This window comes from Pogona vitticeps, chromosome 4 (genome assembly GCF_051106095.1).
Source record: "Pogona vitticeps strain Pit_001003342236 chromosome 4, PviZW2.1, whole genome shotgun sequence".
In the NCBI taxonomy this organism is placed as follows: domain Eukaryota; kingdom Metazoa; phylum Chordata; class Lepidosauria; order Squamata; family Agamidae; genus Pogona; species Pogona vitticeps.
Window position 1 is genome coordinate 160,424,869 of NC_135786.1, and position 68,687 is coordinate 160,493,555.

The window sequence follows — 68,687 nt, forward strand, 5'->3', positions numbered from 1 at the left end:
GCTTGAGGATTTGGATGGTGGTGTTGAAACAAATTCAAGGGGAGCTAGGTGAGTAATATGTATGTATGTATGTATGTATGTATGTATGTATGTATGTATGTATGTATGTATGTATGTATGTATGTATGTATTTATTTATTTATTTATTTATTTATTTATTTATTTATTTATTTATTTATTTATTTATTTATTTAGGGAATCTATAGCCATGATGGTAAGTATCTACTAACTAGTGGTGATAACGGACTATACTGGTGAGTTGAGAGGTAAGTGGTTGTTTGAAAGGGAAGATGTTTGTGTGGATCTAGGGTCTGAGAAATCAAAGGTCATGCTTTTGCTGGAACCAAAATGTTGTTTTGCACGTGATTGTTGAGGTATCTGTCTTGACTGAAATGCTGAAGTTGATGGGTTTGAGTATTTATTTTTATCATAGTATGTTCTAGGTTGTTGATAATTGTATGGTCAGTGCCACTGTGGTCATTGTGTTTTGTAATAGGATTGTTGATAGTTAAATGACCAAGCTGTTTTCTTTAATTTTTGTAGGTTCTCCAATATCTCATCAGTCATCTGATAGAAAAGACTGGAACCATCAAAGAGCAAGTCCTCTATTCTTACTTTGATATTGTCTGATATATGTGTTGATCTTAACCATGCATATTTGCGCAATGGCACTGCAGAAACCAGCTGATGATGCATTTATGATATGCCTAGCTGTAATTCTTTCTAGACGTGCGAGGCCCATGGCCTCCTGGTGAAATGCAAGGCCGAGTGCTTTGTACTCTCCTGCAGCAAATTGGAGAGACGGGAGTGTTTTATTCCACAAATAGCGGTGGTATGCTCCCATTGCTGTGATATAGTTAGCAGCTCGAAGAACGAGTGAGGCTAAGGAATAGACTCTGTGGCCTGCTATGTTAAGTTTTCTGCCTTCTTTGTTGTTAGGGGTTGCGGTGGAGCAATTGCGTGTCCTATTTTGTGACACGTTGACAATCAGTGAGTTTGAAGGCTGATGTTTAAACAAGAATGTGGTATTTTCACCATGTGTTTTTTAAAGGTTTTCAATTTTTTTATATATTTGTGGTGCTGAAGATGGGTTTTGACCACGTTTGTTTGGAGAGTTCTAATAAGGACAGAATGAAGCTCATGCTAGGTGGTAGAGCTTGTTTGTCATTAATATCCTCGAAGACCTTATCAGATTGTCTTTGTGATGGCTGTTGTATATCAAGCTCTATGGCCTTGGCTATTCTGATAATTAATTGTGAATATGAGAAAAATTCATCGGAAGAAGAAAGTGGATTATTGGTGAGGGTATCAGAATCCGGTGTAGGCAGATTGGGTATTGATTCTTGGTCGATGACCAAGTGAGAAGAGTCAGAAGAATGAGATGACTGGGTGGGAGAGGTAGGGTAATGTTGAGTAGGAGCTGTTTCCGAATGAGTACGCTGGAGTTTAGATGGAGTCATTTGTTTCAGTATCACAGAGGCATGATCTCTGCTATACCCTTTATGTGGGGGCTTGGTACCGGTAGCCACCGTCTGATCAGTATACTGCAAGGGACATTCATCAGCTTGTTGTTGTTGGCCTGGTACCGAGGTCTGTTTTGGTACCGTGCATTTATGCTGAGGCCGATCTGTTTTTTTTTTAGTTGGTTTGTGTCTCTGTACCGGAGCAGATGAGATGGAGTTGTCATCTGGTGTTGATCGGGATCAGTAACCCTCACAGCACCATGGTCTGTATTTGGGCGATACAAATGATTCACAATAGTCTGAATCATAGTAACGTCGATGACGGTGTTGCTTTCCTGGATGGAGTTCAAGCTCGGCAGAAGGGTTCCGATATGCTTGGTAATGAGAGCTTTCATAGGCTGGGTCATTGTATTCAGGAGGCTCATATAGCCTGACCCTCTGAGATCACCTATGTCTTCTGTACCACCCTCGGGGCATGAAGGACCCAGATGGAATAACGGGTCTCACGGTATCGGCACCATGGTATTGAAGATGAGAAGTTTGATGTTCTTTCCTCAACCTCTTGTGAGGAGGAGAAACGTTGGGTGCCTGATCATGATGGTCGGATTCATAAGCTGATACTGATTGCACTGTTGATATAGGGCTGGAGCGCGGTGAAGTTGAGATCACTATAACATCCGCGGTATTAACCAGAGTTGTCGGAGAGACAGTAAGGATAGGTGACTCAAGTTGACCCGATGGTGGCATCAGACTGCCCTCTGGAGACTCAATTGTCACTGTGGGTGTAGGTGGTTTTTGCAAAAGGGTATCAGCTGCTTTCTTTCATTTTTAGTTTTTTTAGAGGTTTCTGATATGGAAGGGGACTTTGGTATCAGTGTCAAAGTGTTTGAATTTGGTGGTTTCGATTTTGATTTTTGGGTAGTTTTAACAGACGATTTGGCGGATGAAGAGATTGTTGATAGAACCAGTAACTGTCTGGGGGGTTGCGCTGTATGAGGCAAATCTATTGTCTGAAGTTTAAGAGATTTTTTCCCCAAGAAAAACTTGAGTCTTTGTTATCTTAATTTTAGTGCTTGTTTTGTAAGATTTTTACAAAATTGGCAAGATGATGTTTGGTGGGCTTCCCCCAAACAGAACAGGCAGATATTGTGGCCGTCTGTAAGGGGAATTTTATTACAGCACGATGTGCACTTTTTGAAGGGGGTGAGGGGTGCCATCAATGGCAGGATAAAAGAGAAACAGTCCAAATAATGTACATATCTAACGATGTTATGGTAAATGTTGATTAGAAGAGTTCAAAGGTTGAGAAAAAATGGTCCTATTATTCCATTTTTGTAGAAATATCTAATGAACTCAACAGCTCGACGGAGAAAAGACCTCATGTGGCGGCGGTAAAAAGTAACTGAGGACCTCGTGGGCTAGGGGGCGGTCCTTCACGAACGTAGCATAAAGCTTTGGAATGTTCTGGAGACCTCTGCACAGGCGCAAATGAAACCCATTAGTGTGCATTCACAGTGATCATGAAGAAGAAGTAATCCTATCCTTCCTTAATAATAATAATAATAATAATAATAATAATAATAATAATAATAATAATAATAATAATAATAATAATAATAATAATAATAATAATAATAATAATAATAATAATAATAATAATAATGATGATGATGATGATGATGATGATGATGATGATGATGATGATGATGATGATGATGATGATGATGATGATGATGATGATGTGCCATCAAGTCAATTCTGACATATGGCAACCTTTTACAGGGTTTTCCATGTGGGGAATACTCAGAAGTGGATTACCATTCCCTTCTTTTGGGGGCACCATGGGACAGTGCAGCTTGCTCAAGGCCACATAGGCTGGCTCTATTCAGAGGAGGCACAGTGGGAATTCAACTCCCAACCTCTAGTTCTGCAGCTAGATGCCTAAACCACTGAGCTATCCAGCTAGTGTATTATTCTTCCCTCAGGATGGACTAATTAATCTGTTTTGCTTTCTTTCCATATGAATTTTGCAAGAAAAATTCTGATCCTTGGTAAAGTCTTCTTTCCTAGAAAACCAAAATCATCTATTCCTAGAAGGCAGAATCACTGACAGAGTGGTCCTTGTGAGGAAAATAGTGCTCCTGCAACTGTTTTTATTCTCATGTAGAGGAATTACATGGAGAGTGTCAGGAATGCTACCTGGTAGAGAAGCCAGCATGCAATTCAAGTTTCAAGGTCAGTGCTCTGTTTGCCTGGGAAAGAATTGATAAAGACAGATTGAGATTCCTTGGATTTTTGAGACTGCCCTTTACCTGTTCAGATCTTCTTTCAACCCAAACTTGTATTCTTAGGGTTGCTCGTGTCATGTGTTTCTTCCCACACTCTCTCATAACTTCACTAGATAAGTGATATCTTGTTTTTGTCTCCAAGAGGCAAAAATAGCTGTGGGTCCCTGGAACACCATCGTAGTTAAAATTAGGATTCCTATTGTTGTCTTCCTCTAATAAATACTAGCTTTCTTATTTTCCTCAAATAAAGCTGTGATTAGTAAATCACAAGGGTGAAGTTTGCTCTATGTCTTTGTCTGCTTGTGGAAAGATAGTAAAGATGAGTCCAGTCTGACTTCTCAGAGGAGTGAGTTCCAGAGTCTGGGAGCAGTGACAGAAAGGCCATCTCCTGTGGCCCACCAAATGCACTTTATTTTAAATGGCTGGCTGGCTAAATAAATAAATATTTAGTATAATTTTAGGTCACCTTTCTCCCAATGAAGGGACCTGAGATGGCTCACTGGGACAAACTAGATTTCACTGTGTGCTTCCAAAGTAATGGCTTTCATGAATTGTAGGTGAGCCTAGGAAGCCAAATAAAAAAAATGGTCTTGAAATTTGACATGGAGGCTACAGCCATATGCCTTGATTCCCAAGATTAATATCCATTAAATTCAATGGCTCCTACTTTTCAATAGACATGTTTAGATTTACACTGTGATGTACTTACCTTAGTTTGGAGTTAGAGAAGGGGAAGTGCAATGGAACATTATCCTTTTTTTGCTCTCTAGAAGCAAGATGTAAATGCTCTTTTCTTTGATGATAAAGAAAAAAGCCAGACACAACAGAAATAACTCCCTCCCATATATTTTTCTTTTTAATTAATATTTCATGATCAGTTAACCAGCAGTCTGTTATCGTCCTAATAAAGCAAAGGTATTACAGCCAATAAAAAAATATTTATGGCCACATTTTTATGTTTTAATCAAGGGCAAACCTCTCGACATATTCTTTTTTAGCTGCTTGACATTGCACATGATTAAGTAAAAAAAATAGCTTTTTATGCTAAAAAGGAAATGCTCAGTGAGGCTACTTAATTAACACATCGTCCTTTAGAAATGTAATAAATCTAATGTGATGAAAGAAAAGAGCTGGAAATAACAGCTAGATAATCTTGCCTGCAAAGTTTGCCTGGGACACAAATTCTGCTCGGTCCTGTGCAGCTTTTTTGACAGGTGTCCTGTCATCAAGGCATAAGTTTTCACAGCCTGAAGATTACTTCCGCAATGTAAAGGTAGTATTTTTAATGAAAGTTGGGGTCCTTGTCCTGTACATAAGGTGAAGTCCTTGTTCTATGAAAGATTGTTGTTATTGTTTAGTCATTAAGTCATGTCAGACTTCGTGACTCCATGGACCAGAGCACGCCAGGCCCGCCTGTCTTCCACTGCCTCCCGGAGTTGGGTCAAAATCATGTTGGCTGCTTTGATGGTACTGTCCAACCATCTCATCCTCTGTCGTCCCCTTCTCCTCCTGCCTTCACGGTTTCCCAATATCAGGGTCTTTTCCAGGGAGTCTTCTCTTCTCATAAGATGGCCAAAGTACTGGAGCCTCAGCTTCAGGATCTGCCCTTCCAGTGAGCACTCAGGGTTGATTTCCTTCAGAATGGATAGGTTTGATCTCCTTGCAGTCCAGGGGACTCTCAAGAGCCTCCTCCAGCACCACAATTCAAAAGCATCAGTTCTTCGGTGGTCAGCCTTCTTTATGATCCAGCTCTCACTTCCATACATTGCTACTGGAAAAACCATAGCTTTGAGTATGTGTACTTTTCTCAGCAAGGTGATGTCTCTGCTTTTTAAGATGCTGTCTAGGTTTTTCATTGCTTTCCTCCCAAGAAGCATGTGTCTTTTAATTCCGTGGCTGCTGTTACCATCTGCAGTGATCATGGAGCCCAAGAAGGTAAAATCTGTTACTGCCTCGATATCTTCCCATTCGATTTGCCAGAAGGTGATGGGAACAGTGGCCATGATCTTAGTTTTTTTGATGTTGAGCTTCAGAACATTTTTGGCGCTCTCCTTTTTCATCCTCATTAAGAGGTTCTTTAACTCCTCCTCACTTTCTGCCATTGGAGTGGTATCATCTGCATATTGGAGGTTGTTGATATTTCTTCCGGCAATCTTAATTCCATTTTGGGATTCCTCCAATCTGGTCTTTCACATTATGTATTCTGCATATAAGTCGAATAAGCAGGGGGACAATATACAGCCTTGTCATACTCCTTTCCCAATTCTGAACCAATCAGTTGTTCCATATTCAGTTCTAACTGTTGCTTCCTATCCCGCATATAGATTTCTCAGTAGAGAGATAAGGTGGTCAGGCACTCCCATTTCTTTAAGAACTTGCCATAGTTTGCTGTGGTCCACCCAGTCAAAGGCTTTTGCATAGTCAATGAAGCAGAAGTAGATGTTTTTCTGGAACTCTCTAGCTTTCTCCATAATCCAGAGCATGTTAGCAGTTTGGCCTCTAGTTCCTCTGCCCCTTCGAAATCCAGCTTGTACTTCTGGGAGTTCTCGGTCCACATACTGCTGAAGCCTACTGTGGAGGATTTTGAGCATTACAGTGGTCTAACCTTGAGATTATGAGCACATGGACCAGAGTGGTGAGCGACCCCCATCTAGATAGGGACGCAGCTGGACAATCCACCACAGATGGAAATTTGATACCACTGTACTGTCATGGCTCCATCCTATGGAATCCTGGGATTTGTAGTTTGGTGAACTACCTACAGTTCACTTGAGAGATTGAGTGCACCTCTGCCCTGAACTGTCACATTAGAATGCTTGATCAGGAACTTCTACATACCCCAGCAAACTACAAATTCCAGGATTTCATTGGATGGAGCGAAGACAATTAAAAATATATCAGACTGTGGCATCTGTTTAGTGCATTGTTGGAACCCAAGAAGACCAGAGTTCTAATTCACAGTGAAAGCCTCTATAAAGAGTGACGGTTATTTTCTGCAGTAGGTAATCTTATTAATATGTGAGGGAGAAGAGGAATAGGCCTGGTTATGTGACAGAACTGGAAGAGCTAGTATACTCATCCCCACGTTATGCAAGGTGCATCATGCCTGAAGACAATTATTGTCATGTCTCTTTCTTCATTTTCTGGAGCATAAATCCATAGGAAGGCCTCTTCATACATGATACAGAACAATGATTGTTTAAGTCAGGTGAAACTATGTTGAATGGATTGAGGATTGTATTTTTCCCCAATTTGGCTTTGTATCATGTGTCCCTTGTTTGGATCTTGTCCCACTGGAAACTAATGAGGGGTTGTAATCTTCTTGTACTAATGCTCATCCCCCTCAAGATAGTTTCCAGAGCACAATAAAGACTCATCCATCCTTCTGTTTCCTTTCTGTTGGTGGGGCTTTGTTGCGGTGCTGCCAGTAGCTCCAGAGAAGAGCTCTGGAAAAACTGGAACCGTCCGATCTGGGATCCCCCTTTTGAAATGGGGATCGAAGGAGAGTCTAGGAGAAGTCTCTCTGAAGCAGATGGTGAGCTGCAGGGGGAGAAGAATGGGAGGCAAACCCAGACTTCTTCCCTCTGAAGAAATCACCCAGCACAGATCGGAGCGGGAGCCATATTTGGCACGGAGTCGTGAGTAACCCTTTACCGGGGGAGAGGACAGCAATCAATATAAGCTTAAAATATACAACAACTAAGTAAGCTGAAGCCTTTGATTTATGAAACAGCCTCATTAAGCTGAAAATAAGAATGAAAATATTTGGCTGAAAGAAGAAAAGCAGCGGCGAACCTATCTTATCAGTCTCCCTTAAAAGCGAAACTAACTCTTAATACAGCAAACTGATTTCAAAGCCGAGCGAGTGAGACGAAAAAATAAATCTTGTGTTTCTGGAAAAGAATCCCAGACGGTAATACCATCCGAAAGGATTTAAGAGACGTGAGTTTTGTGAATGCAGTTAGTCTGGGACATGTTTCTCTTTGCCTTTTCCTGGACTCTGTGAACTGTTAATAACAGAATCTGGTTGTTTTCGGGAGAAGAAAGAAGGAGCTGATGTGGTCGACTGGATGGAGGATCATCAAGGGGTTAATGGAAAGATCATAAGACGGGCTTCAAGGACAACGACTGGACAGTTTGAGACTGTGATTGTTGTTTTGTTTGTCGGACTGTATGCGAGACTGATAACAGAAGCCTGCTAAACTCGGGAGAAGAAGAAATAATTGTGCCACTGTTCTATTTGATTTTGAATTTGCTGGGTTAAAAGTTGATTTTTATATTATAATGTTTGGATAAAGATTGGAGGGAGATCTAAGGGGACGTTGATGACTAGGGGTTTGGATTGTTGATAAAATTGTGGAAATTGTTGAAGGATATATAAGGGGCGATCATTGTGGTTAAGGGCATAGTATTATCTATACAAACCCCATTCATTGAAAAGCCTGAGATGGCCTCCAAAAATGTAAGACAACAAATGGAGACTTGGTCTGTTCAATCTCAAAGTTTTGGAACAGTGGTACAAGAAATAGAAAAGGAATGGCAGATTACTATGCAAAGGACAATAATAACAGGGTTTCAGCAAGTGAGTGAAGGTCTCAGCAAAATAGAAGATCTGATGAAAGTGACGAAAGAGGGGACATTAGATGCCAAACAAAACTTACATGAAGCTGCACACACGTCTTTATTGGGCACGACACCAGGTAACATAGATGGGATAGAGAGTTATCCAGTGACCTATGCAGCTTCCAAAATTAAAAAGCATTATGTGAAAAATCTCAAGAAAGCAGAGATACTGAAACAAGAGAATCTTATTGTGAAAATATGGGAAGTGACAAAAATGGATATTCTGTCAGATGGGCTGAAAGATTGTTCAATTCAAAAGGAAACTGAATGATGGGATTTATTGTATAAATGGCTGCAGTTACCAGATAGTGTTGGAGTAATATAGAATCAAACTAAAATTAAATGATAAGATGAAAGCAGGAGGGTAATCAAACTGTGAAAAAGCAAAAAGTTGATTTGTTATTGTAATATGAATTGATTGGATGATGGTATACTCTATGTTCTCCTATCCCCCTAACCCTTTCCCCCCCTGCCCTATTTCCCCTTACTTTTTGTATTCCCTACCCTGTCCTTAAATAAATACATTTTAAAAAAAGATAGTTTCCAGAGCACAATAAAGACTCATCCATCCTTCTGTTTCCTTTCTGTTTTATTAATATTGTTTAAATTCCATTACAATACTTGATGAATATAGCTGGATGAATGTAGACAACATGCTATGCAATCCCATGCATGTTTACTCAGAAGTAACTTCTACTGTATTCAGTGTGGCTTTTAAAATGTGCATTTAGTCTTTGAAAACAAAGCCAAAAACTCCTGTATTTCTTGCTTAGCCTGACTTAGGAACATGATGATCACTTTCAAAGACCACTGGTTTGAGAAATGGTCCATATAATAAGTGCTGACTGAACAATTACTAGACAAGCAAGCGAGTGGTGTTGATGTTTGCTTTGCTAATTGTACTTAATTTACTGTGACTTTCCCCTAGAGGTTCCTGTTGATTCGAGAGTGTTGAAATGTTGCGCCAAGATATTCTAGAGGGAGAATATATCAATTAAAACACCCAAGAGAATCATTACCAGAGTTATCTTTAAAATGAATACAGACCACACTGGTGTTGTTGTGGGAACTCAGAGCCTTCTGGAGGGACTTGGGAAATCCATCATTTTTCAGAAAGCACAAAGGCTTAGAGACACTAGTTTTCCTGAAAGTATTTCCCGTGCAATCAGTTTTACTTAACTAGGAGCACTGGCCTGATTCCCAGTCCTAGGCAAAACAAACACACAGTTGTGCGCAGCCACTTAATCGGTACATAGAGGCTCCTGTACTGCATTTTGACTATAACGTAACACTTATGTCATAGGTTGGTGTTGCCAGCATTCTAACAACCTGTTACCGCAAATATATCCACTTCCTCCTCCAGTCATGTCTGTTTATTCTGATTTTCTATTGGAAATTGGGAATATCTCAATGGACCTGAACCCACAGGATCACTTTGCATGAATGAACTCCCTTCACCTTGCTTTTATGTATTTTATACTTGGAAAAGAATGAGAAGACAAAATGGAGAAGGGGGATGATTTGATGCAAACAAGGCACTGTTCAACTGCCCTGACCCATTGCTGGTTGTTCTCTGCTGCCTTCTCAGTCTTTTCTGCCCAAAGCATACCTGCCTTGCATCTTTGCGTTGGCACTCATGTATAAAGGAGTGAATAATGAGGCGGTTAGCAAAAATGGGTCAACAGCTTAGTTAATGGTTACTAACCCCCAAATCTAATGCAGAGCACCATTACACTATGAAAATGAATTGGGAAATTGATCAGGGTTTTTAAAATGCGTCAAAGTTATGGAACAGTCATGTTTTTGTTCTCTTGGAAAAACATTTAATCCATTTTAAACTGGGGCTACATGGGTTTTTAGGATCATTGCATTTGAGGCTTTTTCCTGTACCCACCCATTCTCATCACTGCTACTGCGGTGTTATTTTATTTTTAAATTTTTTTTAAATTTCTTTCAAAATGGGATAGCGCTAGATCAATATTACAAATAGAAAAAATAAAACAGATCAGACTCCAAGTTTCTCTCTAGAAAAAAACCCATGGTCCTGGCATCCATTACATGACAAAGCCCGCAGACACAATTTACACCGACAGAAGTATTCACATATGCCAAAACAATTCAAAATAAATTGATTTCACAAACAATTTAAAATAAACATGGCTCTGTAAAATACCTCACTTTCTAATAACAAAAAGCATATGCTTCCTGGGCAAATTTTTCCCCACATTTCCATTTGTGTTATGTAATTTGAACTTTTAAAACTGATTCCAAACATATTAAACCTGATTCAAAAACAGTTTTCCGCCTATGTGTGACCATACTTTCAGTTAAGTTTTAACTGGAGGAGACAACTTTTTAAGAGCTGATGGTAAGTTGATATTTACATTATATGACTACAGTGAAGTCTTACCAGAAAAAGAAAGTTGGAAAATCCTTTTAAAAGTGTCTGGATTGCTTGCTTATCTCCTCATCCCTGTTTTGAGCTTTTGGAGAAGAGGAAATAGATTAACATGCATTTTTCAAAAATATATGTCTTAGTCATCCCAACAAACCTCTCTGCTTACTTTCCCGCTGCTTCTTATAATTTTGTCCCTTCACTTTCCCCATTTATAACTTTCTGATTCACAAGTGGATCCCACTAATAGTTCCAGGGAGTAAATATTCACTATTCTGAGAGGAATGAGGACTATCCCCCAGCCAGCCTACATGGTGTCTATTGTGGAATACAAGAAGACCACCATCTTGATGCCAAAGAGAATACCAGCTTTTTCCGAGCTATCATTAGTCATTGGTTAAAAAATAAGGTAAATTAAATAATTAAGACTACAAGGTTAGGTCTTATTCATTTAAAGTTCTGTGCTCTACTCATGCAACCAAGGTACCACTTTTAATTATCAATAAGGCCCAATCCTAGGAAAAATATTGATAGCATTGTAGTTACTTAACAGTTTAGATTGATGTGGATCTAGTTAGAAGTAAATGCTACTGTGTTCTTACTCCTATGGATGGGTCTATTTATTTACTTGTTACATATATAGTCAATATTTCCTCCAAATATTTTATTTTTTCTGTAAACATATGTTTCAGTAAAACACATATTTCTGTAGATGTTTTGTGTGGAGGGGGAGGTCGTGATTACAACATCCTTAAATTGGAATCGTCTACCCATGTACCTCAGAATAAGTCCAATTAACTTGTTTCTGAGTTTTAAAATTAAACAGTCACCTTATTATAAAATAGCATTGGAACCAATGTGGAAATTGTGCATGAGGTGCAACCCACAGAGATTACGCTATAGCAATGCACCATGGACTCCGTTATATATTTACAGTATATAGAATGAATTCTTACGTTAACCTCATCTCACATTTTAAAAAGGTATTGGGTGAAATCCAATACATGCCATAATATCTATGATCTCCCAAGAACATTGTGGAGGGAGTTTCTCTTTCACACTTGAAGGCAAATGTCAAAAGGAACTGCTCTTTAAAGCCAAAGCTGCTCTCTCCTTCACACTAGTCTTGGTTTTGTCTCTGTGTCCCCCTACCCCTGAGACAGAGATTAGTGCAAGGAAGAGTGGGAGAGAAGATTAATTTTTAGGTGTTCTTGTGTAAGGCATTTTGGTGAGGAACCAGGTGTCCTTAATGCCTGCCACAAGATTTATTACATTTATGCAATTCAAGCTGAGCATTCCTCAGTAATTATGATTCAGCATATTAGTTGATGGGCATTGACCTCTCTGCAGTATTGGAGCATCTGTGTCACATGCATCTGCTTACTCAGCTATATACTTTTACAGTTACCTCACAGTATATTTTTGTGACATGTTCCCACAGCATAAAAGCTGTGTTATTCTCCTGTCAGCTTGGAGCTACGGTAAGAAACTTAGTATTTGAAGTCTAAGATAAATAATATGGTCTTAATGAGATCATGTGGACCACAGTAAGGAAAAGTAAAAAGTTCATTCCATATGGAGACAGAATATAGATGATGAGACCAAGTTTTCAAGAGATTCTGTTCTTGTTAACCCTTACTACAGAATCTCGGGTTGTGATATCATGTGGATGATTGAATATCTGTGTAACTATTCTAGCTCTAGCAGGGTGGAAGATCTTACAGCATCCATGATAGCTCTGATTTAAATCTAGGGTACAGTCCCCCAGTAGGAATCGGGAAAAAGCTGAATAACAGGAAATGTGATAGAGGTGTGTAAAATTATTCAGGGTGCAGAGAAAGACAGTGGGGACCCTTCCTCTCTGACAGTACTGGAACTCAGGGCCAGCCATTGAAGCTTTATGATGCATGATCCAGAACAGATAGAGTGAGATACTTCTTGATACTGGGGGTGGTTAAACTGTGGAGTTCACTCCTGCAGAATGTAGCAATGGCTCTCAATATGGACAGCTTTAGTAGATGACTGGATAAATTTATGGAGGATAAAGTTATCAATGACTACTAGTCAGAATGATCATACTTCACCTCCAATATCTCATACAGGCAAGAATCCTGTTATTTATTTATGTATGCTGGCATAAGTAAAAGTGGCATAAATCTCAGGGGTGAGCCACTGCTAGTTAAGAGGCTGACATTTGTATTTCTCATCTCACACCCCTCTTGTGACTTGGCATGTAATGAGAAATACAAGCATCAGTGTCTTACCAAGCAGCAATTCACTGCTGAGATTTATGCCATTTTAAATTATGCTGGTGTTAAGTAAGTACTAGGATTCTGGGTGCAGTGTGCCTCTGTCTATCAGCTGCTGTAGAATGTAACACAGAGAGTGCAGTTATATTCCTGTCTTGACAGTGGGTGCTTGGCCACTGTGTGAACAGAATGTTGATCAAGATAAGCTTTTGGTCTGATTTTACGTAGGCAAGATGGAGAGGATCTTCTCCATGCAGGCATATCTGAACTGATCAGGAGAAAAACAACCTGGCCCAAATCTCCTTTTTACCCCATCCCCTTCAGTAAAGTGTAATTTTTCTTTTCTTTTACATTTGGGCTGTAGATTTTATTTAGAGACCAAGGGGGAAAAAGGCTTGAATTATGAAACTCCACGTTCTTCGAACATGAAACCTAGCTCCTCCACTCAAGCTACATGTAAAATCACATGTAATGGATAGAATGTCACTGGAAAGTAAAATCACTTTAGCATTCAAGAGACTTGATCCGAGCACTCATATCTCGCAAACAAAGCACATGTTTATCTCCTAATGAAAAAAATCACTATGCAATGAAACTAGGATGCAAACCATAGAGAGTATGAAAAGCTCCTGCTATGTTTTAGATGTTTTGAAGCACTTAAGAAATCCCATCTTTTAAAGACGTATTAGGTGACTCTGTATCAGGCAGACTGGAAACCTTCTATACAGTACATTTACTTACTCAGAAATCTCATTTAACTGGACAACATCGAGTTTAGAAATTAATGGACAGACTTGAAACCACACACACACACACACACACACACACACACACACACACACACACACACACACACACACACACACACACACACACACACACACGCACGCACACACGCACACACGCACACACACAAAAGACCTAAGATAAGGGAAAGAGTTGCATCAACTGTCCACCTGCTACCTGTTTAATCTATTTCCTGTAGCATTAACACTGGATCTGTTACTGACGTGAGGGATAAAAAGCTGCTCCTTTTTAAATAAGGGGCTTTGGGATTTCATGGTTATTAGTTTATTTGGAAGTAACAGTCTGTGATTCATGGCCACACATGTTATAGTCATGTTATAGTCATATATATTCTAAGACCTCTGGCTCATAGCCGTTTATATAAAAGCATGTGTGTTGATCTTATTCAGCCCACAAGTATCAAATGAGTAACTTAGCATAAGCAGCAGGACCAGAGGCAATTTTCATTTTTTATTAACGCAATTGGAATGTGTGAAACCTGACTGCTTGAGAACTGTGAAAATCACCCTTTCTGATTCTTCTGGATAGACGTTGATACTGTCAACTCAAAAGGATTAAAGAAACATGGTCCATATCTCCTCAAATCATTGTATGTATTGCTTTAGAAATATCACATTAGAAATACATTCAGTAGCTTCAGTGCCTCTTTTACTTCCAGAATATGCTTTCACACCACCAGAATTTGCATTTGAGGCTTGGAGCAGGCAAAAGTTGATGGCAAAACATTGCAAAATTGAAAAGGCATTGGGTCTGTGTTGAATTTTTCAAAGACAAAAGGGAGACAGCTGAAGAGACAAGCTGCAGTTAACACAGAGGTTTCAGTAGTTCTCACTAAGAATAGGACTACATATCATGAGAAAAATGTGAGGTTTCTCAAATCAGCCGCATAGTGTGAAGGGACAGGTTGGGACAGAGATGGGAAATGCTAAATTTTGGGGCTACTGCTGCTTTTGGACAAACTGCCTGCATGATTCTGGGAATTATACTTCACAACACAACAGTTACTCATCTCTTTGTGTTATAACATTAATAATGATGATGGTGATGACAACAACCGTTTTCATTCAGTTTTTCGTTCCCATATCTGCTTGAATCTTACATGGAGATGAAATTACTTTAATTCCCCACCTGTTGAATGTTCCCCATAAATAAGTAACCAGCAGCTGATAGACTGTCTTTGTGTGTGTGTGTGTGCGTGCGCGTCTCAGTGCAAAATATGGGGAGTGTCCCTATGCTCTATCATAAGCTGCCCATTTTTGAAGCCCTACCCCCATAGATGGGACTTTGAAAATAACAGTGAATTGTCGAAATAGGTGGAAGGCATTTTCTTGGATTGTTTGGAAACATTAAGCATCCACTACTTATCTCCTTCAACTGCTGATTTTATTTCAGTGATACAGATCCCAAGCCTGGCTTCAACCATTACATTTCTTCAGCAAATATAGGTTTGGGAATACGTTTGTGCTACAATTATGTGTAGTTCCACTTTTGTTAGAAATGCAAAAAGAAAATCAGCATTTAGATGTGCTTCCGGGTAGAGGGCTCCTAAGAATGCTGAGCAACTAACACAACACAGCATACGATACAATGTGGAGGAGAAACACAGAGTGAAAGGCAATAGTTCATCGATCCCCTGTACGATTCATGAACATGAGAAGGTGACTGCACAATAAATACTATTTAATCTCACGTTACAACACCATGGTCAAATACTGTGGGATTTGCTCAAGGTGTAAAATAGATGAATTTCCTCTTTTTTTTAACTGATCACATGACACAATGGCCAATTCGGATCAGTCTGGCCCTTTTTGTTTCCACAACAGAGATTTTTTTCCCCCTCTGCTGCTGGGGCCCTTGTACTATTTTCAAGCTGGAATTTTATTTCCATTGATTGATTGATTGATTGACTGAAATATTTTTACCCCACCTTTCTCCTTGAAAGGACCCAAGGAATGATTTGAACAGACTTTTCCCAATGGGATCAGTTGTTTCATTCTTCAAAAGGATGGGGAGAGTGGCTGTGGGTGGTATTCTAGTGACATATTAAGCTGGTCATGATGTTTTGGACAGCGGGAACACCCCTCCTTGCAATCGTTCTCCCTAGTTGCCTCAAAGTACTTCTTTATCTTTTATTTTATTATTAGCACTGGATGGACAAAAAGAGAGACAAAGATCAATATGAAATAAAAACAACTCCGATGAATGACAGCAAACTGGTATATTTCTGTGGTATGTATGTGTTTGGATATTATGGAGAACTTTGGCAGAGATCAAATCGCATCAGACGCTGGCACCGAAACAATCTGCAGTTCCCGTATGATCACCTAATCCAAACAGAAGCATAAAATAGGCTGCAAATTAAACCACAGCAAAGCTGAATCACTCCACCTTGGCTTGCCAGTGTACTTGCAACCTCATGGTCATCTTTGGTCTTACAGCGATAAGAGGAAGAGATAAGAGCAAAACTGGGTGCTATTGGTGGACAGCATCAAGGTGGTGAGTGGGCCTGGACCTACCATTAGGAAGCAGGAGGGGAATTTTCGCCTCCAGCAGCAAATTTTAGGTATCACTACAAGGTTACGATTCATTAAGTGTTCTTCAACCAAGAGAGGGGGAAAATGGCTGGTGGGATTTCCTGCTTCAGGTGCCCAAGTAACAAGGCCTTACTTATGTAGTGTGTGTGTGTGTGCATGTACAAAAACTGGACAGTTTCATTCACTGTTCCACCTGAGTCCCTGAAGTGATTTTTGGACAACCCCAGTGATAAGTTAATTATATCAGTACCTTGAAAGGGAAATTCTGAACAGGATAAAGGACATTCAAACAGTCCAACAGACAAGCACTAAAACACATTTTGGCAAGAGTTTCAGTTCTATTCCCTATAATTTGAACAATGCAATTTTTTTTTAAAAAATCACACTACATGTGTTAATTAGCTCATCAATGCAAGGATTTTGGTATTATCACCCAGTAACAGTTTTGTGAATTGCAGCAGTTAAGGTAATTATCGCTGTCTGTAGTTTTTGCATTTGACTTTCTTCTGACTTCAGTGTTTACATTCTCCCTCCCAGTATGTGTATACAAATCTGCCCACTAAAGCATTACTCTGTGCATCTGATCAAATGTGGTCTCTTGTGGAACACAAATGCTTATGCCATAATAATAGACTTACTAGACCATAAGGTGTCATAAGACTCTTAGTTGTTTTTGCTGCAGTGAACTAACATGGCAACTCCTTTTGGGGCGGGGGAGGAAGAGTAATTTCCAGGATACAATATTGTTTTGGTTGGTTTTGCTAAAAGACAAACAAACCAGTCTTTTTTAAAATAGGGAATGTTATGATTCAGAAGAGACAGGGCTCCTAAGCAGTAATTTTAGTCCATTAAGCAAAACATTGTGATAAAACACAGAACTATTTGTAGGATACAGCAAAGGCACAGAGGCACAAAATTTGCTGTTGGTTTCTACCCATTCGTGTTCCTGTCATTTGGAAAACAGATTCGCTAATTGCTCTCTTGCTATCTTTTGTATGAATGTCAAAGACGTTTAACGTTGAAGGGTAAAGGAGGTGCTTGAACACTTCATTGAGCTCAAGATTCCACATGGACAGATACAGATGTGCTAATTTACCTGCTACAACTCATTAACATTGAGTTCAAGGCAGGTGTCTGATGCCTCTGCTCAAACAGTTGAAAGGAATGGTGTGTCAATGAATTCTAGCTCCTGTTGTTTTGAAATAAATTTAACTGAATTTGTTTCCTTTGAATTAAAAGCCATTTTGAAGGAAGAATCGGCAGCAAGCTACACATATTTCTCCTGCATGTACCAATTTCCACAGGCGTAACCATGTTAGCCTATTACGTTGAAAGGAAGAGTTATGTGAATCTTAAAGACTAACAAGCTTTATATGGAATACACTTTTGTATCCCTCTTCACAAATGGACACAAAACTGACACGAAAAGGAATAATACTCAGAAACGAGTGGAAGAACACTTTAATCACACACACAAAAGAACTTCAAGGACAATTTCCAAGGGAAGCAGCTGAAGAGGAATACATCAAGAGATGCAACTCTATCCCCTTGGTTTGAACAGGGATAAGGGCCTATCTTTTGTATATCTTACTACATCCATACATGTTTGTCTGTTTTGTTACCATTATTGTGTGTCATGACTATTTTCATAAAATTTCCACTCTTCAGACAATATTCTCTACCAGTAATTTTTGCATTCCCATTTCTACCACCTCTTTAAATATCTTCCAGCACCAGCTGTGTGTGGTGCTGGAATGCTTCTGCATATTTATATATTTGGATTAGTGGAATACTTTTCTCCATGATTTATTTATTTATTTCATTTATATCTAGACTGAAGTCTACTCTGGGCGGCTAACAACGTTCATAAAACAATAGTATAATATAACAACAACATAATATGATTCAAGATGGCGAAAATGAATTAAATAATGACCTAACTAAAGAGCCAGGTCTTGAGCTTACTCTTAAAAACGCCCAGCAAGGGAGCCAGGCAAATTTTTTGGGGTAGACTGTTCTAGAGACAAGGGGCCACTGCTGAGAAGGCCCAGTTTCTTGTTCTTTCTCTCCGGGCCTCCCCCCAGAGTGGGGGAAATATGGTGATGTTTTCTCACCTGGTGAGAAGTCTGGCTGCCGCGTTCTGCACCATTTGAAGTTTCTGCATCAATCTCAAAGGTAGCCCCACGTAGAGCGCATTACAGTAGTCTAATCTCGAGACTACAAGTGCATGGACCAGAGTGGTGAGTACCCCACCATCAAGATAGGGACGCAGCTGGGTAATCCACCAAAGATAGAAGTAGGTGGTGCAGAACACTGATGCTACCTGGGTTTCCATGGTAAGCGCCGGATACAGATGGATCCCCAAGCTGCAAACCTCAGTCTTCATGGTGAGAGTCACCCCCCCCCCCAAAAAGGGAGTTTCCCAAACCACTGATGGTGGGCCACCCATCTTCAACCTCCACCTTGTCCGGGTTCGGCCTCAGTCCATTCATCTGCATCCATTGCAGTACACCCTCCAGGCAGCACTGAGGGGACAAACTGGCATCCACTGTTGCAGGGAAAAAAGGATGATGTAGAGCAGAAAGCCCCACATCCCCTGATGACCTGACCCAGCGGCCTCATGTAGATATTAAACAGCATTGGGGAGATAATCGAGCCCTGCAGAACTACACCTTTGAGAGTCCTACAGGTCTGATACATTCTCCCCAAGCTGTAATCTCTGAGGATGGTCCTCCAAGTAGGATCAGAGTCAGGCAAGCACCAGACCACCAATTCCCAACTTGGAAAGACTCCCCAGGAGGATACTGTGGTCGATGGTATCCAAGGCAGCTGAGATATTGAGGAGAATCAACAGAGACATTTTGCCCCTGTCGGCCTCCCTCAACAGGTTATCAAACAGGGCGACTAATACCATTTCTGTGCCATGGCATGGCCTGAAGTCCTACTGGAATGAATCCAGGGCATTGGTTTCATCCAAAAGGGCCAGGAGCTGGTCAGCCACCACCCTCTCTACCACTTAGCTGAGGGAGGTGTGGTGGACAGCCCACACATCACTCCTGTCAGTCATTTTAGAGCTCTAGTGCAGGAGCCTATGACAGGACAGGAGCGGCGGAGTCAACAGAACTGGGTGTGACAGAGAGTCAGTTAGGGAGAAGACGGGGAAGTGTTTAGACAAGATATTGGACTGTTGGTGTGGTAGGGCATATTAAAGAGTTAAAAGGAATTAGAAGTACATAGACACGCAGAATATACTGAGATCTTGATTAAAGTAAATGAATACAAGCAGTCTTACATGTAATCAGATCGACGTTTATTGAATGAAAGATAATAGAACATCCATGATTTTCCTTCTGTGATTTACTTACAACTTCATAAATAAACCTTGTTATGTTTGACAGTGAGATTCATAATTGATATAGTGAGGATAATATCTCTTGGTGGCAGCGACTAAAAGTGAAAAGAACAAGTCATGTTCGAAGGTGAACTTGTGTGAGAAACAAAACATACAAGGGTCACTGGGGGTGCACGACAGAAGGAAACATTGGCGATGAGCCTATAAATGCCAATGTTGTCTTCTGCCATACTTAGTTTCTTCCTAATGGGCCTAATGAGTGTCTCCTTGAGTGAGCCATTAATTATTGCAGTGGCCCATTCGGTTGTTACAGGCCTGGCTGCTTTGATTAGCCAGGCCGGGCAAGGGTCAAGAGAAGAGATGGTGGCATGACAGTGATCAAGCATTTTGTCCACATATCTAGCATCATAGGCTGAAAGAGACTAAGTCTCATCAGGCAAGGTGGAGTGCTGGACTTCTCTGCTCGATCTACTGTATTCAGAGAAGGAGAAAGATCCCGGTGGATGGCCTCCACTTTAGATTTTAAAAATGCTGCAGATTGGTCAGGTGAAATACTAGTGGGAGGCCTATCACTGCGACCAATTCCGGATAGATTGCATACTGTACGGAAAAGTTCCGCCTGCAGATTTGAAGCTTCACATATCCGGTCAGCAAAGTAAGCTTGACTAGCAGCCCTCACCCTGGTAAGGTAATGGTTCATCGCGATCCTGACAGCTTTCCAATTATATTCCGTTGGGTTGCGTGTCCAGTTGCACTCTAGCCTTCTCCTATTCTGCTTCATAGCTTGCAGCTGCTGATTAAACCAGGATGCTGGCTGAGCTCTGCAGTGGAGAGGGTGTTTAGGAGTGATCATGTCAACAGTCCTGGTAGCAGAGGCAAGCCAGCCATCAACCAGGGTGTCAACAGGAGCACCAGTCAGATCAGCCGGAATCCCTCTCATGGAGTCCTGGAATCCTATAGGATCCAGTAGCCTTCAAGGGTGAATGATCAAAATAGGTCCTTGCTCCCTGCGGAGAAGTGGGAGCCACTGAGAATCTGTTTATTTGTGCTTAGATGCACTTGTCACCTACCAATTGTTTTTCAACTACTTTCAGCCATTCAGATTTGTGCCTATCACCCCATAAGGACTGATCTCACTAAGTACTGATAAGACCATCACCATGAGAAAGCTTTCCACTACAGTTCACATTTCCTGCCTCGTCCCATTTGTATAAATATCTCTCCTACTTAAGCAACTCTCCATGCATATGGAGAAGTGGGGCTACACAAGGGTTAAAATCTTATACCAAATAATATTTGTTAGTTTTTAAGGTGACACAAGACTTTGTTTTTCCTCTGTTCATAGCTGATAAGTATATCAGAGAAGAGAGTGCTGTTGCCCTCATACCCTACCTGTGGGCTTTCCCATTGGTATCTGGCTGGACAGTGGGGTGAATAGGTTGCTAGATGTTTGTTTCAGTTGAAACAAACATCTAGCACAAAGGACCAAGGACCAGTTTACAGTTGCATGTGCATAATTTGATGTTTGGTGTCTAAAATGGCTCAATAGCATCCCTACTACAATTATCCAATCACTTTGATATTATATTTTCTAACAATGGAACTCCACAGACATTTCTTTTACTGAAGACAAAATGGTTTTCAAATGAATCTGTTCACACATTCAGCTGCAAATCACCAAGCTCTGAAGAATCAAATGGTGAGAATTCATATGGTATATGATGGTTTTGCCTAGATTTCCAAATTAGTATTTTCAGTCTTGTGGGCCCATATACCCAGCTACCTGTTATTAAATTAAGGCAACAAAATAGAAGTCTTTTCATCTTCTTGTTTATATGTCCAAGGGATAAATGAAGCTTATGAACATGTGGTCATGTTTATTAGTAAAGGCTGTACATAAGAACCGTATGGGTTAGATGTCTGTTCTGTGTCATTGAGTCAGATCTGACATATAGTGATCCTAATAGGACTTTCAAGGTAAGTGAGATATTTAAGGAGTGGTTTTACCAGGTTCACTCCCCATTGCCAAGTGGGGATTCGAACCCTGTTCTCCAGAGTCCAAGTCCATCACTCTATCCATTACACACAGGGTCCCCAACCCATGGCCCACGGCCCACTGGCAGGACTGGGCCAAGGAGACAGATCTCCTGCCCCCCACATGTACTCCCCCCATGCATGCACAAAAAATATACATGCCCCCTATGCATGCACAGGTGTCCCACCCACCGACCTACGTGCATATGGGTGCCCCACCCACCCACGTATGTGCGCACGGGTGCCCCACCCACCCCCAGCATGTGTATGGGTGCCCAGCCCACCCCGGCATGTGTATGGGTGCCCTGTCCAACCGCACACATGTATACAGGTGCCCCACCCACCTGCGCATGCGCACATGGGTGCCCTGCCCCTGCAAATGGATGTTGCCCCCCAACCAGTCTGCAGTTTGGAAAAGGTTGGAGACCACTGCATTACTCCACACTGAGAATCTTCCGGGTTAGGTAAAAGACTGGAAAGATCACTTGGCAATTAAGAAAGCTGAGCAACACGTTGTGCTCCACTTTGTGTGTGTGGGGGAGCAGGATTTTATAAGATGATTAAAATACACTTGCAGACTGCAAATCCTATAGTTAACAAAATCATGCATTTGTTAACATTTTCCTGGAATTATCAATTTAACACATTTGCATCTCCCTAGCCCTAAAGAAACATCTGCAGACTTAAATCTGCCAATTTCTATAAGCCTTATTTCCATTCTATTTTTTAATATTTAGGTTTCTTGATAATTTTAATAATATATTTACATTTGTTTTGCTGCTCAAGCAAAATATATACAATGATTTCAGTCATGATGATGCATGTGTTTTAACTAGTGTTCAACAAATGTTGCCAGCTTTCATAATGCAGTTTGCATTTTCACCATTTTGTCGGAACACATGTCCACATATGTGAGAAAGTAAAGTATCTTTCTCAAAAGTGATGTGCATTGCTTCCTGCCCTCATCCCCGCTGTTTTGCTGCTTCTGTCTGGGAATGCTGTTTGCACAATAAGCTCAATCTATCCACCACAGGTCCAACCACATATAACATAATTAAGGGCAAGATATATAACCAAACTGCAATAAATATAACCTTGTGGTTCACCACAGCATTCAGAGACCATGTTATTCTGCACCAGTGAAAGATACAATAGCATTACTGTGCACTGTTTAGTGCCACTGATATTTGTGGATGAATGAGTATTAAATTATTTTGAGATAGCTACCAAAATAGCAACCACCAGCATTACCAAAAGGAGGGAAGATTCTTAATAAACCTAAACAGATGAAGCAAATAAAATTTGATTCACCCCTACATCCTACTGTGAAGTGTTACGATTTACTTTATCTGAAGGAGAATAACCAACTGTTTAATAATCTAGACATTTTCCCAAGATGATGGAATCTCCCTGACACTAACTTGGAAACTAAAAATTTCCTAGCTTCTGGTATTATGTCCTTGCACTAAAATGTATCCTAAACATAATGAATTTACAGATTAGCCGAATATTACTCCTCCAGCAGTGATGCACACTGCTGTTGTGTAGACTTTATTAAAGTTTAAACCAAGTGTTGACTTTTTCCATATCTCTTGTTGAAGAAGAGAGGAACAAACCTCTCTCTGCTTTGACCTTTTGGAGCCATTTTATAGCCTCAAGCTCTGTTATTAATACAGCAGCAAGCTGTAATGTTTATGATATAATGCAAAAAAGCTTGCATAGAAAACACAATTCTTACCTTATCTCTCTTTCCCTCCCCACAATGCCTAAAGATTCTTCCACAGAGGATTAAATGTGGTGTATTAAGGGTTGTTGTGGGTTTTTCGGGCTCTTTGGCTGTGTTCTGAAGGTTGTTCTTCCTAACATTTCGCCAGTCTCTGTGGCCCGCATCTTCAGAGGACAACACTCTGTGCTCTGGTGCAGTTTGTTTGGGAGTTGAGTATTTATGACTGTGAGATCAGCTTTTGTCCTTTTCAGGAGATGGGTGATTATGGTGATCAGTGTGTTTTTGTTGTGGGTGTATTGTTGTGATAAGGAGGAGAGATTATCTGTCACTGTGATTGATAGGTGTCATTAGCTGGTCTTTTGTGTGTAGTGATCACCGGTCCTTGTGGCTTGGTAGAGTTCATTGACTTTTGCATGCTCTATTTTTCAGTGCTGGGAGCCAAGTTTTGTTGAGTTTCAAACTTTGTTCCTTTTTGTTGAAGTTCTGCTGATGTTTGTGGATTTCAATGGCTTCCCTGTGCAGTCTAACGTAATGATTGCTGGTGTTGTCCAGTATTTCAGTATTTTGAAATAGAATTTCATGTCCAGCTTGTCTTAGGGCATGTTCAGCTACTGCCAATTTTTCTGCTGATTTTTTTTAGTCTGCAGTGTCTCTCATGTTCTTTGATTCTGGTGTGGATGCTTCGTTTTGTGGTTCCAATGTATACCTGGCCACAACTGCAAAGTATCTGGTATACTCCTGCAGTGGTGAGGGGGTCCCTTCTGTCCTTTGCTGACCGTAACATTTGTTATGTTTTTGTGGTGGGCTTGAATACTGTTTGCAGGTTGCATTTTTTCAAAAGTTTCCCCATGTGGTCTGTGACCCCTTTGATGTATGGCAGAAATACTTTATTTGCGGGTGGCTGTTTTTCTTCTTCAATTTGGTGTTGTTTTCTTGGTTTGATGGCTCTTCTGATTTCATTTTTGGAATAGCCATTTGCCTGTAGGGCCCAATTCAGATGGTTGCGTTCAGTGCTGAGAAACTGAGCTTCACAGTTTCGATTTGCACAGTCTACCAGTGTTTTGATTATGTCTCTTTTTTTGCTGTGGGTGGTGATTGGGGTTTTTGTGTAGGTACTGGTCTGTGTGGGTGGGTTTTCTGTAGACCTTGTGTCCCAATCGGAGGTCAGTTTTGCATACGACTATGACATACAGTATAAGAACGGGAGTTGGCCCTCTATTTCTTTTTCCATGTTGAATTGTATATTTGGGTGGATGCTGTTGAGATGGTTTAAAAATTCTTCCAATTTTTCTTCACTGTGGTTCCAAATTGTGAAGGTGTCATCCACAGCCTCATATTTTGGTCTCTATGTGTATTAGTGTTCTGAGAGCCTGTCATTTCTTATCAGAATGAGAAAGGCTAAAGAGATAATATTTCAATAACATACTGGCCTGATCATAAAATAACTCAATGGAAATGTGTAATTGTACACATAATTGTGGTGTATTAATTTGCTATGAACCCTTCATGATGCTTTCTTTTACTGGCACTTCAGGAAGTGAACACGTCTTGTTGGAGTTCATAGTGTAGTATGATTTCATGGCTCTGTTATTGCTTTTCTGATATCTTTTCATCATTTTCCAAATTTTTACTGTGTTTTCTTACCAACCTTTCATTGTGCACAGGAATTTGCAATGGAGAGGGAGGTGGAAAAAGAAATACTTTTTTCTATGAAACATTTGTCTTCTTTCCTAAGATTGCCTCTTCTGTTCTTATTTTGTATGGGTATAAATTCAAGGCCTGAAAGCACTGACCCTGTTTCTTAGCAACAAAGATGCTTAGGCCTCATCCTGGGTGGATGAGATGAAAAAAAGGTCAATTAATGTGGCAGGCCTGTCTTTATCAATATGCTATCATGGCACCAACTTTTATTTTTTTACAGTAATATTTCATAATATGTTTTGTAGCTCTTAATATTTGTGGTTCTCCTCTTTGAATAAAAGCATAACTAAGACTTGAGGGTATGTCTGATATAACAGAAAATGTAACTATTAAAAAAAAGGCAGAACAGAAATCATCTGACTGCTGACTATCCTGCTGAGTTGCCTGCGGCAGTTACACATTTCCATTGAGTTATTTTATGATCAGGCCAGTATGTTATTGAAATATTATCTCTTTAGCCTTTCTCATTCTGATAAGAAATGACAGGCTCTCAGAACACTAATACACATAGAGACCAAAATATGGGGCTGTGGGGAAAATTTGGCTGGTGTAAAGAACATGAGCAATAACGGCCTTCTGTTCGCACCTTCTCAATCACATAGTAGCCATGTTTAAATAAGGAACAACCTGTTCCCATTCTCGGGGTAAAATAATTAAACAAGATGGTGTCATCTGCATGCTTGCCTCAAATGTGCCTCACCAGGAGATGCTATTGCTTTGAGGAGAAGAATGGGCAAAATATTGGAAGAAATTAATAAGAGCCCTGACACCTGACTGTTCTATTCCTCTGTGAATTTCTCTCTCTCTCTCTCTCTCTTATTGTGGCATGTCCTTGTTTATGTGAATAGCACATGGTGTAAGGCATAATTCAAAATGTTTCACTAAACAGATGTTCTGGGTTGCATTTATGTGTGTGGGTGCGTGCCATCAAGTCAATTCCGACCTATGATGACCCTTTTCAAGGTTTTCCAGGTAGAGGGTACTCAGAAGTCATTTACCGTTCCCTTCTTCTAGGGGTGCTCCGGGACTGTGCAGTTTGTCCAAGACCACACAGGCTAGCTCTTTCTCCCTGGAGGCACAGTGGGGAATTTAACTACCAACCTGTGGTTCTACCGCCAGATACCTAACTCATTGAGCTATCCAGTTAGCTTCTTTCTGGTTTACCAAGAAGGTAGGCAGTCTGAGAGCTAAACTTGTTGCAGAACAACATGTTACCTATACCGAAGATTGGAATGTAACACCTTGGGCAGCTTAATAGTACCAGGACAACCATATTGTCTCATTGTTTCTGTAGATTCACTAGCAGTGCAGTGTTAGTGCTTGGACCAAACAGACAGCTTCACTTTCTCCCATGTTTCATTTGTAAAACCAACCAACCCAACCCAACCCAACCCAACCCAACTCAACTCAACTCAACTCAACTCAACTCAACTCAACTCAACCCAACCCATCCCATCCATCCATCCATCCATCCATCCATCCATCCATCCATCCATCCATCCATCCATCCATCCATCCATCCATCCATCCATCCATCCATCCATCCATCCATCCATCCATCCATCCATCCATCCATCCATCCCCACTGGTCAGTACAGATAGTTATTGCCATCATTTAGAGGTCCAGGTCTCCCTAACGTGATATGTGGTTGTTAAGGACAATTCTAGAGATGACAATCCCAACTCAGCATCACAAACATTGTTAGATACACAAAGATTCAGAGCCAGACATTGAAGAGATAAGGGCTCAGAACCTGAATCATATGCTGTCCTTTCTCCTCTATTTGAATATTTTGAAATCTTTCTGTTGAATTTTTTGAAGAAATCTATAATTTTTTAAAATTCTTATTGAAAAAGAAACATGTGCAACTCTTATCTGTCCTAGTGGCACCGAAGTATAGTAGTAAGGGGGCATTAGTTCCCTTCTTTGGAGGATTTACATGATGAGTTGAGAAATTTGGGATCTGTTGCGAGCATGCTCTGTTTGAGATCCATGTAGTATTATTATAAGTTTGCTTTATGATTAGAATGGGTGATGGTGTGGTAGACTGGTTTCTCAATATACTGTTTTTTTAATTCAGTATTCTATTTTTCTTGGGGGAAGCAAAAAGCCATGCTTTCACCGCTGTCTGCTATCACTCATATTTTCACACTTTTAATTTGTGTCAGTGCTGCTGTTCTTGATTTTATATTACAGTCCAAAAAAAGAAAGAAGAGTGAGCCTTGATTTCTAACTGGGGTCCAGAACAAGAATATTTCATGTTCTTGTTCCTGTTAATATCCCAAATGGATCCAGTGATGTAACCTGACCAACTAATATGTGGGTATCTCACCACCTGTTTGTTCAGGCTCTGATCTGCTAAAATTATGATACTCGTGTGCTTTGTTTCTTTTATTTTCCTTTAAAAGAAAAAGAAAGAAAGAAAGAAAAAGAACATTAATGGAGAAGCAGATGCTGTCACCCTCTCTGCAAATGGTATACAGTGAATCATCTTAGCCTCTCCGTAAAATTTTAACTTAATGGAGTCCTGGCATTTGTGATGAGCTGAGGAACTTAATTTTATAGAACAACCTATTGAACAAGCTGTTCTTGGACATTCCCATCTCAACTAAATGTTAAAAGTATTAAAATTCACATTAGCACAAGAGGAAATTTTGCATGGGTAATCCTTTAATACAGTGTTTTATGGCTCTATTAGCTGCACAGCAGCTGGTGACATGATGAATTTAATCCATTAAAAAATTCAGTAAGAGGTTTAAAAGTCAGCTTTTTAAAACATAATCTTGCTGCAAGGAAAGAGAACTTCTCCTCAGAGCCTGAGGCACAATGGGTTCACAGTGTGGCAGGTATAGCTGAAAGACACCTGCATGACTGGCTTCCATATGTTTGTGGGTCACACCTATCAGAGGGAGGATGTGGTGATGAGTAAGAACATATCAGAGCAAGCACACTGTAGAAAAATGTTTATTAGAACAAAGTTATCTGCTGAACACTAAGACCACTTTCACTATTCACAGAGGGCATTCTGATGAATGGCATAGAAATGGAAAATTAATATATATATATATAATTTATTGACAGCATCTTTACATATTAATATAGCAGCTGAAATCTTGTTGGGCAGTTACACAAATGGTGTAACTTTTAGAAGAAAACTGCTGTAAGTTTAGGAATCTGTAGACATTGTTTCATTTAGACTCATAATTTGGTGTACAACAGGTCATGCCTATGGAGATTTTGTATTTTGCAGCAATTTGCATGTAAAAGTTACATTTTTGGTGTAATTATATGTAACAGTATTTCAGCCAGTGCTGCAGTTTTAACAGTGGCTTTCTTAGACCTAATGGGTAAGATTGGTGTGTTCGATTTCTTTTTTTTTTTGTCTTATTGCAACCTGTGTCATAGTCAACTGATTTATACGTGTTTGAGATACTGATTTCAAAATTTCAATATAGAATGATTGTATATAGATTCTGCCACAAGGATGTCCTGGTAACTTTAATGGAACATTAAATGTTTGTAGGCTTAATGTGTAAGAAGACATTTTCCAGGAAGGATGAAAACTGTGAAGAAAGATTTTAAATGCAGAGGACGATTTTGTCTTGAGATAGCAAAATGTTTCACATATATGGCCACTGTTCCCTCTTCAGACCATACTAAAGTGAACAGTGCTCCAAAGGAAATATTAAAACAGCCAGTTCTTTGTGTCCTTTAAAGCTTTAATATCAGCTAACTTCAGGGCTAGAGACTTTTACCCTATGAATGAAGATTTGCTTTCAAATAAACATGCATAGCATTGCACTTCTAGGAAGTTATTGTTGTTGTACTAAGAATGTTTAAAAAATTAATGGCAATTAGAAAAGAGAAGTACTCCATGCTGTTAATTATTGATATGCATGTCTTTTTATGTTTACTGTATAGTATCAAACATTTGCCTATAAGCATTATCTGACTGTGCATTATCTTTAGTATTATTATTATAATAATAAACTGTCACTGCATTTTATGTAATGCCTGAAATTAGATTTACATACAGTACATAGATCCACTTTTTACAGAAATGTCATTTAAAATAACTTTCTTTTAAAAGTTTGCAGTTCATAGTCCAAATCTGAGTTGACATGGGTGTTCTGCTTGGAATAATCAAGGGTCAGTTTGATTTTGCTGCTAAAAGAAGACAGTTTGGGGGATAAAATTGATGGGGGGCAGGAGGTTAACTCAGCCACTGCAAAGCAGCCATATATGGCTAGTGTGCTGTCCTTAACACAATAGGCTTCAGACTGCACAGACCTGGTTGGGCAATCTGCCGTCTGATCATCAGAATGTTGGTGTCACTGCATAGGTATCAAATTGAATTGAGTACTAAGAACAGCTCACCCCTCTGCATTCAGATATTGGCTGAAATCCTGATGCTTACCATAGTAAGTTACACTACAGTGGGCTCATTGAATCAGTGGGGATCAACTCTTCCATAAATTCCACTGATTCAAATGCAGTATTTGATTCGTTCTAGTGACTCACTTTAATGTAGTAAGTCACATCTGAAGGAGGTCCACTTGAATCAATAAAATTTATAAATGAATTGACTCACCAAATCACCACTGATTCAATAGGCCTGCTCTAGTATGACTTGCTACACTAAGCAACAAGATTTTAGCCACTTCCCAAGGAGAGGATTTTTGTTTTGTTTTGGCTACTTTAACAAGTTTTTATTCAACATGACATTTAATTGACAAGGTCATTTCTTATTGTCTTGAGAACTGGTGCTATCACAGTTGGGATTGCTGGGTGTATGCCTTTCATGACTCAGGAGACTATAGGGTCATATCATGATATAAATTCAGAAAGGACGGCCATATTACAAGTTTGTACCTGGGGCTCCAAAAATAATGCTCAGGTTGTGAATATGATGGGGCTCTCTTAAATATATTTAATTCAGTGTCGAAATGCAATAGAACAGATCTTCAGCTATCTCTGTTTTCCAAGTGCTGTTTTGAAGCATTAAGGAATAACAATACTGTACAATGATTCCAGTGTAGTCTTCATGGAACATGTGGTGGTATTTTCACAGCTTTGACCTTTTAAAGTAAGGATGGGATATTTATCTTCCCTAACCTAAATTGCCGTCAGCAAGGTGTCCCTCAGCTCTGAAACTTTTTGCAATCTGACAAAGGCTCTTTCTTGACATGTCAATTCTTGTTATCTACTTCATCTTCTTGACATGTGACACATTTGTCAGTTCATATTCTTTTCAGGCTTCCTTTTGCTGGCCCTGTAACAGGTGGAAGATTGTAGCAGCATGTTGGGTATATAATTTATATTTTCTAATATTCTAGCTACTTTGTTGGAGGGGAAATCTCCTCTTCATGGTATGCTTGCGCTACAGTTCCAAACTTGGCTATTCTGATGCATGGAAGAGTATTAGAACAAATGAGTTAGTTTTAAAGAACTTGTCAATCTTCATTTTTATTTGCATCCAGTAAATGTCACACACATCCAACTTTCACATGGAGCTTTCTGTGTGATCCCCATAAGATAAAAGTCATAATATTTAAAAAAGTGAACAACAATGCAAATGTTTGATTTCCTGGACACAAGAGACATTCATCAAGCAATACTGGCAAATGGATGTGTTTTATCCTGCGTGCTTGTGCTCAGAAGTTTTGCAGGCCTGCTTAAAAAATCACAACAATGGAAACATATCCCTCACCAAAAAAAGAATGAAAGAGGATATTGATTTGCATAAAAGGTACAGATGGAAAATCATAAATGATTTTTCATAACTTAAGCAGAATTGCAATATATTATTATGTGAGAAGGGAAAACTGTGACCCTGTGACATGAACCTGCTATGTTTACTCTCTTCAGCTGCTAGCCACGGATAGGAAACATCTAAGATCTTGCCCTCCTTAGATTCCTTATCTTAAAATGAGACGTGGAGAGGAAAAGTCTTCAAATGGGAAACACCTTGTCCTCTGGCAGCTCTTCAAATGGAGGACTGATTTCCATAAAACAGCACATGTGACAATTCTAACTTCATGCATTTGGGGTTTCATGGAAGTGTGTGATAATTAATGGGATCAGAAGAAACTTTGAGGCTGAGATATAACTTCTTATTTTGTACTGTGGTCATGAGCTACCTAGATCTTGATTCAGCAGCTAGAAAGTACTGTGGCCCTGATGAATATAAAAGTTTTGAGACAACCCTTTATAATTTCAGCTTTTGAACTACCCAGTCACATTACTTAATTGAACTGATATTGGATCAATCGGCAGTACAACAATGGTCGAAAGGAATATCTCCGCTTGTTTTACCTTGATGTTGTTCTAATGTTTACAATCCACTTTGAAAATTCTCTTGAGACAAGATACTCTTTGCAGACCGTACTGTTTTATAATATTTTGGTGCAGATTCTATGGCTATTGAGGAATCTTGTGGAGTGGGTAAAATATAAAAGATGAAGCAGCATGGAAAATGACAGTGCTATGTATATGAGAGAGAAAGTAAAAGAACACTAACTTGTAACTATGTCATTATAACATCAGCCTTTGTCCAACCAGCCCAGAGTAACGAGGTGAGACACAAGAAATAGGTTGAAATAAGGGCCACATTTTATTAAACATTAAACACGACATCACCTTTCACAAGGGGGGCTATGGTAAGACAGAATCATGATCTGGATCTGGGGCTGGTCTTGCCCCACACCCAGACTTTCACTGGGTGAGTTCCCATAATAACTGGGTGCCCCCAGAATGCAGGATGCCTGAGAGTCTCAACTCTAGGCAGTCCACACCCTGGGGAATCCCCATCGCATCCCTCTTCCAGGAAGAAACCTTCAGGTCTTCAACACTGGGAGGTGTGATGGCTTACACCTCTATTGGCTGAACTTACCTTCCAACTCATGTCTTCCACCACTATCTGCCATGGCATAGGAGTTACTCAGTATGCCCCATGCCCCCTTAGACCAAAGATTTTGGTCCTAAGGCCCCCTTAGGGGTCAGAAAAGAAGATATCAAGACCCTCGTAAGACAAGTCCATGCTGTCGCTCTGGTGTAAGTCTGGGCACTCCACACAAATGTCCACACAAAAGTCTGGGCACTGCACACAAGATCAACCATGCACATTGCTTCCTCAAAACATGTGTAACAGATACTACATAACTCTTGAGGGATCCTATCATCAACTAAATCCCCTTTGGGATATGAGAAGTGGTGAATCAAACAAAATTCACTGCTGTCTTCTTTGGCACAACCCCCTGGTGAAACCAAAAGTTAGGGACTGGAGAAATGGGCCCAACATGAGACCCTCCACAACCTCCTTTTGTATCTTTGCTCACCCAACCACCTCTAATCCTTGAACTGACTTCAGTTTTTTTTTTGGACAGCAAAGTTGTCCTGTTCCCCTGTACAGGGGTACAAAAGCCCAACTTAAACCCGTCTAAGAAATAAATATAGGATATTCCTATAACCATTTCTCTAACATTGACACCCTACCTGGGCTGGGGCCCCTTTGGAACACAACTGGCAGTGCTGCTTCTGCCACTGCCACTGCTTGCCTACTCGCCCCTGTCTCATCCTGTGAGCTGGTGCTTGCATTCTGAAAGATGCCACCACACCACTTGACTGGCCTGGACACTACTCCTTCTTCTGTCTGCATCCTGGACTTTGCCATCAACATCTGGGTGCCACTTACCGACCTCTGGTCCTGTGTGACCATCAGCACTGTATGCTACTTCTCTCTCCCCCTGTAGTCACTGGAGCCTCCAGCTACGACCGATCCTGAAGAATGTGCACACTCACCTTCTAAGATTGCAATCCGAAACAGCATAATACGATCGTATCAGCTATCTGCCTCAACTCCACCATTCTATGGGCTTTAATTCCCTACTTGACCTGTGTACCCCACCAGCATTCCCAGGTTTCCTGGCTAGAGCTCTTTCCCTCTCCAACATGCAGAGTTTGCTCACTATGCCTGTATAATCAGGCCAATCCTCCTCATCAGTAGGGGGTGCTGCAGGCAGCTGCTGTGGCGCTTTACACTTCACCAGCTGCTTCCTCTTCTTTTCTCCTTATCCTTTTTTTGGACCCATAGGTCCCTACTGCTGTTGGAATACTAGCTGCCCTGCCTAATTATACACTGGATTATGCCAGTCTTTTTATAACACCACCACCACCACCAACAACAACAACAATAACAATGATGATGATGATAATGATGTTGTTGTTGTTGTTGTTGTTGTTGTTGTTGTTGATGACGACGACGACGACGACGACGACGACGACGACGACGACGACGACGACGACGACGACGACGACGACGACGATGATGATAATAATAATAATAATAATAATAATAATAATAATAATAATAATAATAATAATAATAATAATAGTTGTTACTGTTGCTATTTGGAATCAATTACCTTGAGATAGGGTGAGAGCTCCAACACTGGAGGCAACAGAAACATAGACAACCACCCGGCAGATACTCTTTGATTTGTATTCCTGCACCAAGCAGGGGGTTGGACTTGTTGGCCTTATAGCCACCTTCCAACTTCATGATTCTGTGATTCTATGACTATTAGTAATATATAATATACTAATCTGTTCCTCTTAATTAGCTTCCAATCCACCACAGGTGAGCCCAACTGCCCACCCCCAGCATAACCAGGACCTACCATTGTCCCACAATGATCACTTCCTTAATTATTTATTATGCTTTATTAATATCACTCTCCCCTATTCTATAATATTGATTATACAGATTGTTTTCCCCATATGCATTTATTTTATTCTTATTTTTATCTTATTTTCATTTATTATTAGTATTTATTTATCTATTCATTTATGTAAAAAGAAAGAGTAGGGGGGCAGCACAATGGCCTTGATTTGAGCCTGTGGCCCAAGGGCCTCCCAGGCCCGCCTGCACAACTCCAGCCCTTCCTTTATCCTCTATCTTAACCCCCTACACTTTTATTTCTCCTTGTACTTTCTTTACTTTCTTCTTGTTGTTATTTTTTATGTACTTACCCAAGCCTTGAAAGTTCACCCCCATGCTCTACATTACTTTTCTTTCTTCTTCTGTTGTTGTTGTTGTTGTTGTTGTTGTTGTTGTTGTTGTTGTTGTTGTTGTTGTTGTTGTTGTTGTTGTTGGTGTGTGTGTGTGTGTGTGTGTGTGTGTGTGAGTGCGCGCGTGTGCGTGCATGCATGCGTGCTTTAAAGCTATCTAGGGGAAAGCAGACCTGCTCAATCCTACCACCCTGAACGCTAAACCGCTGGGAGGTGCCGCTGTGCCACTTGCTTCTGCGGCCTTTCTACTAGCTTCTGGACCACAAGGCAAAATCGAACGTGCCTCCCACTCCCTGCCACATAGCCTCTGCCGACGAGCACTGCAAAAGAGGAGGAGGAAGGGGGTGACCACCCTTGAAGGCTACTGAATCCAGTCCTGCTGCATGTGCCTCACCCAGGTGGGCAGGCAAAGAGCTCCTGCCACTGCAGCAATGGCCACAGAAGGAACCTTTACTCTGCACTGATTTACGTTAGATTTCAGTGGGTTTCAAGGAAGAGGAAAGATACTATTCCTTCAATAGTAGCGATGGCAGGAATGGGTGTGTTTGGCTTTGATTCCCCCCCCCCCCCCATGCTTATCTTTAAAACCAAAGTAGAGAAAAGCAAGATAATAATAACTGTGATTCAGTTACATAATCACTGGGTGCATGGTCGGCAAAACAAAATCTTCAAAATCCTGCATATTCAGAGGTTGTCTTAGCATCATTGTCATTGGCAGGAATCCTGTTGCAGTGTTACACAACTTTTAGAAGCAAATCACCATAAGTTGAGAAATGTCCTTAGATATTTTTTTGTTGTATGCTGAGATGCACAATTCAATATGGAACAAGTAATGTCTACAGAAACTTTTTATGACAATTTGCCCCCAAAGTTACACTAATTGCAGAACTGTGCAACAGGATTTCAGTCATTGTTTTTCCATAAGAACAAAGGATATATTCTTACACCTGGGTTGTTCTTTCCTCCTTATCTTTCTTTTTTTAGCCAGGGTAAATGATTTGTGTTGATGGTACTATGCTAGAGTAGCACCTAAGACAGTAGCACTTAAAATGAGAGTACCTAATGCCTTATGGCAGGGCTGGGGTTTGTGTCCCACATTCCTCACAGCTGGCTGAAGATGATTGGAGCTGCAGTATCCAAAGGCCTATATTTTCCTCATTGTTGCTGTAGAGGAGTGGTTCCCAACCTTGGGTCCTCATATGTTCCTGGTCTAAAACCCCCAGAGGTCTTCACCACTAGGTATGCTGGCAAGGATTTCTGGGAGTTGTAGTCCAAGAACATCTGGGGACTCAAGGTTGGGATCCACTGCCCTAGAGGAATGTACCTTGAAATTCAATGATGACAGTGATAATCTTGAATGTTCACTCCAATAACAAGAACAACAAGAAGGTAAAAATGCAGGATGCGGGCACTGATTGTGAATTATGGGAGGAAAATATGGGATATGCCTTCCTCCAAATTTGCTGGTGGAGATAAGAGTTCTCATTATAGCATAGTTTTGTGTGTTTTTATAGGCTATCCAGTTATGTGTGTGTACGTGATGCAACTCTTGGTATTCCAATAACACAACGTGTATTTGCTGAGATGTGACCTCATGCATTATAGAGACATGGTGGCACTGCGGGTTAAACCGCAGAAGCCTCTGTGCTGCAAGGTCAGAAGACCAGCAATTGTAAGATTGCATCCATGCAACGGAGTGAGCTCCCGTCGCTTGTCCCAGCTCCTGCCAACCTAGCAGTTCGAAAGCATGTAAATGCGAGTAGATAAATAGGTACCACCACGGTGGAAAGGTAACGGCATTCCATGTCTAGTCGCGCTGGCCACGTGACCACAGAAACTGTCTTTGGACAAACACTGGCTCTGTGGCTTGGAAACAGGGATGAGCACTGCACCCTACAGTCGGACACGATTGGACTAAATGTCAAGGGGAACCTTTACCTTTGTCAAGGACCTTATGCGTGGAGAATGATCAGCATCCAACCACCCTGAGTGGGAGGCAACACATGCAGGATTTTGCGGTTGCTTTCTTACAACTAACCCTTTGTAGTATGAGTTAGATGTCAAGTTGAAGTATTGCTGGGAAATAGCTGTATAAGAAATGCTTCTTTTGTCAAGGACATTTCTTCCATAGGAAGGAAAGACTTTGTTCATGTACAAGGTTGCTCAATGTTTTCAGAGAGTCACAAATCACATTTCATTTAACAGGCTTGCCGATGACAGCATATCATCTAATCTCTAGAGAGTCATATTCATTAAAAAGAAATCTTAAGTAATTACAACAATTAATTGACTTGAAACAGTTTCAGATGGTGAAGGTTTACATAATTCATTTTCTAGACAAAACAAGCCTGATGAAGTTAGAAGAACATGTTACTTAGAGCATCGTAGTAAACCACTTTGCCCAGAATCTTGCTAGTTACTTGACAGGTTTACAACAATTACAATTAAGTAGGTGAATATGGAAATAGGCTTCTCTGTAAATGATGATAGCTAGACAATTCATCCCATAATTATTACTACCACTAGAACTACACTACCACTAAATGCTACACTGGAACATTTACTTAAAATCATAGATTTCAATGACATACATGAATGTATATCAATCAAGAATATGTCATAGTGCTTCATCACCAGATGATGTATAATCTAATGTGCAACTGGCTTTTATCAACTAATACTGTAATGGAAATGATATGAAGAAATATTCATTTTGTCAACACCTGGCCCAGAATTTAGGAATGCTTCAGCCCATTGATTGCAGTGTGTTTTATTCCAGTGCTAGATTGGGACCAACGTGTCTAAACTGATCAGTGAAATAGTCCTGCAAACAGAAACTTTGTTGGCCAAGCTCAAGGCTTTCGTTTCTTTCTCATGATTCTTTCAAACAAGCAGCTTTTCAAGCACCTTCAGAAAAGAAGGTTCTCCTCTGTAAAAGTACCCTTGGCCACCTTGGGGTGGATACACTCATGAACAGGATAATAAGCAAGCCTCAGCCAGAGAACAGACACCCTGAGGGGAGAAGTTGCCATTGATGGGACAGTTCCATGTGGTGAGGTAATTTAAACTCTTTTCCAGCAGTTGCTCATGAAAAAAATCATTCCCCAGTAACGTTTAAAGGGGATGTTAGGGAGATCCTTAACCACAGCTGGGTTAACGGTCACCCTGTAATGTAGTAAATAAGGTGAATGGGCTCTTCTTATCTCGTTTCACAGCTGAGCAGTGTATTGCTAGATAAATCAAATCAGCGTAAACGGCTTCATCTAATAAACTAGGTCAACGTATAATGTATTTGTTCAGGTTTACACTTTCATTGATTCACATTTGATTTAAGAAATAATATTTCAGTTTATGTTAGCAACATTTTTTTAGTAGCCTGCTGAGAGTGAAAAGGAGAGAGTGTGTGAGCAGGAGCATGCGAGCATCAGAAAGACGAAAGAGTGGAGAAAGAAAGAAAGAAAGAAAGAAAGAAAGAAGGAAGAAAGAAAGAAAGAAAGAAAGAAAGAAAGAAAGAAAGAAAGAAAGAAAGAAAGAAAGAAAGAAAGAAAGAAAGAAAGAAAGAAAGAAAGAAAGAAAGTAAGTAAGTTTTCCTGTTGTAAGTTCCTTTTCATCTTTATGTGTTGAGGAAAGGATGTAGGATGGGGTTGGGGGATGGGGATCAGAGAGTTACAGTTATCTCTTCATCTGCATTTTCCCAATAATGTTTTAGTGATGTTTGCTAATGTATCATTCATTAACCATCAGCCACTATAAAAAACATAATCTATCTCACAAAGTGGACATTATTATCGCATTAAATCATTTCACAATATACCTGAACAGTTCCACATGATGGGCCTGGCCTGACTGTGTTCAGTTGCCTCGAGGGCAAACTCTTCCAACAGTAATGAGATACGAGGTCTGCCTGTGATGAATATGATATTATTCGTGTCACTGGCTGTGGACTGCGCCCAGAATATTTCTTTTTACAGGTCCCTCCCTCTCCCTCTCCCTCTCCCTCCCCCCCCCGCCATTGCAAGGGAACTCAGGCAAAGCACTATTAACCCAGTAAATGAAGCTGTAAAGATCACAAGTGTGTTCATTAGTTGACAAGCTTGTGACTAATCCAATTTTTCTTGCTGGGGAAAATACACATACTTCAGGATCATCTAGGTATAAAAGGGACTGCCTTATGACCATGGATGTGGGCCATTTTTTTACATTTCTTTTGCCTCCCCTCTTTGTTCAAACCATTGTTATTTTGTTCTTTAACAGTGTTTCAAATAAATGCTTTACTTAGTAACAGAAGATCAAACAAAAAAGAGAGAGGAAAAAATGGAATTGGAATTGTGGGAAATAAGCTTTAACAATCAAACTTTGGAAATCATTTGTTAATTAAAAACTATATCTGATGTCTGTGAAATATGATGTATCTATCACACTATAAGCAAAGGATGTACACAGACCGGGAAGTAGCATTTCGTGGCTTTTGTGGCCTAGTGTGAGCCACTCCCTGGCGATCACACCGTGTACATGAGAATGCGAACCAACCTGACTCTAATCAGTGTCCAAGTTGGACCTTTTTGGTCCAATAGTAGGGCTACTATTTTTGGGTGTGAGGCTGTAGCAACTCCTCCATGAAAGGGAGATTTAAAGGAGATCGCTCCTAGCAAAGTGACCCTGTCCTGTGTGATTAGATGTGATCTTTTCTTGTCCTCTGATCGCACCCTTACCTCCTTCCATCATCAACTAGTTTATAATCATCTACCTATAAAGGAGTCATCTATGCAATTGGCAGGGCTTTCTCTCTTGCAAACATGCATCAGGGTATGAAGTGATCTCCATCCCCAGAGATTATGTAACATGATTATGATTCTTGTATTTTTTTTCCTTGACTAACCCCTGCTGATGCTTATCTCAGTTTCTAAGCACAGATTCCTTAGCAGAATATTTTTACATAGTGATGTTATTGTGTTTGGATCTTTGGGTCAGTACATGGTAAATCACATCATATTGCCACATTGCACAAAACTAGCCCACTGACCTATGCCGTGTATTTCCACAGTGACTCTGGTGAATTTGAGGTCATGTGAATGTGTCCTTTCTTGAGATTCAGAGGACAGCTCAGGAATTTAACACTTCAGGAGTGTATAGAAAGAGAGCTGGTGTTGATGTTTCAGTGGTGAGCAAAGAAGTGCTATTCCCATTTCTATGTTTACAACCAAGGAGGCATTTGTCCTAGTACCATATATATTCTGTAAGTCTCATTCAGCAAAGACATCATGAGCAAGGTCTCTAATGTTGAACAGAAAGTGATGCCACATATGAGAGCAAGGGGTCTTTCTTGGTCCCAAACCATTTGGTGCTTTATAAACTGAAAACCTGCACCATGAGATGACTCCAGAAACAAAAGACTCCAGAAACAAAAGTTACCCAATATGTATATAAAAAGCAATCAACCAGCCATTCAAACAAACAAACAAACAATCCCCACTACAGTCTATCTATACCAGCTATACCTTACACCAGCATTAGGTAACAACTGAAGTTTCCAAAAGTTTTTTCAAAGATGGGCCATCATTTGAGGCTGTCCAGCAAAGCCAGGCTGCTTTCCACAATTGTGGAGATGCCAAGCGCTGAAACCAGTAAATTACAGGGAATCACACAAAAAGCAGGAGTGTGTTTTTTTGTCCTGCAAAACCTTCTCAGTGAGGTACAAAGCAGTTCACAGCCATGATTCTTGGTGTAATGGGCTGGCAGCTGTAAGTTGGTCACATGTCTTCTTTTACAGAGAACGAAAGCAAAGTGTGCTGCTTATATGCTTCCTCATAGTGCAGTTTACAATGTAAATTGCACAGGTTGTCACCCTCCCCAGTGAGCTGGGTTTACCAACTTTAGAAGGATTGATATTGAGTCAACCTTGAGCCAGCTACCTGAGCCTATCAGGATTGAATTCAAGTCATGAGCAGAATCTTCACTGCAGTGCTGCAGTTTAAGTGACACGGGGCTTCTTAACGGATTTCTGTTTGAATGGATGCCAGAGAGCAGCCCTCTTTTGAAAGGTCTCTTCTCTTTGAAGGACTGTCCAGTTCAAGACTCATTTAAAGAGACCACAGACCTTGATGTTGCCCATTCATTGTTGCAGCTGGACAGCAAAGTAAGCACTTGACATGAAGGCCAGCTGGTTACAGTCTTTTCGGATGATATGTATTGTCCAAATTGTAGAAATCACTTCTAATTTTGCATCTGTATATATAAATTTTGAAGAGGCTCTTGTCCAGCAGGCCGAGGCAAAGAGGCAGTCACGAAAGCAGCAAAATCAGGGAGCTGGACAGGGGACAGATTGTATTTGTCTTCAGTGTGGAAGGGATTGTCACTCTCAAATTGGCCTTCTCAGCCACACTAGATGCTGTTCCAATACCTCTATGCAGAGCACATTACCATAGTCTCTTGAGACTGAAGGATGCCTAACCTGTATATAAATTAGCATGTGCACATGCACTCTTACTTAAGCCAGTGTCTTCTTTTGTCCTTTTAATTTTTTTTAGTGCATGTCCTCTTTTTGGTGAGGTGGTGCTGGCTACCCTAGGAAGCAGCAGCCATTTCATATCTGAAAATGACAATGCATGCAAGTGGTTCGTAGATCATCCTCTCTCCCCAGGAAGTTGAAAAAAATCTGCATGGAGGTTCTGAGCATTTTTGAGAATGAGGAAATTTAAGTTTTACATTCAGTGGAGTGGAATGTCCTCTTTCAGATTCAAGTAAGGGCATGCTTTCCAGGCTGCAGTAGCCAGTTGTCTGGTGATTCATTCCACAGCAGGTTTCGGTCACAACCCAGGCAACAAGAGTGCTAAAAAGACAGGCTTCTGGGGGGAAAGGGCAAGGACTCAAGGGGCTGAAAAGGAATGTCCCAAATGCAGCAGGGCTAGATTAAGCTAAATGAAATAATGCATATTATCATCAGAGTAAAAGGAGAAAAGCTGCACAAGATATTGGTCTTAATTATTGCTGGCCTAAAGCCTGGGCTATCCGTGCAAGAAAAGGATTAAAATACTTGTTATAACCATTACGCATCCTTTGCACCCATCCAAAGAACCTCTAAAAACTATAGTCACCACTCCAAGGTACATGACCATTAACAAACAGGGAGAGGAGGCTAACAAGCTGCCCACTGGCTGGTGAACCTCAGAGTTCCACAGGAGAGGTGGGCTGGGCTAAAGCCTCCATCATTCCAGGCTACCTGCTCTGAAGCACACATCCTAGTGCAGCAGCCACCCAATGAGAGGTTGCCAGACCTGGCAACTGGCCTTCCAGCTTGCCCCACACTTGTAGCCTGCATCAGGTGCCCTATTGCCTGGGTCTGGCCATGCATCTGGCCAGTACATAGAGGGGACCCATATTTACCAGGCAACCCAGTAAATATGGGTCCCCTCTATGTACTGGCTACAATTCAGTTTACACCCACCCAACCACACGTGCATATTTCTATCTGTATGTCACAATAATTACATGCTGCCAAATCAACTCTGAATAATGACGACCCTTTAGGGTTTTCTAGGTAGAGAGTACTCAGAAATAGTTTACCATTCCATTTTTTCTTGGGTCACTCTGGGACTGTACAACTTTCTGAAGGCTGCACAGGCTGACATTTCTCCCAGGAGATGCAATAAAGAATCAAACTCCCAATCTCTAGTTTTGCAGCCAGATAACTAACTCACTGAGCTATCCAGTCTATATATCTATAATTTTTGTGATCTAAGTTTTTTACTGGTTGAATACTGTTTCATAGTTTCTGCTGCGAAATCAAAAAGTTATCCATAATATATAATTTGAGCATCAGAGGTATTCAGGAGACATTTATTCATTATTAATATTGAATAATAAAAGATCATTTATGAGGCTACAGATGGGATTTTTTATCATCAAAAAAAGGGGGAAGTTTATTTTTGCTTTAGGACAAAGATGAAAAGTGTCAGTAATAGGGAAGTATAAGCATCAAAATAAAATTGTCAAGCTTTTTCTGCTTCCAAATATGGCTGCACTTTATGGAGACAGATTAAAAATGGAATAAAATCTTTGTAGTGTAAAAATCATTTAGAAATCTTAATTGATGGGGAATCAAGGAAGGTGACAAAACCAGAAAAGCAGAGGCGTAGAGTTGGAGCACTCCCAGCTATGGAGTATGAATTTACCCAAATTATAGCAGCTGACTAGAGCTAAGTGGGGGAAAAAAAGCTAGAAAGGATTGATTCTGGCTAAATCCATGCAACAGGCTGGGACCAAAATTTCAGCTGATGGTTTTCCAGGAATGGTAAGGTGAGTATCTTCAAAATATCCCACCTAACCTATTGCTACATGTGAGTGTCTTCTTCATTTAGCATTCACATTGATGTAGCTGTGGGACTCATTAAGTTCTTAGGAAAGCAATCCCTTTTCCATGTACCCCCCCCCCAAGTAAGGAAAACGCTTGACTGTTTTTCTACAAATATTCTGCATATATTCAACAAGAAGTTCCTATCACTTCTGGTTTCACACTAGTCCTTGTACACTAAAAAGGAGAATTTAACATTTGATTAACCAGAACAGTTTATAATAAGAAAAGAAGGCTTTCAATTAGGAGTTAATTTAGATAATTTGTCATCTTCTACCAGAGTCCTCCCCTGGCTTTCCTTACCAGCAATATGCTAATGTAGCACATAAAGTAATTGTCAGTTACAATTGCATATCATTCTACCACTGGAACAACCTTGGATCTAATTAGCGCCATGGCCACAGCAACATCTGGGGGTTCTTCTAGCTGCTGATTAGGAACACCTATAAGGAGGCAACAGCAACCTTGAAAAGGGCAGTAAACTTTGAGTAGGCACAAGAAAAGCATGAAGAAATTGCAGGAAAAAAAGGACACCGCATGTGAAGATAATGATGATTAAAATCAGACACAGAGAGGGTATTCAGTCGTTCAGTATCTGGAGAGGCTCACCATGTTCTGACGGGAGCAGCTAGACAATTTGTGATGGGCTTCTCTGGTATGTATTTTGATAGTTCCTATGTTCCTCTCGGAGCTCCACAGGCTGGGAAATAAGCACCGTGGAAAGAGAATCTCTTTGGCTTCCCTCATGAGTTTTTTGTGGAACGAGACAAGCGTGTGGGTGTGAGTACTTTGGAAAAAAAACAGAATGGGAAAGACCCCCCCCCCCCCAATTGGTGAGAAGGCCCACAGTCAAGTATATTAGCCTATCCTTACAGACCACACCTCCTGGCAGTAAGACCCTCCACAAGACCACCACAAGAAACAGATTCTGAAAAGTCAGCAGGTCACTAGTTATTTAATTTGTTATTTTGCTGCCAGGGATAGGGAGAACTATTTGGGGGGGCTTTCTGCCTCGTTTGTCAAACTTGGCTGGTTTGGGTTACTCTGCATTTCACTCAGGTGACTGGGAGAAGTATGGGCTGGTGGTACAAGAGTGCTATTAGAGCAAATAGTGAGACATGGGTAGAGAAAGTAATAAATATATAAGACTATTTGAGGAGGCAAAGCAAAAACACAGTATATTGGGCATTAGTCAGACATGGAACAGTTGCATTATGTATCTCATCCCTAGTCTGTAGACCAACCAACAACAACAACAACAACAAAAACCCCACAACCACCACCGCCAGCAGCTATTTGGGAATCTTAATTCTACATGTTAAAATCTCCTACCCCAAGTTAAAAAAAAGAAAGAAACAAAGCAAGCAAGCCAGAAAAGGCTGCCAGCTGGATAGAAGATAAACAGGTTAACTATCATTATAAGTAACATTTGCCACCGCTGACAGCTGGCCACCTAATCTATGTTTAAAAACTTGAACGAAGGAGAGTTTACCACCCGCCAAGGCAGCCCATTTCACTGTTGAACAGCTCTGTCAAGTTCTTCTTAACATTTAGGCAAAATCTCCTTTTTCATAATTTGAATCTACTACTTTGAGTCCTCTGGAGATACAGAAAACAAGCTTGCTAAATATTTCATAAGACAGCCCTTCAGATATCTGTGAGAAAGGGTATTGTATCATATCTCCAAATGGGCATGAACTTTGGTTTGGAGAATCATGCCGGTTCATTGGTGCAGCACCACAGATGGCACACGTCCCTTCCCCCACCCCCTGGCTGGCTACCCCGCTCACCAGCCCCCACATGCTGCTCTTTCCCTCTTTTTTGTGCAATCATTCAGTCCCAGCAGGAGTGCCTGCTTCACTCCTCTGCCTCCTCCAGCAACTGCTCACTGAGATGAAGAAGTGGGCAGGGATTCCTGCAATGCTGCCTTTGAGTGAGCAGTGTAACAACCCCAGACCTACTGGGATATGCCACAGTTTCACTAAGCTGCCACCAACCATTCCCTGTAAGGAGTCACACAGACCAGGAATGGATTTTTAACAAATAAAGGAATAAGGTTTATTTAAATAACACACAGGGAAAATAAAATGATCAAGTGAATAAGGTACAGTAACGTGGCTTAGTCTCAATCATACATACACCAGTTTGGGTTCACACAGAACACCTTTAAATAAAGCACAGACCCTGAACCTATCAGTTCTGGCTACCCATACAGACACCTGAACCTATCAGGTTGGTACTGACTGACACACAGTAGTACCCTGTCTGACACACAGACTCCCACACCAGCTTCTTCTTCCCAGCTGCTCCTTCTACTAAGCTTCTCCACACAAGCTCCACATATATATACAGTACAGCCCCTCCTCCTGATGTCCCGCCTTCCACTCCCCATAGGATGGAACTTTCCCTCCAAACCCATGACAGACAGGTAACATCAGTGCTGTATGTAACACTTCCCCTCTTTATAAGTTGTTTTGTAGGGGGAAAGCTAAAGTGCTTTTCACCAAAAAACAACCTGGATCCAAAACATACAAAAACATTTATACTATAACATACAATACCATACTTACTTATACTTACTCTAGGATAAACATATCAATTAGGCATTTAAACAATTACCATTTACAATACATCAAGTTACCTTTATTCATACAAACCAAACATGTTTAGTAAACAAGTACATTTAACCTTTGGTCACCAAAATATATACATAGTCCATGTTTCTTTCGCCGTCTTCATTCTTCAGGTCTTCTTGACAAGGCGTCAGCAACACAGTTCACTGACCCTCTGACCACCTTCACTTCAAAGTCATAGTCTTGCAGGTTTAAAGCCCACCTCATAAGTTTGCTATTGTGGGTTTTCATTGTCTTTAACCATTGCAGTGGTGAATGGTCAGTGCACAGAATAAAATGTCTTCCCCAGATGTAAGGCTTGGCCTTCTGGATCGCGTAGACTATGGCCAGGCACTCCTTTTCCACGGTTGCCAAATGTCTCTCACCTTTCTGGAGCTTCCTACTCAGGTAGGACACTGGATGCTGGTCACCATTTTCATCCTCCTGGCACAGAACTGCTCCTACCCCGCTGTTAGACGCATCGGTGTAGATGATGAACTCCCGGTCGAAGTCTGGAGCACGCAGCACTGGATAGTTGATGAGGGCCTCCTTCAACCTCTGGAACGCCTCCTCACAGTCGCTGGTCCACGGGATGCGGTCCTCAGTCTTCTTCCTCGTCAGATCGGTCAGCGGAGCCGCAATCTCGCTAAACCTCGGGATGAACTTTCTGTAGTAGCCCACCAACCCAAGAAATGATTTGACTTTTTTCTTGGTGTTGGGTCTGGGCCAATCACGAACTGCTTCTATCTTGGCCTCTAGGGGTTTTATCACTCCTCCCCCTACTATGTGACCCAAGTATTTTATTTCTGGGCTACCCAGCTGACACTTGCTCGCCTTTACCGTTAGCCCTGCTGCTTAACCTTTGCAGCACTAACTCCAGGTGTTTCAGGTGATCTTCCCAGGTATTACTGAAGATCCCTATGTCGTCAATGTAGGCCACAGTAAAGTCACTGAGCCCTACTAAGGTCTGGTCCATCAGCCTTTGGAATGTGGCTGGTGCCTTTCTGAGACCAAAGCTCAGGACTCGAAACTCATAGAGACCAAAAGGGCTGCAAAAGGCAGTCTTTTCTTGATCCCTGGGATCAATTCTTAATTGCCAATATCCCTTTACCAGGTCCAATGATGAGATGAACCGACAACCCCCTATGGTTTCAATCAGGTTGTCTAGCCTGGGCATTGGGTAGGCATCAGGAGTGGTTACGCGGTTTAATTTCCTGTAATCTACACAAAACCTAATGCTCCCATCAGGCTTGTCCACTAGGACTATCGGAGAGGACCAAGGACTAGAAGAGGGAACGATTATGTTCTCCCTAAGCATCTCGTCCAGCTCCTTCCGCACCTTGTCCCTATAGGGTCCCGTCACTCGGTATGGGGATACTGCCTGCGGGGGTGCATCCCCTGTGTGGATCCGATGCATCACTCCCTTCACTATCCCCGGCTTGTTGGAAAACACCTGTTGATATTTAATGAGCAGCATTTTTAGTTCTTGCTGCTGGTCTTGGGTGAGTGCAGGACTGATCTTTACCTCCTCTGGGTTGTATTTTACTTCCCCTCTACCCTCCCAGAAGGGTAATTCAGCTTCCTCACTCTCAGCTGCTTTTATTGCGAATAAAACCCTCTGTTCCCCTCTATAGTAGGGTTTTAGGGCATTCACATGTACCACCCTCCTTGCTTGGTTTTCCTCCTGCTCTATAAGGTAGTTCAGATCTGACATCTTGGAAATGACCCTATATGGTCCTGCCCATTTGAGCTGCAGTTTGTTCTCTCTGCAGGGCCTAAGCCAAAGCACTTCCTCCCCTGGGTCAAAGTGCCTCTCCCTGGCTTTGTGGTCATACCATGTTTTCTGTCTGACCTTCTGAGCTTGCAGGTTTTCTGCTGCTAGCTCTAGGTTTCTCTTTAGGTCATTCATCAAGGTGTCTATGTATGTCACAACGTCTTGTGGGTCATCCTGGGTGATCTGCTCCCAATTTTGTTTGATCAAATCAAGGGGCCCTTTCACCCTTCTCCCAAATAAAAGTTCAAACGGACTGAACCCGGTACTGGCTTGTGGCACTGATCGATAAGCAAACAAAAGGGATTGCAGCTTCTGGTCCCAATTGTTTGGATTCTCTGCCAAGTAAGCCCTAATCATGCGCATCAGAGTCCCATTGAACTTCTCTGTTAACCCATTACTTTCAGGGTGATAGGCAGTGGTTTCCTTGTGTTTAATTCCACAGATTTGCCATAACCGTTTCATGAGCTTTGATGTAAACGATGTGCCCAAATCTGTGATTATTTCTGAGGCAAATCCCATCCTGGACATATACCCCACCAAGGCATCTGCCACTGTGTTAGTTTCAATGTTAGTCAAGGGTATGGCTTCGGGGTACCTCGTGGCATGGTCCACAATGGTGAGAATGAACCGGTTCCCCCTCTTTGTGGCCTTGGGCAAAGGTCCCACAATATCCACCCCTATACATTTGAACGGAGTGTCAATCACAGGCAAAGGGCACAACTTCGCTTTGGTCCTGTCACGGTTATTCCCCTGCCTCTGACACACATCACATTGTTTACAGAACTCCTTGATCTGCTTCCCTATTTCAGGCCAGTAAAAATTCTGTGTGATTCTCTGCTGGGTTTTGTTCACCCCTAAGTGCGCAGCAAACATGTCAGAGTGCCCCCTTTGTAAGATCATGGGGCGATACTTTTCAGGTACCACCAGCTGACTTCTGGTCCCATCTCCCCCTTTTGAGGTATTCCTCAGGGTCTCTCTATATAAAATTCCCTTTTTCTCTCGAAATCTCACTGGGGTTTCAGGTGTTAGCTGGGCGTCTGTCACCTGTTCAAAACACTTTTGGAGAGTGGCGTCTGCCTTTTGCTCTTGGCCAAATCGGCTGTCTGTGGTTAAGGTTTCCACCACAGCTTCGGAACTCCCCTCTGCTTCCGTCTCGGGCTCATCAGTACCCCCCTGAACTGTCCCCGTGGTAGCTTGTGAGCGTGTAATCACTAGCACCCGTTTCACATGTTCAGCCAGGTCATTTCCCACGAGCACGGCTGCTGGCAGAGTCGATGAAATCGCTAGCCGCCAAACTCCCCTCCAGCCTTGAAAGCTCACAGGTACCTCCGCTACTGGCAGTGAGATCACCTGCCCCTCAATCCCTGCCACCTTCATGCTCTCATTCGGGATTATATACTCCCTAGGAATAATATCTGGATGGCACAGGGTCACCTGGGAACAAGTATCCCTTAACCCCCGATACTGATGGTCAAGTATTCCTACGTCCACCCCTGCTGTTTCAAACAACTGTGAATCTGTTCTCACAAGTAAGCAGCGCCTGACCTCCACAAGAGGACCATTTTCCTCAGCCTGATCAGCAGATGTAACTGTTCCAGATTGAGTAGCCATGGCAACAGGCTCCCTCAGTGCCAAGGAGCTTTGCTCTTTCTGGACACAGAACACAGCTTTTGGCTTGGTTCCACTCGAATCATGAGGCACATTTCCTTTTAGCTGCTTTAATTTCTCACACTCTGAGATTAGATGGCCCTTTCCTTGACAGAAATAACATTTTCTGCTATATTTTGAGTCTTTCTCATCTTGTTTTGGTTTTCCCTCCAAAATCTGAGGTCTTGGTTTCGTGTCTGAGGGCTTCCCTTCACCATGGGCTCCTCCCCCTTGCTGGCTTCTCCCTGGTCCCTGAGAGTACTTGCTGTAGGTTTCTTTAGGTTTACCTACAGATTTCCCCTCACCTAAGGGCTTTCTTATTTGGGAAATAAAATCTGCGATCTCGGCCGCTTCTGCCACAGATCTAGGTTTCCTTTCCCTCACCTGGAACTTCAGTTCCCCATGCAGGACTGAATAAAACTGTTCCAGCGCTATCAGGTCTTTGAGCTGCTGGAAGGTCTCTGTTCCCTCCTGCGACAGCCATTTCTCTAGCAGCCTCACCAGTTGGGCCCCCACTTGGGTAAAAGTCTGCTCTGGTTTCTTTGTGAGTGACCTGAATCTCTGCCTCAGCTGTTCCGCATTTATCCCATGTCTGGCAAACACCAGTTTTTTAAACTCAGAGAAGTCTTTTAGCAGCTCCTCTGGCATCTCTGCATAGACTTCTGCCAGGCTGCCACTGATTAAAGATCGCATAATGGTCATCTTCTCAGTTTCCCTTACTGAGAAGTCCACAAACGCTCTTTCCACGAGGGAAAAGAACACCTCAGGGCAATCTCCCTTGTGGTACACAGGGAATTTCTTCAGGTCAGTTTTAGACAATTGGCCCACCTCAGAATCTCTATTGTTATTATTGTTCTGGTTCATCATTTCCAATTTTCTTAACTCAAACGCCATCCTTTCTTTTCCCAGAGCAATTTTCTCTCTCTCTAATCTTTCTTCTTTTTCCATTCTCTCTCTCTCTAATTCGAAATGTCTCTGTTTCTCTCTTTCCCTTTCCTCCATTTCAAATTGCCTCATCCTCAGTTCATGCTGTTGGGCTATGAGCATTTTTCTGAGTTCTGGGTTCTGTTCTCCCATGCTGTCCTCCTGCACTGAGCCAAATTCATCCTCAGAACCTTGGTCCACCTGTGGGTCTTTCACTTCACCCATTTCCGCCATTTGGCTTCGAGTCAAGGGCATAATCCCCCCCCCAGAACAGGCTGCTTTCAAAAGTCAAGCCTCAAACTAAAGCGACCACTTTTTTTTTCTCTTTTGCCTCAGAACCAGCCTTCTATAGATTGCTGCTGTTCTTTCAGCACTAACTTGCAACTGTTGCCAGCCAGAGTCCACCCCCCTCTGCTAGGCCTCTCAGCAGACAAGCTAGATCACTGCTATTTCACTCAGCTTTGCCTCAGCTTTTTCCCGCCAAAACAGGTTGCCTCAGAGCTCCCTAATCTAGTCCCACCAATCTGAGGTTACACGTTCTTCCACTAGCCTACCTCCCCGTGAGGTAAGCCTAGAAGATTACCTACGCGCTCTCAGATTGTCCCTGACTAGACCCCCTTGCTCTGGGCACACTTGCCAAGGCTTTGCTGGACCACTGGACAACTGGACCAGTCGTATCCCACCGCTGGACACCAATCAATGTAACAACCCCAGACCTACTGGGATATGCCACAGTTTCACTAAGCTGCCACCAACCATTCCCTGTAAGGAGTCACACAGACCAGGAATGGATTTTTTACAAATAAAGGAATAAGGTTTATTTAAATAACACACAGGGAAAAAAAATGATCAAGTGAATAAGGTACAGTAACGTGGCTTAGTCTCAATCATACATACACCAGTTTGGGTTCACACAGAACACCTTTAAATAAAGCACAGACCCTGAACCTATCAGTTCTGGCTACCCATACAGACACCTGAACCTATCAGGTTGGTACTGACTGACACACAGTAGTACCCTGTCTGACACACAGACTCCCACACCAGCTTCTTCTTCCCAGCTGCTCCTTCTACTAAGCTTCTCCACACAAGCTCCACATATATATACAGTACAGCCCCTCCTCCTGATGTCCCGCCTTCCACTCCCCATAGGATGGAACTTTCCCTCCAAACCCATGACAGACAGGTAACATCAGTGCTGTATGTAACAAGCAGCTGCCAAAGGAGGGGGAGAAGGGAAGCAGGTGGTCCTGCTGGGACTGGATGATTGTGCATAGAGGAGGGAAAGAGCATCGTGAGGAGCTGGTGAGTCAGGGAGCTGGCTGGGGGTTGAGTGGGGGAAGGGAACGCGTGGCACCTACAGTGTTGTGCTGATGAACAAGCATGAATCCCCAACTGCTAATCTCTAATCATATCTCAGTCGTTCCCTCTCCAGGCTAAACATACCCAGCTATTTTACTTGTTCCTCATAAGGCCTGGTTTCCAGACCTTTGATTTAGTAAAATGGCAGCCAATTGGCAGATTGATAGCCGACTGCTTTGCTCCTCTTATATTTTCTAAATTTATAATTTGGTAACGTCGGACTTTTTGCTTCCTCCCTCTGAAAACACTTCCTGATTCTTGTTGTTCCTTCATTTTAACTAGAGAGAGGCTGACCTGGAAACATGGAAATAAGTTGCAGGGGCTCCTGTAACTACATTTAGTGATCCATGTAGTGATGATGTATCTAAAGGACCGCCTTCTTCCATATGAGCTTTCCCGTCCTCTAAGATCAGGCCAGGAGGCCCTTTTGAAGGTCCCATCCCTGAAAGAGGTGAGGGGGATTGCATGTCGAAATAGGGCCTTCTCGGCTGTTGCCCCCCAACTTTGGAATGCCCTCCCTATAGAGATCCGACTGGCTCCAACACTTTTGGCTTTTCGGCGCCAGGCAAAGACCTTTCTGTTTAGCCAGCATTTTAATTAAACAGTATTCTCTAGCTGGCCACATGAGCAGCAGTACTTATTAATATTAATGTTTTAAGAATTGTTTTAATATAGGATATTTTATATTGTCTTTTTAATGTTTTTAATGTTTTTAAGTTTTAATATTGTTGTACGCCGCCCAGAAGCCGCTAGTAATGGTGCGGCTAAAAAATACTGTAAATAAATTAAGTAAATAAATACTGATCCTCTTGCACTTTCCTCAAATTGATGTCTGAGTTAATAGGCAGTGTTCGTTTCTCTTTCTATAAGTCTCCAGAACGATCACTTCTCCTTAGTAGTCATAAGGCCATTGCACCAAATAATCACTCCCCTCTTCCAAATTGCTGAGAGTAAAAGCAGGGTTACCTGTACACACCTGGCTACAGTCTAGTATGGAGAACCCTGCCTGACTCCACCCTCAATTCCCCATGGGGACATCTGTTTCCTGCACAACACCTGCTGGTTGGAGGTAAGTCTTAATGTCAGGATAATTTGCTTCCTGAGCTGTTGACAAATTGGCAACCGCATAAACGGAAGCCAGTTGGACTGGCAGTTTGATCTTATTCGAACACTCATAGTGGGAGTTGCGGGAGTAGTATACATTGTGTGGAAGAAGAGGTGAATGGTTTTGGAAAGAACAAGAGAATGCCAAAGCTGCCCATCTGCATCTGGGAACACCTAACTGCCTATTGATAGGACTGGCCTTGCCTGGCCCCTTCTGCATACAGTTTTTTTTTCATGCTGAAAGAGGCCACACTTGATTATAAAATGTTCTAACAATCTTTTTCATATTAATAACAAAAGCAAGGCGTGGCTTGCGAGCTCTTGATTGTTGTCTTTAGTGGCCCTATCTTTAAAGCAGCTGCTTCAAATGCATCCAGATATACGAATTTTTTTAAGGGTAATGTATAGTGTTGTATGCATACATGCACATATGCTTGTGCATGGACACATTATTCATTACTCTTATTTTTTTTCTTCGATCTGATTAATTTATACAAAGGCCATGTAATAGCAACTAATTAACACTTGTGACTTCTGCACCTTGAGAGAGATTGCTGCTGGTTGAATCTTTGTTTTGTTTTGTTTGTCCCATTATGATGGAAGAGACGGAGGACACAGCAAAGAGAACAGGAAGAACCCTAACACAGGGCTTTTCAGGAAAATATTTGTTCTCTTGTTTCTATGATCATCAAGCATATGAAAGTGGCAAATGTTGCCCCTCACAATTATGAAACATTGCTATCAGCTACTGCTTTCGAATATTATATTAACTGATTGTTGAGCAGGATCTATATATTATTCACAATGACCTTTAAACAGTTGGTAATTAAATTATAATTTAAACAGCAGGCTAGTTGAAGCCATGTGTTGTTACGTGCCATTAGTCACACCTAATAGGATTTTCAAGTTATGTGAGATATTTAAGGTATGGTTTACCATCACCATCTTCCAGTGAATTTCCATTGCCCAGTTGCAGACTTGAACTCAGAACGTCAGAGCCCTAGTTCTACCTTCTATACCACAATGATTCTCACAATATTATTTGCTGTGAAGTTGATTCCAGCTTACAGCAACCGTTCCCAGTGTTTCTGAGGTATAAAATACTGAGAAATGCTTATCAATAGTTTCTTCTCCCGATACTCTAGGACTGGGAAGCTTGCTCAAAGTTACACAGTCTAGCTTTTCTGCCAGGAGGCCCAGTGGGGATTCAAAATTCCTAACCTTTGGCTCTACAGCCAAGTATTGCAACTCACTAAGCTATTACTGTACTGTGTTGCAAAGCCATGTGGGTATTGTACTAGCTTCTTGGCATTTCACTTTAAAACAATGGTATAGACTTTACTAGTTGAAATCCTGTAGCTTACACAGATAGTTCCACTAGAGTAGGTCTTCTGAATCAGTGGGGATTTGGTGATTCAGTTTCTCCACAAATTTCATTCATTCATTGGGTCTACTCTAGTTGCAGCTACTTTAGTGTAGCAAGTTGCAACTGGAGTAGACCCACCTGGAATCAACTGGAGCTTATAGCGGACTCACCAAATCCCTGCTGACTCAGTTGTGTCTCACACTATACTAAGCAACAGGATTTAAACCATTGTAATATGTTGTGTTGTGTTTTATTTTAATTTTATCTGTAATTAAACTCAAATGTGCTTTGAGACATTCTTCATTGTTTCTTTAACAATTCTGTATTTTTCTTCTTCTCCTTAACAGATTTCCTTTGGTAAGAGGGATTTTGGGTCTTAATGACCCTGGAAAGATTCAAACATTCTGGCAGAAGAAAGTAGGATTAAAACAAATTAGAATCAGCATTGTCTTAAAGCAGCATCAAAGACTTTGTTATGGAGGCATTGCCAAGGTACAGATAATGGAAGATCTGTTATATTGATAATTGTAGTCCAAAAATTGTAGTTTACTTCCAGGAACATGTGTGCAAGACTTCATAGACATTGTTTCTTCTTTACACTTGTATTCCAGAAAATGCCTGAATCTTTGCACACAGAGATTTCTGGATTCCTTGTCCAGTACTTTGTTGTGGATGACCACCTAGGATGACATTATGAAACTCCACACTTTCAAACTGCTCCTTTTCTTATGCTGAGTCATTGCAACTGTACAAGATCATCCAGGCAACACAATTATTATGTCACAGTTGATTTCCCACATAAATGTCACTATATTATTTCTTCATTGTATTGAAAAGTACTTGGGAGTTTGGATGCTTTTTCTGCAAGAAACCTGCAAATGTACAAGGGGCAAAAGCTCATATTAAACCTGCAGTTGTTGTAGGTTTTTCAGGCTGTTCGCCTGTGTTCTGGAGGTTTTTCTTTCTAATGTTTTGCCAGTCTCTGTGGCCGGCATCTTCAGAGGACAGGAGTTAGAACCTGCAATGTCTTATATTCCCAAAACTTTGGTGGCCACTTGCTTACCCTGTTCTCTCTCACTGGAGCAGTAACAGGAGGCCACATGAGGCTGACCCTGTACCTTTTGCTACCTGTGGCAAAGGAGATTATAGCACCTCGCCTCACCCAGATTTTCTTGTACGGAAGCCAGTCAAATCAGGAACTTCAGGGCAGGTTGCATGGCAGGCAGTGAGCTCTTTCTTACAATGTTATCACTCTCCCAACCATGGTATCAGCTGTTTCAGGCAGTAACCTTTGTCTAATGATAAAACCAGCTCTGACTGCACATCACAACTAGTTGGCAGCATAGTTGATGCCAACAGCACATTCAAACGACTTGGGAAGTTTTTCTTGGTGGAGGTGCAGGAATAATCGGCACCTTCTCCTCCTCATGATAATCTGAATCTTCTGACCCTACTTCTAGCTTTACAGCATTTGCAACAACAAAACTGTTCAAGACTGAAGAAAGCATGGCGGATGAACATGGGTGAGCACACAAACACATTGAGAACTGGTAATTTATCATCCATCCACCTATCATGCCCTGTTCCTTTAAACTAGTCTTCAGATGGGGTGGGGAATGCTATTCTAATGAGACTATTCAACTGGTGATCCATTTACTTTCTCTATATGGAATGAGGTGAAAACATCATGTTGTCATTCACCCACAACGTCTTGCATTGAACTACTTAGTAAGGAAAATTTTTAAAAGACAGTAACATAGAAAGACCACGGTGTATTTAGATTGCCCTCATTTCAGTGCTGAATCTTACAGAGTCTGGCTCTCAAAATGGCTGAGTGGCCACTGTAGAATCTTTTCACTTGGTATGTGGCTGTTTATAGCCCTTTAAACTTAGAGGTCTTTCTTTCTGTCTTTTTGATGGCAAAGGAGCCAGCTCTGTAGCTTTCATTAGTGCCCTCCCCATGTGCCTGTAGTTCCTCCTTTTCATCACTTCCCTGTCCTGATCTAAATCATGCTAGATGCTTTTCTGCTACAAATCAGACTCAATAAAAATCTAATCCTCAAAGGCAGTGATGGGGAGGATAAAAATTCCACAATATGTATTTATGAAGTTGATTGAGCATGGCAATCTCAGTTTAATAACCTCATATGAATTGGTTTTGAGCTGTAGGGTATTATTGCAGTAGTTCAGTGCAAGTATCCAAGGCTATACTCAAGTTAAGAAGATCAAAGTCCATTTTTGCAGATGGCCTGTGATGCTGATTGCAAGATGTTAATGACACTAATTAAGGGTGGGAAGAAAGACACCATGAAATGCCTTAATATGAAGTGTGATTTTTCCACTGAAAACACAGGACCTTCCATTTTGAATAATAATACAGTGGTGCCTCGCTTAGCGATGTTAATTCATTCTGAAAAAATCGCTGCTAAGTGATTTCATCGCTAAGCGAAACGTGGTTTCCCATTGAAATGCATTGAAAACCGGATAATCCATTCCAATAGGAACGAATTGCCGTCCTTAAGCGAAAATCGCCATAGGAAACATCGCTAAGCGAAATGTGGTTCCCCAATTGAAATGCATTGAAACCTATTCAGTGCATCTCAATGGGGGGGGGGAATACAACAACAAATTAAAAAAGAGTCAGAACAAAGTCAAATTTGGTTAACAAAGGGTTTATTAAGTGCACTTTATGATTTCAAACATTTTAAACAGTAAACTTTAACTTTATAAATAACAGGAAAACATTTAAAAAACAGCAAACATGAGGCTGTTTAAACCATTGTTAAGCGAAACAGGGGACCCAAAATTTAATCACTATGCGAAGCATGGTCCCAACCATTGCTAAGCAAAAATCGCCCATAGGGACCATCGCTAAACAAAGTGCAAAAACGCTCTGAAAAATCATTGCTAAGCGATTTCATCGCTAAACAGAGTACAAGTTAAGTGAGGCACCACTGTATATTGTAGCTACAAGGCCTGACATGGTAGAGCTGACTGAACATTTTCAGGCTTTAGTGGGAACCCTGCTTGATGTTTCCCATGTTGAAATGAGATCTACTTGTAAAGTATTAATTTACAATTACATAAAAATGATTACATTAACCCTCATGCACCAGGATAAAATATTTTAGTCCCCAAGAGTCATATCCACAAAGACCTAGTACTGTATAGGGATTTTGAGGCATTGTCACCCACAAGTTGTAAACAGTGTCCCCAAGTTTCAGATCCTTACCGTATGTCCAGTTTTGACATGCACAAAACAGCTGGGACCAAAACAGCACAACAAAACACAGGACGACAACATAAGGTAACACAACATAATATATAGTATATGTTTTAAAAATAAAACAGCACAGCAGGGAGGAAATTCTAGCTTAGCTAATTTTCTCTTCTACTAATAGAAAGGTTTTAATGCAAGGACAAACTTACTCAATATAGTAGTGCCTCAAATACAATTTTATTGTTTTAGGGCTCTTAGTGTTGTTGCTATAAGATTAGCTTTACAGCCTCATGGATACCTATCCTACTTGGTAGTTTATTTGAAACAGATAGGAAATTAATTCCTTCCTCTTTGCTCCACGTCTACCCATATATCTGCTTTCAAACTCCCCCTTTCTTGTTTTTGCTGACCATTCCAGCATGCCTAAATTGTTATCTATACTGTATTCATTTGAGCTTTTCCCCAAGATGGTCTGGGTTCCCACAGAGGAGGGGCAGGATCTGTTCTCGATCATCCCCGAGTGCAGGAAATGTAACAATAGGCTCAAGCTACAGGAAGCCAAATTTAGACTGAATATTGTGGAAAACCTCTTAACTACTAGAGCATATTTATTTCCACATATTTATGTATTATATATAACCACTGGGAAAAGTGGTCTTTCCATTATATGATTTGGAGGAAACATCCTCGTACTCCAGATCTTGCCTGTATTCTTTGTTTGCTGGTGGTAACTGTGACAAACCCAGACCTACTGGGATATGTCACACAGTTACACTAAGCTGCCACCAACCATTCCCTATAATAAGTCACACAGACCAGGGATGGATTTTTAAACAATAACAGAATAAGGTTTATTTTAAATACAAACAGGGTAAATAAAACAATCAGGTGAATAAAATAAAGTAACGTGGCTTATTCTCACACACACAAGCATACAGTTTGGTTCACCTAGAACCTTTAACTTAAAGCACAGACCCTGAACCCATCAGTTCTGGCTAACCAACAGACCCCTGAACCTTTCAGGCTGGTACTCTGACACACAGTAGTACCCTGTCTGACACACAGACTCCCACAACAGCTTCTTCTTCCCCAGCTGCTGCTTCGTCCCAACCCAGTGTCTCACAGTCTGTCTCAGCATCTACTTCACCACACAGGCATCACATATTTATACAGTACAGCCCCTCCTCCTGATGTCCCGCCTTCCACTCCCCATAGGATGGAACTTTCCCTCCAAACCCATGACAGACAGGTAACATCAGTGCTGTTATGTAACACCTCCCCTCTTTATAAGTTGTTTTGTAGGGGGAAAGCTAAAAGTGCTTTTCACCAAAAAACAACCTGCATAAAATACACAACAACATTTATACATACCATATAATACTTACATATACTTACACTCCAAGTTAACCATAGCAAATATGCATTTAAACATTTTACCATATACAGTACATCAATTTACCTTTATTAATACCAACCAAATTCAAAACCAGGTACATTTTAACTTTTTGTTTTCATTATATACATATAGTCCATGTTCTTTCGCCGTCTTCAGTCTTCAGGTCTTCTTGATAAGGCGTCAGCAACACAGTTCACTGACCCTCTGACCACCTTCACTTCAAAGTCATAGTCCTGTAAGTTCAAAGCCCACCTCATAAGTTTGCTATTGTGGGTTTTCATTGTCTTTAACCATTGCAATGGTGAATGGTCAGTACACAGAACAAAATGTCTTCCCCAGATGTAAGGCTTGGCCTTCTGGATCGCGTAGACTATGGCCAAACACTCCTTCTCCACGGTTGCCAAATGTCTCTCACCTTTTTGAAGTTTCCTACTCAGGTAGGACACTGGATGCTGGTCACCATTCTCATCCTCCTGGCACAGAACTGCTCCTACCCCGCTGTTAGACGCATCGGTGTAGATGATGAACTCCCGGTCGAAGTCTGGAGCACGCAGGACAGGATAGTTGATTAACGCCTTCTTCAACCTCTGGAACGCCGCCTCACAGTCGCTGGTCCACGGGATGCTGTCATCAGTCTTCTTCCTCGTCAGATCGGTCAGCGGAGCCGCAATCTCGCCAAACCTCGGGATGAACTTTCTGTAGTAGCCCACCAACCCAAGAAATGATTTGACTTTTTTCTTGGTGTTGGGTCTGGGCCAATCACGAACAGCTTCTATTTTGGCCTCCAGGGGTTTTATCACTCCTCCCCCTACCTTGTGACCCAAGTATTTTCTTTCTGGGATACCCAGCTGCAGTTTGCTCTCTCTGCAGAGCCTAGGCCAAAGCACTTCCTCCCCTGGGTTAAAGCGCCTCTCCCTGCCTTCCTGGTTATCCCAAGCTTTCTTTCTGACCTTTTGAGCTGGCAGGGTCTCTGCTGCTAGCTCTAGGTTTCTCCTTAGGTCATTCATCAAGGTGTCTGTGTAAGTCACAACGTCTTGTGGGTCACCCTGGGCGATCTGCCCCCAACCCTGCTCGATCAAATCAAGGGGCCCCTTCACCCCTTTCCCAAATAAAAGTTCAAATGGACTGAACCCGGTACTGGCTTGTGGCACTGATCGATAAGCAACCAAAAGGGATTGCAGCTTCTGGTCCCAATTGTTTGGATTCTCTGCCAAGAAAGCCCTAATCATGCGCATTAGAGTCCCATTGAACTTCTCAGTTACCCCATCACTTTCAGGATGATAGGCAGTGGCTTCCCTGAGCTTAATTCCACAGATTTGCCATAAGCGTTTCATGAGCTTTGACGTGAACGATGTGCCCAAATCTGTGATTATCTCTGAGGCAAATCCCATCCTGGACATGTACCCCACCAAAGCATCGGCCACTGTGTTAGTTTCGATGTTTGTCAAGGGTATGGCTTCAGGATACCTTGTGGCATGGTCCACAATTGTTAGTATGAACCTATTCCCCCTCTTTGTGGCCTTGGGCAAAGGTCCCACAATATCCACCCCTATGCATTTGAACGGAGTGTCTACCACAGGCAAAGGGCACAACTTTGCTTTGGTCCTGTCGCGGTTATTCCCCTGCCTTTGACACACATCACATTGTTTACAGAACTCCCTGATCTGCTTCCCTATGTCAGGCCAGTAGAAATTCTGTGTGATTCTCTGCTGTGTTTTGTTCACTCCTAAGTGTGCAGCAAACATGTCAGAGTGACCCCTTTGTAAGATCATGGGGCGATACTTTTCAGGTACCACTAGCTGACTCCTGATCCCATCTCCCCCTTTTGAGATATTCCTCAGGGTCTCTCTATACAGAATCCCCTTTTTCTCCAGAAATCTCACTGGGGTTTCAGGTGCTAGCTGGGCGTCAGTCACCTGTTCAAAACACTTTTGGAGAGTGGCGTCTGCCTTTTGCTCCTGTCCAAATCTGCTGTCTGTGGTTAAGGTTTCCACCACAGCTTCTGAACTCCCCTCTGCCTCCGTCTCTGGCTCATCATTACCCCCCTGAACTGTCTCCGTGGTGGCTTGTGAGCGTGTAATCACTAGCACCCTTTTCACATGTTCAGCCAGGTCATTTCCCACGAGCACGGCTGCTGGCAGAGTCGATGAAATCGCTAGCCGCCAATCTCCCCTCCAGCCTTGAAAGTTGACAGGTACCTCTGCTACTGGCAGAGAGATTATCTGCCCCTCAATCCCTGCCACCTTCATGCTCTCATTTGGGATTATAAACTCCCTAGGGATGATATCTGGATGGCACAGGGTTACCTGGGAACAAGTGTCCCGCAGCCCCCTATACTGACGGTCAAGTATTCCTACGTCCACCCCTGCTGTCTCAAACAACTGAGAATCTGTTTTTATCAGCAAGCAGCGCTTTACCTCCAGAAGAGGACCATTTTCCTCAGCCTGATCAGCATAGGTAGCTGTTCCAGACTGAGTAGTCATGGCAACAGGCTCCCTCTGTGACAATGAGCTTTGCTCTTTCTGGACACAGAACACAGCTTTTGGCTTGGTCCCACTAGAATTCTGAGGCACCATTCCTTTTAGCTGCTTCAGTTTCTCACACTCTGAGATCAGATGACCCTTTCCCTGACAGAAATAGCATTTTCTAGTGCATTTGGATTCCCTCTCCTCTTGTTTCGGTTTTCCCTCCAAATTCTGAGGGCTTGGTTTCATGCCTGAGGGCTTCCCTTCACCATGGGCCCCTCCCCCTTGCTGGCTTTTCCCTGGTCCCTGAGAGTACTTGCTGTAGGTTTCTTTGGGTTTACCTACAGATTTCCCCTCACCCAAGGGCTTTCTTATTTGGGAGATAAAATCTGCGATCTCTGCGGCTGCTGCCACAGATTTCGGTTTCCTTTCCCTCACCTGGAATTTCAATTCCCCCTGCAGGACTGAATAGAACTGTTCCAGGGCTATCAAGTCTTTAAGCTGCTCATAGGTCTCTATTCCCTCCTGCGATAGCCATTTCTCAAGCAGCCTCACCAATTGGGCCCCCACTTGGGTAAAAGTCTGTTCTGGTTTTTTAGTGAGGGACCTGAATCTTTGTCTCAGCTGCTCTGCATTTATCCCATGTCTTGCAAACACCAGTTTTTTAAACTCTGCAAAATCTTTCATCAATTCCTCAGGCATCTCGGCATAAACCTCAGCCAGGCTACCACTGATTAAAGATCGCATGATGGTCATCTTCTCAGTTTCCCTCACTGAGAAGTCCACAAACGCTCTTTCCACTAAGGAAAAGAACACCTCAGGACAATCTCCCTTGTGGTACACAGGGAATTTCTTCAGGTCAGCCTTAGACAGTTGGCCTCCCTCAGAATCCCTATTATTATTATTGTTCTGGTTCATCAGTTCCAGTTTTCTTAATTCAAACGCCATCTTCTCTCTCTCCATTCTTTCTTCTCTCTCCATCCTCTCTCTCTCTCGCTCTAATTCAAATGCCATTTTCTCTCTCTCTAATCTTTCCTCCATTTCCCTCACCCTCAGTTCATGCTGTTGGGCTAGGATCAATTTTCTAAGTTCTGGGTTCTGCTCTCCTGTGCTGTCACCTTGCACTGAGCCAAATTCATCCTCAGAACCTTGGTCAATCTGGGGGTCTTTCACTTCACTCATGTCTGCTACTTGGCTTCGAGTCAAGGGCATAACCCCCCCCTCAGAACAGGCTGCTTTAAAAGTCAAGCCTCAAAATAAAACGACCACTTTTTTCCTTTTTGCCTCAGAACCAGCTCTCCCTAGAGATTGCTGCTGTTCTTCAGCACTAAAGTTGCAACAGTATCGAGTCAGAGCCTACCCCCCTCTGCTGGGCCTCTCAGCTGGCAAGCTAGCTCGCTGTTGCTACGCAGTTTTGCCTCAGCGTTTTCCCGCCAAAACTAGGCTGCCTCAGAGCACCTTAATCTAAGTCTCCCCAGTTGGCACGTTCTTCTACTAGCGCACCTCCCCGTGAGGTACACCTAGAAGATTACCTACGCGCCTCAGACTGTCCCTGACTAGACCCCCCTTGCTCTGGGCACACCTGCCAAGGCTTTGCTGGACCGCTGGACAACTGGACCAGTCGTATCCCACACGCTGGACACCAATCAATGTGACAAACCCAGACCTACTGGGATATGTCACACAGTTACACTAAGCTGCCACCAACCATTCCCTATAATAAGTCACACAGACCAGGGATGGATTTTTAAACAATAACAGAATAAGGTTTATTTTAAATACAAACAGGGTAAATAAAACAATCAGGTGAATAAAATAAAGTAACGTGGCTTATTCTCACACACACAAGCATACAGTTTGGTTCACCTAGAACCTTTAACTTAAAGCACAGACCCTGAACCCATCAGTTCTGGCTAACCAACAGACCCCTGAACCTTTCAGGCTGGTACTCTGACACACAGTAGTACCCTGTCTGACACACAGACTCCCACAACAGCTTCTTCTTCCCCAGCTGCTGCTTCGTCCCAACCCAGTGTCTCACAGTCTGTCTCAGCATCTACTTCACCACACAGGCATCACATATTTATACAGTACAGCCCCTCCTCCTGATGTCCCGCCTTCCACTCCCCATAGGATGGAACTTTCCCTCCAAACCCATGACAGACAGGTAACATCAGTGCTGTTATGTAACAGTAACTAATTCTTGCATATGCTTTTTGAATTTTAACTTATAAAGCCCTAAATGGCCAAGCTATCTCAAAGATCATCTCTCCCATTATGAGCCACCTCAGGTGTTAAGATCATCAGGAGAGGCCTTTCTCTCAGTCCCTCCACCCTCACAGGCGTGTCTGATGGGGACACAAGAGAGAGCCTTCTCTGTTGCTGCTCATAGACTTTGGAACTCCCTTCCACAGGAAGCCAGACTGGCCCCATCTTTGCTATCCTTCCACAAACAGGCAAAGGCCTTCCCTCAGTAAACCAGCTACCTGTGTGTGGTTTTTAGATGGATTGTTATGCATTACTGATTTGACTGGATTTTTAGTACTACATGTGCTTTCCATTTTTGTGTTTTCCATTTCTCGGAGTGACATTCTTTTGTATACTTCTTGATCTCTGCCTTAATATTTCCTGTTAATGTTGTAAGATGTTCTTAGCTTTAAATATTTTAATGATATTAACCACTGTTGTATACTCATTGTTTTCAACTTTAAATATTGTCTTTCATTGTTGGGGTCCTTTTCAAGTAGCAAGGTGGGGTAAACATATTTTAAATAAATAGACTAATCCTCCCTTTTTGTCATCTCAAATGCTGAATAAGCCCATCATTCTTTTGAGAATCTATTCTTTCTTTTCAGGATGGCCCATAGACTATCTTACTCCTTAGCATAATTGGAAAATACTGGGAGATTCTCTCCACTTTGCTCTCAGTCTGAATTGGTTGCTTGCAATTGCTGGTTGGATGGGCATGAACCTTGGTTTGGAGGTTCATGCCAGTTGGTATGGGCAGCATCACAGGTGCCTCATGTTCCCTTTCCCCACCTCCCTGACGGGATCTCCTCCTCACCGGGTGGTGCATGCTCCTGTCCTCCTCCTTTTTAGCTGTTTGACCAGTCTCTGGCAGGAACACGGGCTTCCCTGCTCTGCCTCCTTGGATGACCACCCATTCGGACAAGGGGGTTGGGCAGAGAACCCTGTCGTCCTGCTGGGGACTGGTCAAACAGCTGAAGAGGAGGAGGAGGAGAGTGTGAGTGGAGGATGAAGCCAAGGAGGCGGGGAAGGGAACAAACCAAAGTTTGTGTCCATCTCTAGTTGAAGATAATGAGGATTTCCTTGCCTGCAGCTTGATTGTCCAGGGCTTGTACCTCTGGGAGTAGATGGGATTTTCAGAGGTGGAGGGATATCCCACATGCACCATATTAGAAGTAGGGACAGGCCAGATTAAAACCATAGGCTGAAGTAAAAGATTTGCTTATGTAAAAGATTTGTGATCACTGCACAGTTGTAAGCAGTTTATTATGAATGTTTGCTGGCAGATCTACATGATGATAGAACAATCTAGCAGAGGTGTCCATTAATCTTTAATCAAAGAGAGGAAGCTAGTCAAGATGTTAACGTTCACAGGAATAACAACACCAGAAACCTCTCCAGGTAATTTATGAAAGCACTGTGAGGTACTATAATAAGAGTAAGAAACTCTGATGAAGAAAATCAGGGTTTGCATCTTAACAATGTCACGTAAGAACATTACATGACATGACATTTTGCCCGTAGCCACTTCAGCATTACTCATGTTGACACCGCTCCATGTTATGACAAAGTGTACACACCAAATCATAGCTGCACTTAGCAGTTTGAAATTGGGCTAGGGGGAAAGAAGAGAATCAAACACCTGTCGTTATTTATTGGCTGTCTACTTGATAACAGCCACTGCAGGCCCAGCCAATTGTGACTGGAATCAGAATATTGGAATTCTATGCTGAAGTGTTTAGAAATGAAATAACCAATTTCCTACCTTGGGTCGAACAACAAAATAGCATCAATAGCAGGAAGGAAAACAGAAGCGCAATTAAACAATTAATGGGATAAATGTTAATAGGAAAAAATACGGTAACACACACCCCGATAATTTCAATATATATATAACAGGTTGCTCAGTTGGAGGCACTGTGCATCCTCCTATCCTTTAGAGCAGTGGTTCCCAAGCTTGGATACCCAGATATACCTGGACTGGAACTCCCAGAAGCCCTTGCCAGCACAGCTAGTGGTGATGGGGACCCAAGGTTGGGAACCAATGCTCTAGAGCAAAAACAGACCTTGGCCATATCAGTGGCCATGATGGCTTAGAGATTTCAGGGTAGTCCAAAAAAGTGATTTTCCCAGCCTTAGAGCTGAAGCAGTCAATGTGTAGCCTTCCAGATGTCCCTGGATTGTAACTTCCATTTAATCCAAATTTTGAGCCTAAAGGCTCCCAAAGGTTCCCAAGAACCATCTGTTTTGAAGATATGGGAAACCCCCGGTATTTTTAAACCACAAATTGTGATTTTGTTTTGGTATGTGCTATAAGAGACTGGCAAGACAAACAACTTTCAGTTTTTGGACCAGGGGTGTCCTCTAAGGCCCCCCACTACCCAAAAGCAAAACAAACATTTAAAAAGTCTATTGGTTTTTAAAGGCTGAAATTGGTCATCCTGGGGATCCAGACTGTGGTCATCCTGGGGCTCAATGTGTCCCCCCCAGCCTTCTGAGCTTGTTCACCTCACATTGGTCCCAGCCAGCATAGACAATGACATTACAAGATTATTTTATAGTTTTCATAAAAACAAGAAGGCCAGAATACATCCAGCGCTACAGTAGAAGATGAGTTGTGCAGTTATTCAGATGTAAAATAGAGTTCAAAGCAAATCAAGATTTGATTGGTTATTATGGTAAAATGTATAATCTGTTACAATCTGTCATCCGATTAGACATCTATCTGCATTACCAACATACAAATGGCCTTGTTTTAATTGGGAATAAAATACTCAGCACTGAGGATAGCAGTCCTGCATATAATTCATATAATAGGTCCTTTGGGACTTGAAGCGCATGCATATACAATACATCTCACACACATAGTGGCTTGCTTCTCATGTTATGACTTGTACATGGAGGCTTACTGAACCTACTCTGTGTCAACATTGTTGCCCCTTGGTGAATCATAGAGGTTTCAAACTACCACCAAGGGTTTCTACATCTGTTACGTTTTTCAAGAATACCCTAAGGGTGCACCGGAGAATGTGAAGTGTGGAGGAAGCAAACATATGTTTTGCTATAGAGCTCAGTTGGATCGGCTTTACCTTTAGTCTATGTTAGGCAACTGTTTCAAGGTCCTGGTACTGCTAGGAGTGCCCTTTTGTGTTATCCCTGAATCCTGGGCCCTTTCTGTCCGTTGGAGGACAGATATACATACATATGCTCCATTGCTTGCACAGTTCGTTTAGTATTCCTTAAACAAGCCTGTTGCCTCAGTTATAATGAGTAGTATCAATCCTGGTCATTGCCAATCTAGTTGTCTTCTTTAAAAGATAGCAAAGGGAAACATCATCTTGTCTTGCACCTCAGAAGTCAAAATGTCTTGGTCCACACTTCCATTTCATCACTCTCTGATGACTATGTATTTGATGAAAAGTCCACATTTATGACTGCAGAATGTATTAAATTGCCCTTGAAATATTTTTAAGGGGCAGCAAAGTAAAAAAAAAAAAAATCCTGAAAATCATCCAGTCCCTGAACGGCTTGTTACATGGTGGATGTCAGTGAATGGAATAATTGAAAGAGGTTCAGCAATTATTCTCATCTCTAATAGTAAAACTTAGACTATTTTTAGACTCATTCTTAAGTAATAATAATATTACTGTCTAACATTTTTGCATTGGTTTGGTAGCACTTGGAGAGGAGAAAAGTAAAAGTAAACAGATATACATAAATAAAATTAATTCTAACTTGTTACTTTTAATTTATCTACAGCAGTCTAGTCAAAATGGATGATTAATTGGTCCTCTAGTAGTAAGAAAAGGTGTTGAAAAATATAACCTTTCAATACAGGGTCCTCTTACACAGTGGGAATAATTCCTTTACAGTGAAGTAAAGAATTTTATATCAGTTCCCGGTACATACTGTACATGCATGTCCTTCTGGGTTTCTGCAGTGTAATGAGTGTATGCTGAAATCAGAATGTAAGATACCTGTTGAAACAAATAGAATGTCTTGAAGTGATATCTGGAGGCATGGTGGCTCTCCCTGGGCTAAGTCCTAATATTAAGCAAAGTAAGGCTGCTTTTGTCTTTTGAACAGAAGAGCTGGGTATGCTACACAATTTCATGAACTCTGTATGCTACTAGCCTTCTGTCTTGGTTGCAGTGGAGGATGCTATCCCATCCCCAGTGTTGGAGCACAGTAGAACTGTCAATACACTTGGCTTCTGTATGTGGAAGAGGAAGATAGCATTTCATCCTTCACCTCAGACAGCAAAAATTTTGGGGCCAACCCTGAGTTCTCCATATTTACATTATGACTGTAGTTCCACACCCTGTTTGGAAGTATCTCTGTGAAGCTAGTCATAAACGGAAGGTGACTGCAGTGGAAATTGAAACCTGTTTTAGCACTTTACCATACCTAACACTAGTTTAGGAAGGCCAGGAAGGGTGTGTGTTGCACACAGAACTTCCGTCAAACAAAGAGGAACAACAAAACAAAACAAGAGTTTTGGGGAAAGGGCAGAGGGCTGTGCCTGCTGACCCCAAACATCTGGTGCACCTCATTTTACTTGATGGGAACACCAGCATTACAGTATATATCTGAAGGCCCTCCTGAACTTTTGGCGTGGTAGAGGCAGCTTCAGGTATAAAAGGGCCTCTGCTTTCATATTTATCTTTTAATACCCTATTTGTCCCCTAAGATGCTTTGAGCAGTTTATATATGAGAGAAAGGATAACTGCAAAGTAATTATCCTTCTCCATATTTAGACTTAGTGGCAACGATTTTTAAGCTATGCATGGAACACCATCAAGCATTTGCCATAATAAAGATTTATTTACTGAAATTTCATTTTCAGTGAAAACAATTGTGCCTATGTTTCCATCCTGTATGAATGAATACTGAGAAAATATTTCCTTTTACGGCTTGCTTTAATTCCTCTAAAGTGCTTTCTGTCTCAGTTTCTTCATCAACAGTGGAATTCAGAGAATGAAAGTAAGCTCCCGGGAGGGGGGGTGTCATTTGCTCCATGCCACACAAGCTTTCTTGTCAATTTTACAGTGTTCTTCTAGGTCCACAAAGAATATGGAATTCTGAATGTCATAAGCCTAAACCAAAGCTAACTGAGGGAAATCTTTTTATTCAGGTTTTCAAAAATTCCAGGCAACATCTGAGGCAATACAATCACTCTCTCTGTTAGCATACAAACTGGAACTGCAGCTTTACAAAACGTAATCAGTGCTTGGCTTTTGTGTCAAAATTTTCCCAAGCCTCGCTCAAGTCTGTGGTGAGTGGGTGAAAGGCTTTGGGGCTCCTTTCTCTAAGTATGGAAGAATGAGTGAATGAGGGGCAAACCTGGAAGTGCTAAAAATGGTTTGAGAATGATAATTTCTTAAAAATATATATATTAATTATATTCAGGATGTCCCAGAGGCCACAGGATACTGTATACTTTCACAGGCACAGATTGATGGTCTCCCTGAGAAGTGGGAAGCCCATTCACCAAGTTCTTTCTTTGGCACTGACAGAGCCAGAGATGGGAAGGGTTACTTAGTTGGACAGCCAACTTCCAGAATGATGGCTGGGGGATTCTAGGAAATGTTGACTAAGATATTGTCAAAAAACATTACATTTCCAGGCCGTGGCATAAAGGACATTGCTTTTCTTGACTGCTTTACTAATGAACACAGTAGAGCTCATAATTATGCATCCCCCACAAAAAAAGTCAAAAGAGGACACTGTTGCATACAATGTGCATATGTAAATCTATATGCCTAGACTCAAATTTTAAAAACTGTTAATTAAAAATAATGTGCCATCAAGTTATTTCTCAGTTGCATAGTTTTCTAGTTGTAAGGTACTCAGAAGCGGTTTACTTGTCTTCTTCTGGAGGAACTCTAGACTGTTAACTTTGCCTGAGGCCACACAAGTGACAGGACAGTAAACCACATCAGACATACACTCTCTGGATGATCTTGGCTGGCCTCTCT

General features: G+C 41.6%; 1 long non-coding RNA gene across 1 annotated transcript; it reads left to right on the plus strand.

Annotated features, from left to right (window-relative positions):
* Positions 1–50,989: 50,989 nt before the first annotated feature.
* On the plus strand, positions 50,990–56,314 carry LOC144589212 (uncharacterized). Its single transcript, XR_013545196.1, has 2 exons — positions 50,990–53,873; positions 53,993–56,314. It is a non-coding gene; the product is annotated as an uncharacterized LOC144589212 (long non-coding RNA).
* The last annotated feature ends 12,373 nt before the right edge of the window (positions 56,315–68,687 follow it).